The sequence below is a fragment of the Platichthys flesus genome, chromosome 4 (assembly GCF_949316205.1).
Source record: "Platichthys flesus chromosome 4, fPlaFle2.1, whole genome shotgun sequence".
Classification (NCBI taxonomy): Eukaryota; Metazoa; Chordata; class Actinopteri; order Pleuronectiformes; family Pleuronectidae; genus Platichthys; species Platichthys flesus.
Genome location: NC_084948.1, coordinates 15,111,365 through 15,183,453, shown reverse-complemented (window position 1 = coordinate 15,183,453; position 72,089 = coordinate 15,111,365). Strand labels below are relative to the sequence as shown.

At 45.9% G+C, this 72,089-nt stretch overlaps 1 protein-coding gene across 1 annotated transcript; it reads right to left on the bottom strand.

The window, feature by feature from the left end:
- Positions 1–23,832: 23,832 nt before the first annotated feature.
- On the bottom strand, positions 23,833–70,759 carry LOC133952009 (histone-lysine N-methyltransferase MECOM-like). Its single transcript, XM_062386281.1, has 4 exons — positions 70,639–70,759; positions 28,057–28,400; positions 27,240–27,287; positions 23,833–23,940 (listed from the first exon to the last, which is right to left on the bottom strand). The coding sequence occupies exons 1-4, from the start codon at positions 70,673–70,675 to the stop codon at positions 23,833–23,835; spliced, it is 537 nt and encodes a 178-aa protein (XP_062242265.1). The 5' UTR covers positions 70,676–70,759.
- Positions 70,760–72,089: the final 1,330 nt, after the last annotated feature.

Below are 72,089 nucleotides of genomic sequence, written 5' to 3'. Positions count from 1 at the left end.
TACGCATTATTTCCTAATCTTATTTGCACAGTGAAAGTGAGCAGCAGAGTGTAAATCATTAATTGTATCTGGGCAGGCCTCCACTTCCCACATACGAGTGTTGTTGCTAACACGCTCAGTTCGCTCCCAATAAAGCGGAGCTGGCGATTTGCATTTCCTTTTTATCACTGAATGAAGCCTGACGTATCGGACACGTGCTGTAGGGTTCTGCGTCCTGACCACACAAATCACACGCTACGTGACGTTTGATTTTCTTCAAAAAAAATGGATTCACTTTTTTGATTGATTACAGCTTTATCGTTATTTCTCACAGTGTGCCATTGAGAGAGATTGGGTGTTACACAGGAAGAGAAGGGGGTCTTCCCCAGAGGACCTCCCCCCAACTCATACATTTACACCTTCACGTACACACACATTCATACACACTTAGCCTCGGGCCAGTCTCGGTAATGGGATCCTCACTGTTATTTCTGCTGAATAAAATAAATCCTACTAATTAACATGTTAACATGATTGATGGGCCTTGATTCTGCAGGGAGCAGCGAACGTCTGTCTGCACTCAAGCTGCCCCGCTGCTGCCTGCACACACACACTGACACACAAAGAGAGGTTCAGGGAATGAGACACACACAGAGGAGGAAATGGAAATATGAAACATGTCAGACTGGAAACCTAAAAAAAAGAGTAGACCTGGCTCCATATGTGTTAGAGATTGAACATAATTTCTGGCTACAGACCTGTTTGCTTCTTCTCTACAGTTCAGACACAGGTTGAAAACGCCGTCTATTACACATTTATTACACAACCACGTAGCACCCAAACAACAGTGGACCGACTGCTATCGGAGAAGCATGAGAAAAGGCATCGAATAACAGCGAGAGTGAACTGATACGGGCAGAAAACATGAGCAGCGGTTCACATGTTTGAGAACCAAACAAGGAAGTAAGTTCTGACATTGTTCGGAGCGGGGAAGTGACACAGGGAACGCAGAGGGAGCGACCAGAATCTAATCTGGCTCCAGGAGGAATAAGAGAACTGGGATACACACACATGACCTGATAACATCACCCAGATGTTCAGCAGTCAAAGTCACCTTAAGTGGAGGGCGGCAATAGAAACGTTTTCACTTTAAAAGAACGGGTCACACCACATATTTGATTTAGACACCGGGCAGCATGTGAAAAATGTGGACACGAAAATCATATATATGTGTTTCAAATGTTACTATCTTTAGTTGTTATGCTTCTGGTCCAGCAATAGCCAGTGGCCAGAGGCAATGTCTTTTTTGGTTTACCGTAAAATTTCTTCAAATTTGGGGGGAAATATTAAGTTCCGGGATGAACTGATTTGATTTAATGGTCAAAGGTCAAAGGTGACAGTTGCAGTGACCACATAGACCACATTTTTTGCCTTGTAAACGCGATGTCTCCAAAAAAATCTTCAGGGAATTTTTTCAAATTTGGTGAAAACATTAACTCTGACTGGTGCGTGACATTATTCGTCTGTTGAAGGTCAAAGGTCAAGATCACAGTGACCTTACTAATCATGGTTTTGGTCTTGTGAACACATGAACAGGGTCACAACTGCCTCATGTTCTTGTGACCAAGAACTATCAATTACAATACCTTGTCGGTTAAACCTTTAAATGATGAAAATAGTACTTTTACATTATATTGGTGAGAATATGTTAACATTTCTTTACAGTGTGCTAGTTCTTCGTTAAAATTTGACTTAAGACCCATGTCTGGAGTCCAGCCAGATCTTTGACCTGTTTATTCGCCACAATCTGCCCACAGTTCATTGTGAGTTTGGTGGCCACAGTGATTAGGTGAGTATTTACAGTTGAGCACCGTACAATGTACCTGTCTGTCTGCCTCAGTTTCCCGCCTATCTCCCTTTTCTTCTAGCCTGTTCTGGGAACGCTGTGAAGTGGCGGGGATACGCCCGCTGTGCCCGCCCCATTCTTTATGAATGAATTAATCAACAGTGACATGGCACTACATTCTTTTTCCTTCCTCATTATTTTAATTAGCCGTTTATATGGATGCCCCCCCCCCCTCCCCCCTCCTCCTCTTTTGCATTTCATTAAAACATTAACATGTACTTGACAAAAAAGAGCAAGGACACAGACACAGTGGCGGCCGCTTGGCTGGTCACTTTGTAGTCTCCTGCCTGTCGCGCCCGCTTTGCCTGCTCCACTGCTCCACGTCTTCCTCCTCCTGTCCTACCCCCAGCTCCGCAGAGCAAGTTCTAGGAAAGTCATCCGTAATTACTTTTACATTATGCAAATGAGCACGGCATGAGACACTTGCTGTGCCTGGAATTGGACAATTCAGTAAGTATACGCTCCCGAAGCAGTATACAGTCACTGGCGCAGGGTAGTGTCACTGCAAGCGCACACACAGGTGATGACAACTGTGACATGTGGCGGTAATGGTCACCTGCCAAAACACAAGTTGTTTTGCTCACTTGCCGAAAAAGGGACATTAAATTTTTCCTGTGTGTGTGCCCTCTGTGTCATGTGTCAGGGAATCAAACCCACGGTCATTGCAAACAACTTGTTCTCCTTCCTTTCACAAATTTCGAAAAATACTCAACATAACCACAATGGTGACCGTTGAGCGAGAGCAGTTTCTATTGTTTTACATTCAAATGTTTGACCTGGTTTCTTCGTCCGCTATTCAGGTGTAGCACACTGCATGTTATCCTACTGTCACTATCCAGGTTGAGTATGGAAGTATGTGAGTTTAAACAGCAACTGTTCTTTGAGTGTTTCAAACTTAATGTGCGAATTTTGTAGGTGCCAGAGTAAATTAATAATGTCTCCTATCACCTGCTCTTTCCTACCACATTGAATTAATTGCAAAATCTCATAGAGGAAATTCACACAGCGTCATTCAGACTCCTTCACACATTTCAATGCATTTTTTAAAAGTAAACAAATCCCCACCATTTCCAGGCACTGCGGGTGTTAGTGGGCATAGGTGAATGTGGGTGTTGTGAGCGTACAGCAGCTGCGTGCATGAATGACCAGGCAGACCTCTGCTTGTGTGCAGTGTGAGGGTGTGAGGGTGTGTGTCTGAGAGTGGGTACGTGTTGGTGTGTGTCGAGGCGAGTGCGGGAGTGCAGCCGCTGTACGGCAATGAGGTGAGAATGATGGAGTCCATTCCTCAAATAAGGCACCATGTGCAGCTCATATGTTGGGTCTTTGTTACAGAATTGCTCATCAGAACCTCTACACACACTCGCTCCAAATTGACCCCCCCTCTACACACACACACACACACACACACACACTCACCTCAGTCTGCTAACGCCTGCAGGCACAGAGTGATTGACAGTATCCAGATTGCCAGATTGTTCTCAGGAGCATGGAGAAATGACATCACACTCATTACAACTTCTAAATATAAACAGTCGCACCGCTTGACTGACAAGTCTGTATACATGCATTTATGTGTGTGTGTCTGTGTGTACATGTGTGTGTGTGTGAGTGTGTGTGAACTTCTCCTGTATGAGTGTGAGAGCAAACATGAAAGCATGAGTGTGTATGTGTGCATGTGTGTGAGTTTGTGCTTCTCTTGTGTATGAAACCACGTGTGTGTCTCTTGTTTGTGTGCTTCTCCTGTGTGTGTGTGTGTTTGAAAGCATGTCTGTGTGTGTGTGTGTGTGTGTGTGTGTGTGGTTGTGTATGTCAATGACCACATACAGTACATGTGACATTGGATACACTGCAAAAACACTGTAACTTGCGGACTGGCAAAAATAATCCTCGATCTGTGTGTTAGTGATTAAATTGTACCTCGATCATTTTTTTTGTTTATTTCTTTAATCCTATAATGACTCAATTTATAACTATATTTCTAATATATACTCGCAGCTGCTTATAGGGCACTTAACAATATAAAGACATCACCTGTTGATGTCTGTAACCTTGTAAGTAACGTCCACTTTAAACATGAAATACAAGCGCGCCCCGGTAATTAAAAAGTTGCAGCGCCGTGCTATCTATTAAATCGTGTGACGAGCGTTAACAAAAGTCCGGGAAAGGGGAGGAGCCGAACATGAAAACGGGTGCAGTGATTGGATGACCTCGCTGAGGGAAGTTTGACTAGAAAGAGCGAACTGGTCGTCAAGGAAAGAGCGCAGGAACTAACATGATGGAAATAAATAAAAAATGTAAGTGACTTTTTACAATAAGGAAAAGAGAGGCAGAGGTAATAATGAAGCCAATAGGAGCCCTGACAAAAGTAAGACCCGCCAACTGTACACACGGACCAGGGCAAAGACGCACACACACACACAAAAACAGGCGTCCCATATGTTTGTGGGGCTGCTGCTGAGATGAAGGCCTCTCTGGCTTGTCTGGCTTGCACATTGTAATTTACAAGCGCTCAATGTCACGTTGAGATCTCAATTAAGCAGTTCGGCTGCACACTCGGGGCCTCAGGGCTGGATTGAGCCGGGCCCACATTTCTGCTTCTCTGTTTGGCCAAGGCACACTGCGGCGTACAGCGCACCCGCCCGCTCCCTCGCTCCGCCGCCAGCAGACAACGCCAACAGTAAATATTTGAGGTTGGAGACAAAGAGGGGAGAAGGGATTCATTTAGTTCATTTGAAAACATGACATTGTGATTAAGAGTCGAGCGGTCTGGAACGCGCGGGGATTTCATTCTTCACTCGAGATGCCGCCCGGAGAAGCTGCAGATGTGCTGCCGAACATTAAACACGAGTCTGCAAAACAACTAATCGAGGCCGCGTGACACAAATGGAACTGACAACGTGACATTTTGATGCAGACATTAAATAACGTGTAAAAGCAAAGTAGCTAAAAATAAAGATTGAAATTATAAGATGAGAACATGGAGAGAGGGAGGAGAGAAAACTAAGTACAACACACACACACATGCAGTGAGACATAACACAAAAGGTCGACAAAACAGCACATCCAGACTTGCAGAGAAGCAGAGCTGCAGACTGAAGGAACCACAGAGACACCGTGTGCTGGAATTAAGCAAGAAAACCCCATAAGCTGCCACTACTGTTCAGTGATCAGATCCATATGGACCTTGGCCTTGGCCCTCCACCACCTGCCTCAAACATTCCCAGCACCTAACAAGCCAGCCAGCCTCCCAACTGGTCCCAGACACAGTTTTACAAGCGGCCATATTGATGGCTATTGAGCTAGAGTGCTACTTAGCTCACCAGAAATCTTAAATTATACACTAGCCATGTGCGGCAGTGTGCGCACCCCCGCGCAGGGGACAGAGCCCACATCAGAGCTCCCACTTCCAGGCCTGACTGATCCTGGCTCTGACTCAAGCTCTAAAAACATGACACACTGGGTAAAAAACAATGGGAGACCAAATGCAAATTTTATATGTCAATAAACGGGAAAGCAATCTTGAATAGAAAAAAATTGTCAAAGGATGCCACATTGTGTCTGAGCGTGAAATAAATATGTGTATTTTATTTAGCCGTATAAGTAAATCAAACAAATATATATAAAATCCTCTCTTTGACGGTTTAATACTTAATAGAAATTGAGGTATTTTGCTAAGGGGCTATATAAAGGAGAATTCAGAGAAACCGCGCTCAAGTGTGAAATAAAAACAGCAAGTGAAAATAATACTAAATATGACTAAAACCTAAAAAAATGGTTCTTGTGAAGTTCACATGACAGAAATCAAATCCTGCTGGATAAATCGTGTCGATGGTTCTTTTTGGTTTTAATAGATGCTGCTGCTGAACTACAGAGGGCCTCCACCGGGCCCTCAGGAACCGCGGGCCAAAGCTCCTGATTGGCATTATTCTAACGAGCTGCAATTACAGTCCTGAACTTCATTCTTACTGCAGCGGCTTTAACGAGCCATCGCTCAGCCCACAATTATCATCACCAGAACTATTAAACACAACGGCTACAGCCTTGTTAAACGTTCTCACATGTGGAGGCCGCACATTTCTCTCGGGACACCGGCTAAGAGACGGACACAAACACGGGCTAACAAATAAAAAGTTGGTCACAGACGCTGAGCCCCGGCGAACGGAGAGACGAAGAGACGGATCAGAGAAACAGCCAGAGAAGCAGCAGGTCGCTGGAAAACACCACGAGCGGTTCAGTGTAGGGTGAGCTGCATTATGCAAAGGTTCACACCGCTCATGCACAACAGCTATTGTACAGAGCAACATCCCCTTTCACAACTCTGCTCTCATTTCTCTCTGATGTTCTGCTTCACCTCTTTTCTTCCTCCTCTCTTTCTGAATGGCTTCCTCTGCAGTATATTCTGGCCTGCTTCTCTGTGAGCAGGGACCGGGATCCCCCCCTGTGAGTGACCACAGTAACTTCGCGGTCTCCTGAAGTTAAAACAGCTCAGCTGCTCCAGCAGCAGGCTGCTCCCTGGTGGGCACATCCCAGCTGGGGCTTATACCCGCTCTGTGCTTCTTCTGTTACTTCTGTGATCTCACAGCACAATCGGAAGATGGTGCTTCTAACACAACTGACTGACAAGATGGTTGGATTTGTTAAAGCCTACCTGACTAAGACTTCTGTTCAACCCAAATGTCAGGGAATTCGTGACTTTTACATGTGGTTTGTATGGGTTTGGTTCGACTTTCTATGATTGTGCCATTTCTTCTTTCCACCTTCCCCAGAGTTCTGAATATGATATGGAACATGCAACTTTTAACACAAAACATAAACATCTAATCTTAAGCACTCCTGGAGAGGCCTCCAGACCTAGATCAACAACCTGTGAAGCATATTTTGGGTCAGGCATAATATATGTCATTCACAAAGGTTTCAAAAGAAGTTTAAGTGAGAGACTGATTCAAATTTCCAGATTCGTTAGGGTTAGGTTTAGGGTTAGAGTTAATAGACTGAATTCTCTGTACAGCAGACGTGTACAGTGAAATGAAGACAAAGGGACTTTGCATGTTCTCCCCGTGTCTAGGTGGGTTTTCTCAAGGTTCTCTGGCTTCCTCCCACATTCAAAAGAAATGAAGATTGGGGTTTGGTTGATTTGAGACACTGATTTGATACGTATGAGTGTGAATGGTTGTCACTGTATGTTGACCCTGTAATGGACTGGCAGCATGTCCAGGGTCTCCCCCCTCTCACCCAGGCGGGATTGGCTCTAGCTCCCTCCACGGCCCTCAAAGGAAAAGTGGTATAGATGATGGATGGAAAGAAACAAACTTTTAAAACTGAGACACAAGGAACATTTTTTTTTATCATTTAGATATTATTTTGTTTCTGGAGAGAAGAGAAAAAGGAGGAGAATTAAATATGGGAAAGGTGGGACCTTTGCCTGAGCTGAGAATAAGCAAATGAAAGGGTTCTCTTCATTTACCAGGACAGCAAGAAAAAAAATACTCTGAGAGAGTTGTAAATGAGGAGTGTAAGAGAGTTCACTATGACAACATGCAACACAACATAAAGTCATTTGTTCAGTTATTGGCATCGTTGCATATGAGAGGGCTTCCAGTGTCAAACGACTTTGGACTGAAAGTGTGTGTGTGTGTGTTTGTGTGTGTGTGTGTAAAAGTGCAACACCTTCAGACAGAAACAGCAGCAGATGCAGAGGAATACATGAATATGAGTGAGGGGCTCAAACAGACGATCACTGGAGGAGGAAGGTTGTGTTTGTGTCAGCGAGGTGCCCCAGCTCACAGTCAGGGCAGTGTGCCTGTCAGGTCATCCCTGCATTCGGCAGGGCAGCTGGGGTGTGTGCTTGGAAAAGCAGAGTGGTGCAGATTAGAGATGCAGTGATGCTCCTGGGAGGGGATGAGGGGGGGTGCGGTTGTGGTTTGGCAGGGCCGGGGACAAGCAGGCCCAGACCAAGGCCAGACTGAGGCCAGGGGGAAGGACCAGGGCCAGGAGCCAGCTCAGAGAGTGGAGCCTCTGTGTAGGATAGCAGCGCTGTAGGCCAACAGCTCTCAGCTCTCAGCTGCCAAGTGCTATCATATAGCAAGCTACTTAGACCTCCCTTACAGCAATTTGGTTTTTATGAAGCTGGTTACTCTGTAAAGGTGAGATGTTTCATGGCGGCTACGTAAAAATAAATCTGGGACATTTGATAAAAAACAAGCGCAAAATAAATATGAAGAAGTGCATTTCCCCCAAAGCTGGGCCTTCTCCAGCAGCTCTTTGTATTTCCTCCGTCTCATGGTTACACAAGTTGTTATCTGGGAGTCGCTGCTGTGGTCCACAGGAGATGTGAAGTCTGTCTCTAAGCAGGAGAGGTGATTAGAGAGCAATACAAGCATGCACACTAACACACACACAAACACATTTCGTGGGAATTCAGACTGAGTGCTTATATGTCCTTGTATATAATGTGCCCGTGTGCATATTTGTGTGTGTGTGTCTGTTCGCGCGTATTCGCTTGGCTGCCAAGTGTGTGATTCTTGGTCACTGTGTATTTTGTCAGGATTGTGATTAATGACTTACCATCATAACATTGGAGGGTGAGACGCATTCATTCACACAAAGGGCCTCCTCGGGCCCTCTCTGTCTCTCTCTCTCTTTCTGCCACCTCATCTAGGGCCAACAACCGGCCCTCGCTCCGGCGCTGTGTGCCCGTTAACCTCCACATTTATTCATCCTCCCACTTGTGCCTCTTTCACTTTTTATTTCAACCCCTCTTTGTGGTGCTTGATTTTTTCCATTTACCCTCTCGTTTCCTGGATTTCGATCTGTTCTCCTGTATTACACACCTTGAACGTGCAATACAAAACTATTTGAGGTACATAAAAACATTGAACAATAAAAGCCTCTTGCACTGGTTTAAAAGCTCACTCTTTTTGAAATGTCACTTATCTGATGCAGAACATTTCACTTTTGTGTATATATGGAATTACTCTGAAAATAAATCTAGAATTTTGATACATTTTTGAAGGATTTGCCTGTGTTTAAAACACCTGGGTAGGCCTGCAACCTTTGGTTTAAATAGAAAAAAATGAATGTCCTCCAGCAAGATCTTTAAGGTGTGTGTGTCTTCATGTCTCTGGATATTTGCATTTCTTCCTTGCACAAATACCAAGCAGGGACCATGCTCCGTGCCTCCATTTTTACCAGTCATGCACACACTCACACACCCACACCCACACACGCACACAGGGCCGACTTTCTGGCTGCTGATTAATGACAGTCATTTGTCAGGCAGAGGTGGATAAAACAGTGAATATTATCTTTGCGCTAAGGGCCAGAGCACATCGCGCTCTCCCCCCCCTCGTGTCTTTCATAAGTGGTTGAACACAGCAGCGGCCGGGACACGCAGACAGCCCGGCAGCCAGCAGATCTATTCTCATTACTTCTCTATTAGGACATCAGCTTCCACTGATCGGGCCCTACATCTTTATACCGACATCACAGAGAGGAGGAGAGGTGGATGAAGGGTAAAGGGAGGAGAGGAGGAATGACAGAGTGGGAGAAGGGAAACGAGAGAGGAACTCTATAAAGGGAAAGGGAAACTTGACATTTCTGAATGTGATTAATGCAAGTCTAAATCATCCTATTTGGGGAGTCATACTGTGGTAAATGGCATTTATCTGCCCTTATGCTGTCCTTCAGTGAGGAGATTAACAGATTTCGCAGATTGTCTGCGGGAACTTGACCTTCTGAATCAGCGCCGAGAAGGACTGGAGTGTGCACAGGGAAAAGTTTGTAGTGGAGTTCACAAGGAAGTACATTTATCGGGGAAGTTTTTTTTCGAAATCTCCAACGGCTGAGAGTTGAACCAGAATGAAAGCAACGTCACTACTGTAAACTTCGACTGGCAAATGTTCACACGCCAGTAAAACCATCACTCATTTCTTTATCAAAAAACTTTTGTGACTGAGATTATGATGACACACACTGAACTATTTATTGGGCCGTGAATGTTTGAACAGGGCAAATCCAACCGTAAGTGAAGGTCCTATCGCTGACTGAAAGCACGAAGAATCTGAAAACAAATATTTAATGTTCCCCCATCTTAAGTGGCTCGGCTTCAAGGTGAGAGAGAGAGTGACTGGGGAATATTAAAGGTTCAGTAATTACAGCAAGGTCAGAGTCAAGTCAGTGAAGGAGCCGAAGCTTTGTGAAAGGAACATAAAATGTAGGATATTATTGTTATGGTGATATCATAGGGACCTAATGTTTTCAGGAGACATTTATGTGTCTTGTTCATATATTATGCAACAGAGACTTTATAAAGGTTATATATTTTATTGCCAGAAATGATTAATACTAAAAGTTATTAAAATAAATGGTTTTAGATCAGATCAGGAAAAGTAGCCAGACTCCTATTTCCACATCTCAGGATGAAAACAATAATGTTGTAATTTAACAAGAATAAAGTTGAAATTGAGAAAATGTATTAACATATTTTATACTTTTTCTCTGAATATTTGTGTGCGTGGGGGTTACGTGGGGGTTCCCAGCTTAACTCTCATGAACTGACCCCTGACCCCTCCTCTACCCTCCGGGCCCTCCACCACCTCCTCATGAGGTCAAACACATCCACCTGGAACCACACTCCAAATGGTGGCAGATGGATGTGAGAGACACAGGTATCGTTCTTCGCTCCTATTCAGAGCAGGATTAACAGAAACAAGAGTTGGAAAAACACCATCCGTCCCCTTTCCACCCCTTCCTCTCTGGCGCTCCCAGCATCCCTGTCCCCCGCTCCCCCGCTCCCCGTGTGTCTCGCAACTGTGCAGCCGATAAATAGCGCAGCATGCTTAGTTATTTCCTCATTGGGACAGACAGGGAATGAGAGGTGGGGCTGGGTGCCATCCGACGATATATGCACCTGACTGCCGTAAATCACGGCCGCAGCGGTCCCATCTTCATGCTGGAGATTTAATGAACTACCGCAGGCTTTTTATGCCTCTTAAGGCTCGCTGAGTGACCACTTTGTAGTTGTTCAGAAGAGAGGCGACGCTGCCTCTGCCCACTAAATCTTCCCTGTGCCACTGAGGATAAAATCTCCCTTTATTCATGTGCTATTTACCAGATCCAGATTTATTGCGAGGGGTACTCTAACAAAAGCGGGGGGGAGCGAGGGACAAAACCCTGACTCCCTCCTCCTCTTTGGCCCCCAAGGCAGGCTGAGATAGAGACCTGGGAGCCCATCGACTCATCCTCATCGGGCTTGGTTGGAGATAGATGGGGGGGGGGACCTTGATGTTTCCTCTCTTAGGTGCACACTTTGGTTAATGGAGTAAAAAGCCCTGTACCTAGAAACACTCTCGGATGCATGCATGCAGGTGCATACGCACATTCACACAACAGTTAGGTGTATAAATATCCCATGTGTCCCCTCACTGACCCAGTGGTATTGTATCCATGGTAACGCCTCTCTGAGCCCCTCGTTGTCTTGGCTGGCTGAGGGGTCAAGGGTGAAAGGTCAAAGAGATACTTATAGATACATGACCTTTGGGACGGCTTTGTCGAGAAAGCCTTTAACAAAACCTTTGAAAAAAAAGTACTCCATTAAAGTGCACACGTGTACGCGAGCACATATGCAAACACGTATGTGGAGAGTGTTTTTTGTTGTGCGCAGTTATAATCATGCATGTTTCCCTCCCTTGAACAGCCACCTTCCTGCACCGCATTCTTCTGGCATTAAAAGAAGGGGGAAAAGCGAATGGCTAATGCTAACAGCTCACCTGTCTGTCCTCCGCTGTCTCGCGCCTGCCTGCCATCACTTGTACCCGGCAGTTCACAGACTTTGCTGACCCAGCATTGACCCTGTTGTGCATTGTGTCTCCTTGTGCGCCTTCAATAGACCCTGCATGCGCCCTCCTCCTTCCCTGGAACTGGGAGGTGCTCTCCCCACGCTTTTCTCTCTTTGTGCAATTTCACCTCTGTGCCAGGCGGCTATCCGTCTGCCCAGTGGCATCCCCGCTTTGAACTCACTGCCTCCCTAGGCGCTATCCCCTTATGTGCAGTTTATGACCATAATCATGAGTTAAACAAGAATTACAGAGCATACAAACTGGAAAAATATGATATATTATATTTATAAAAGCAGCAAAGATCCTTTTCCCTCCTTGTCAGCTCTTCCCGCCTCGTGAAACTAAAAAAAGAATGGGCAACGGTCTGATCTGAGCCTCAAGCCCAAGAGTCAAGAAGGCAATTCTGAAGAGCGTTGAGCCCAATGAAGACAAGCACCTACAAGTAACCATACTTTCACCATTCGTCCAAGAATAACTGCACAACTTTCTCAAGCCTTCCTCATGGAGTTCAGAAGACTTTTTTGTTTCCAGGCCTCTCTGCCACTTTCTCATTAGCAGCGTGAAAGACGCACTGCCGGAGACTCCGCTGGTGCACGGACGCAGCGGTGAGCTTTTTGGGTTTGAGCGAAAGTTTTTCACTCCACAATGAAAAAGCTGGAAGATTAATTACTGAATTTGATCTCGCCGGAGAAACTCTGAGGACTTAAAGTTGCGCGGAGATAAGGGGGCACATCAAACGGCCACATGTGTTTGCTTATTTTTTTAAAAGCTGGGACTTGTTATCAGGGCTGGGCAGGACTTAAGGCTCCACACATCTTGTTGTTGTGGAGCCTTTTTAGTTCTTGCGTGTGCAGAGGAGATGTGGGGGGGGGGGTTAATGGCAGTAGTGATGTGTGTGTGTGTACTATGGGGCTCGAACCCTGCTGCTAAACCCCCCCCCTGCACAGGCAGAGGCCGGTGTCTGGATGGGTGCCAGAAGTTCTGAACTAATATTCACAATAATGTTCCTGCTCCGAGGGGCCAGCGACAAAAAACACTGTGGAGTCGTGCCAACTTTTACTCCCCCTCCCGTTCTCCTCTTTCCACTGCACCACCGCACCTCCCTCACCTCTGGGAGTCTTGCTTTCTAGTACCTCTGCCGTTCTCGCTCTACCACTCTTTGACCATCTTTTAAAGCTCATGGAAGAAGTAAAGTGTTTGTTGACGTGTTTCTGTGCGGCTGTTTGCTGAAGCACGACGTTGTTTTTATGGCACCAGACAAAGCATAAGTGTGTAGACGATGGCTGGTCCAGTTGGGTTTGTATGTGGTCGGCGTGAACGGTTGGCTCTTGTGAATTATATCTGAAATGACAGCGGTTATTTAGAAATGCTATCTTTCATAGAAGGATAAATAATATTCCACAATATACAACATTTTGTTAATATTGGTGCTTTCTATTGTTGTATGGAAATATAATTTAGGCTCGCACAACGTATGTTTACTTACATTGACACAATAACAGAGAAAATTTCCATTACAACCACACTGCTCCGTGACCCACATACGTATCTACATGTTAAATGTACTTTAGATTTGACCACTGTTCCTTGTCACTATTACAATGAGTGTTGGAATACTTCAAAATGTATGACATTTGTTGTCAGTGGTCATGCACTGTGATCTGAATAATCTCCTGAAGTTAACAGGAGTAGCTCGATGTAAGAACGCAAATGTTTCTACTTCTAAACTGTAAGAATTGCTAAAGAACTGGTAGAAGGTCAGCGTGAGCCCATGCGAGACAACAGCAGGATATTCTCTGTAGGAGCGAGTGGGCACATTGATTGTGTCTCAAACACGCAACAGAACAAAACTTAAAAAAAAAAAATATCCTGATGAAAATAGGTGTTATACGTTACGTCCTGCATGCTGTGCGGAGAGTTTTTTTCTTTTGTTGTGACCGCGTCGGACCGGAGAATCTCCTGCTGCGTTCTTCATACGTGAGAGCCAAAGTCTGATCCCCATTGTGCGGAGATTTGCTGAAGTGCATGTCTGAAAACAGCTCTCATTGTCTCATGTTACTTCAGACATTCCCATGTCACAATACTAACCGTGATACGTTGGCGACGGGTGACCAATAGCTGGATTTGTAATTTAGGGACCTCCGAGTTCTTTTCCGAGACGTCCTCCCATTATTTCTCCTCTCTCTGCAGGATATATGACAAATCCCAGGGTGCACCTTATCCAGTCTCCATATCTCACAGTTCCTAAACTCATCTAACACAACTGAGGTTCATGTACTTATATGACCCGAGCAGTGATCCCTGAATGGTAATTCTGTCTCAGACTCGTATTGAATATGGCCTTTGGCTCAATTCGGAGAGAACACCAGAGGAGAACCAGTGTTTTATTGCTCTCTCGCTCTCTCTCTTTATATATATGTTACGCTGCTGCATGTGGAGCCGGGAGACAGAGATGTACTGTCTCTCCTCTCAGCCATCTCCTCTCACCGCTCTTTATAGACCCTGATCACACCAGTGGCATTTGTCTTTGCATCGCGTGGGTGTTTGCATGCATGTTAAATGTTTGTGTGTGTGCGTAGAGTCGTCTGTGTCCATGAATGTCTGTAGGTCCACGCTTGAATGTGTGTACGTCAGAAGCATGCGCCCACTGCCTCCCACAACCGCCCCCCTGATCTCTCCATTGATGACCGAATGCATCAACCCCCTTTCCCCCTGGACCCCCCCCCCCAAAAAAAACTGATGATGCTGTCATCCCGAATCCCTTTTGTAGCCTTACTATCGGGAATCACCATAAATAACCATGACATCATCCCATTCTTATCTATGGGACGTCCCATGCTGATCGATAGCACGGCTCCTGCAGTGTAAATAGCTTCTAATGCCCCATCTTCCCCTTCAAATAGGTCTACATTATTTATGATGGCTGTTAGGTTACCAGTCCAGGACACAATTTATTTCACCCCACCCCTGCTCCTATTATACCACTGCTTTTGAGTCTTGATGGGAGATTGGGGCATAGGGTGGGAGATTGGGGGAAGCATTCATTGCACACAGAAAATACACATCACTGTGCTCCCACACCCACAAACACACACACACACACCTTGAACTCCTTGAAAGGTCCAAAAGGCTCATCACCAGGACGTGGTAGGGAGAGGAAGAGGAGGGAGGAGGATGGAGAAAAAATGAGGAGGAGTGAAAGTGGACCTGAGTGCTGCCTGCTCGCCCCCTGTGGTAACGATGGGACATCCGTTACTCAGATGACAGTGAGAGTGGCAGGCCTATTTGTGCGGCCGCTGGCGCGCTGTGACGGATTGGACAGACAGAGCGGTTGGAGGCTGCGTGGAAGTGACAGGCTTCATTTCCATTTGGGTGAAAAATCTGGCTAGCGTGGCTAACATGGCCGCCTGGGTGAGGGGGGAAAGGGGAGCCACATGGCCTAGGCCCAGGCTGTCTGCTGTTTGCTTGTTGTTTGGTCAGTATACTTTTCAGTCTAACCCTTCACCTCAATTTCCCCTTTCCATTATATGTCCGTAATTATGTCTGTGGGCTCTGCAAATTGAAAGAAGAGTGGAAACATTTAACAAAAATAATAAAAATAACGGAGATAATTAAAACAATTTTCACCAGAAACTGGTGTAAAGTAGTCATTTGAAATATGTTGATATAGCAGAGGCCCCAGTAAGTTTGTAAAACTTTAAATTGATACAACAAGAGTTAAAAGGTCTAGAATGCATAAAAACCCCCACACATAGCTCCATGTATGGGAGTTACATGACACCTAGATGTGTGTAAGAAGGTGTGTGTATGCACGAGTGTGCATACGAGTTCGTCTGCTTATGTTCGCGGAGCTCTGCCAACTCCATGCTGTGGGACTGCAGACAGACATGGCAGAGGATTATGGGAATTAAGTATATCAACATAACCAGTTTATAACTGCCTCTCGTGGACTCTAGAATAACACCGCATTTCATATTCATCATTTAACAAAAACACAAAGCCATGTAAGCAAGCAGCCCTACTGCAAAAACCTCTATGCCTAACAGTTCAGGGTTGCTGGGACTTCACCAGGGGGTGCAGAGACAGAGGTCTTTTTGCTGAGGTGGACAGCAAAGAGGGGCAGCGAAGTATTATCGTGTGTGAGAACGGCCAGAGGAATGTTCATCCTCACGCCTCATTGGCGTTCTCATTGCTGCGCACGGATCTAGCGGTGGAGATGGGACACCCTAGATTTACGGGACGTGTCAGGAGCTTCACATCCTCGGGCCCCCCGGGGCCAATCTCCTGTCTTGATCTGGCCTGCAAGGAAAACAGCCGTCCCTCACAGCCTGACAGTGAGGTGGAGCCATCCAAACACACAGGGAGGACGGAGACTGGTGGAAATGAGGAATGTAAAGGAGGGAGGGGGCGATGGAGGGAGGCCACCTCTGGCGAGGGCCGCCGCCGCAGCTCTGGCAGTCTGATTCCTCACATTAACAGTGATGAAATCGCCAAGTTGGGCTCCTGCAGAAACTGAGCGCCGATGACTTTATCTCAGTGAAGTAACGCCAATGGGAAGTTTCCATAGTGACAGATGAAAACAAACAGTGGCTGATTTGATCTGGGGCCTGCTATTCAACAGGTGTCCACATTCAGTAGCTATTAGGCCTAGCTTAGTCATAGCCTTATTAAACATACTAAATAAAAGAGAACGAGAGTGTGTGTGTATGCTCTCTCCCTCTCTCTCTTTCCCCACAATCTCTCTCAGCATCGCTCGTAAAACCTCAGAATCCTGAAAGAGTGGAGAGGTTCTTGCTGCCTAAAGCCCACAAAGCCCTTTTTGTCCCCTGCAGGAACTGGTAGTCGTTCAGGAAGTGGAGCCCGGTGCCAGCAGGATGATTTATGGCTCTGTGTCCTGGGTGGCGGTTGGACCTGGTCCCAATGTCACTCAGAGCCAGAGAGGAGCACCGCGTGGCCCAATCAGAGGCTGCTCCAAACTCTAAAGACATTACAATGCCTGTCATAAAGTGGCTTGGAGGGAAGCGGTCATAAAACAGCCTGGGGAAAGAGAACAATTGGAGGAGAGAATCGGGACGACACTAACTCTGCTCTAAGAGACTCTGGCATGGTCCATCTTGGCATCCTCTCCTCTCCTCTCTTCTCCTCTCCTCTCCTCTCCTCTCCTCTCCTCTCCTCTCCTCTCCTCTCCTCTCCTCTCCTCCTCTGCCAGTTTTGGCTCTGATGATAAAGCGTAATTCGGCTGAGAAATGGATTTTGCAAGACTTTTTCTCATCTGCGCAGAAGACGCTAACTCGTTAGGACTTCAGAGGGCTTGGCAGCACTGGAGACAACAATTAGTTTGTTAGAGATGTCAGAAATGGCCACTGAGTTTTGCAGGAAGAAATCCTCTGTGACGGATTGGTGCTGACAACGCAGGCCGACGAGGAGGGAGCGACAGACTCCCAGAGCGCCCTGTTTAGCGGAGGAACCTTTGGGCTGCATTAACCCTTATCTGTGAGCGCCTGCGAACAAAGTTCCCTCACAGACTACCTGCTGTAGCCTGGAAATCCTATTAGGGGCTGCAGGGGGACACTTGGGAACCCTCCGCCGGGAAATCTGTCTCCCTCGGCACGTAGCAGAGACAGGACATCGAGTTCTCTCTCCTCCTCCTCGGCTCATTCGGCCTCTCTTTCATTCACTCTGACTGATTTTCTCACTCTCTTGCACTCTTCTCTCCCCCTTTATGTGTCTCTCTTTTGCTTCTGCCTCATCTATCACTCTTGTTTTCACCCAGTCTAGTTGTCTGTGTTTTCTGCCTATCCTATCTGTGCACGGACTTACTCCCCCCCCCCCCCCCTCTCGCCGTGCTTAAGCATGTTTTAACGGCTTTTTTCATCCCCCTGCACCCCTCCACTCTCTCCCAGGAGGACAAACGCTATCTATTCCACCAGTGTTCGGATGAGTGAACTGCATTTATCTGTTGGATTTAAGGGGGACTGCCATGTGTAGAGCTCGATCCCCTGCCCCACGCTCAAGTTTAGAGAAGTGTAATGTAAAACACATGAGCGTACATTATGCTGGATGTCTAATCCAATATATCCAATAAGCATTGGCTTTTTATTGCCCAATTTACGTCTTCAAACAATGGACAATGCTGGGTATGAAAAAAGATACCCTGCAAAAGCTGCTGTAATGCAGTTAGAATAACATTCCTGGAGTCACTCTGAGTGTAAACAAGAAATTCAACTCTGCAGAACACAAATTAAGTCTGATTTGCAGCATATGCAGCCTGTAGTGCAGAATCAACTCAAAACTGCAAGAACCCCTGCAGAAGAGTAGTAGTTGTTATGTTTTGTAGCTGTTATATACAGTTGTAAGTTACAAATTACTTTTATAGAGTTGTATGAGTAGGTACAGTAAACAGTTCCCTTCTCCAAAGAGATATCATCTACCACTTGCTTCTCATTATTTAAAAGCACTGCATGTTTATTCTGAATATGATTAAACAGCCCCCTGTTGTAATTATGAAATGACAGGAATTGATGGACTGTATTTTTATTGTGCAACCTGAAACCAATTACAAAACAATTATTGACCAGGATGTGGTCCTGGGTTATTACCATGGTAATTAACCCCATTATATACAAGAGACGCACTCGTTTAAAATGTGACCTTCAAACACTGTACAAACTATTAACAAATACACTGTTAGTTAATTGATGCTCGGTGCAACTACAGGAAAAAGAAAAAAACTGTGTTTGGTGGTGAAGTGATGTCGTGATGAGCAGCTGCTCGATGGTGTGTGGGACATAGAGCTAATGCATGTAACAGGGATATTAATTCAGACTTAAATCAATTGAAGTTATTCTATGCTGTAAAATCTTGTATTATAAGTAAAAGTAAAAATATTTCACCATGCCAACAGTGAATAGACATTACCAGCAAGATTATGATTGATTATGATTATTGATACATAAAGGGAAAATCAGGAGTTGAAGTGGAGATAAATGGGCCTGTACTTCTGTGGGGTACTTTAGCATTATTTAGAAGATTGCATGACATTTTATAGACAATATGTTTCAATGGGGAATACTAATCTTAAAAATTACTTATATTAATATAAGTAATGTGAAGTGTCAGAAGACCCCTTGTGGAGATGAAATTAAAATAAAATAAACACGTAAAAACATTTAATAGATTCTGTGAAGTGTGACTTGAGTTAAATACGTGCTATTTTATATGCCTTTTAGAAATTACTTAAAAACTGTTGCTAGTAGTAACTAGCGTGCATTCAGTAGAGTGCATACCTTTGCCAAGGCTCAACAGACAATTTGCAGAGAATTTCACAGAGTCATACAAATCAGTCCCCTACATATACCAGATTTTTTTATTCAAGATCCATGAATTATTTCCTGGAAAACTGGTGAAAATGTCCCACAATGAAATGTTTAAGAAAGTGACTTCAAAAATTCCTGGATCAGGCCCTTTGTTCTGATCCGAGCCAAAATGTAGTGGGTTCTCTGCCGGCTCATATCCCAACCTTCCAGTGAGTTTTAAAAAAATGTTCACTTCAGCGTTTTTTAGGTAATCCTTCTGAAACAGACACACAAACAGCAATGGAAACCTAACCTATTCTGTTGAGGTATAATGAAGCCAATGGTTTATCACCATCCCGCATAGAGCTTAGTTGATCACCCGAGGCAGACACCACATATTTATTTCTCTTTGCATTAGATATGTGGTGTGAGCAAGCTACAACATATCCCCTCCCTGAACAACCTGGTGTGGCCTTCTCCTCTGTCAATAATTTGCTCCTCAGAAATCTTTGGCTTTTTGCACTCACTCCCAGGGCACAACTGAGGTGAGCAGACAGGGCCAGCTCACAAATATTGACTTTCCAATAACATAGGAGTGCACGGCAGCCTATCATATGGCTCGAATTAAAGCATTATGACATAATAGAGCAAAGTCGGGGTTAAGACCTCATTACTGCCACCCGGGGCCTCTGCTTTCTCTCTCTCTAAACCTGGCAGCTCTCGGCTCTGGTTTTGGACCTGCTCCACTCTAATTGGAGCGGCAATATGGAGTAATTGGAAGAAGGGTACGGTGTTACCGTGCTGACTGTGGCCCGGGCCTGCGTTTTTTAGCGCTTAACCCAGTAATAAGCTCTCAGACTAGACCGCACTGTCCCATTACCCTTTGAACTGCAGTGACAGGAGAGGGATTTAAACATGCGAGTGAACACAAACACACTACAAACACACACAGAGAGGTACACACTCCACGAGGGATACATGGAAACATAAGTCCGTGGAGATTGTGACTGTGTGTAGGTTATAATAGCCATGAGAGACTGGGGGAGAGTCTGGCAGAGGCTAAGAGGACAGAGGGCCTTGGCTTGTGCCTGTTTGCACAGCTCCAACCACAGACACAGAGAAAGTGGTTTCGTAGTGCAGTATTAGCTCTTGATTATTTGCGTTAACCGGTACTTAGATTTACTGCCTGGGTAATGTGATCTGACTGGTAGTTAAGCGCTAGCAGCAACTTGGGGCAGGAAAGCCAGGACGGAGTTGCCGTTCCCTCTCGGTTTCCCCCGGACTGGACCAATAAAAGTCTTGCGAGCTCTGCCCCCGAGTCGCTGTCTCTCCCTCTCCCCGACCCTCCCCATTGGGAAGACATTTGGAAACAATCAGCAGTGTGTTTTAAGGGAAGGCTTTCCCCTATCAATCCCCCTAGATAAGGTATCTATGAGCCGGGCTCTGTGGCCCCGCACACGGAATTCATCACCTCTGTTTCCTGTACGCTGTTTAGGGGTCCCCTCATTTTCACCTATATCTGTGCAGAGTGCAGGGGCCACCTTGTGTGTGTCTGCACATGTGTGTGTACGTTTATGTGTGTGTGTGTGTGTGTGTGTGTGCAGACTTAGGGGGTTTCATGTTGGTGTATAACACATTTGTGGGTAGCTCGATGTGTGCAGCTATAAGTAAGAGTAGTGTGTGTGTAATAGCACTACCCTGGGGAGCCGTGCAGAAAGTTGATGAGGTGCGTTTGATTTTAATGCCTTACATGGGTGGAGTCAATATAGTCAAACCATATACAAACTCAACTGTTTGTAATTACACAAACTTTCAGGGGGTTCGCGCGGGTCATCAGTCTTTATAATTTCGTTTGGGTTAGCATTCTTAATCAGTTTTACATAAATGTCCTTTAAAAATACATCTTTTGGGATATTTAGAGGCAACATCAATGTCTAACTCATGTGGTGACCCATTTTCAAGTAGAAAACCTTTGCTACATACAATGCTCTATTCTCATTTCTCCTTTTACTTTCTTCCATCAACGCAGAAATGTCTTATGGCTTTGGCAGCGACTTTGAAGTGTTCTTCCTCCAACAGTCTTAGCAGTGGGCCTCCACCACAGATCATTCAGAGTGCCATAACAGCCGAGGATGGATGATGTAAATGTGTGTTACAAGGCAGTAGCATTTATATTGCGCCTGTTGAGTCGATGCACCTACATATAAAGTCTATTATATCTGTGGATGTCTAGACGTTTGTCATTGTGTTATTGAGTTTGCCCTGTGTGTTTCCGATCAAATCAGCCTCCCCCCTTTCCCTTTGCAGCTCAGGGCTGTGTTATGTGTGTGTTGTGACTCCCACCGTGAGCTATCAGCTGGGCTGATTTTTGTCTGCTTCCCGACAGGTTGGATATAATGAGGGGGAGAGCCAGCCGCCCTCTGAGCTTTTCAAACAGGTGAACTCCTTCCTCATCCCTCATTTTTACTGACCTCCCTCTTCCCTTTAAATAAGTCTCTTCCATTCACTTCAGATCTAATAAGGCCTGTGACCTTTGCCCTGCTCGGGTGGACCCCTGACGACAGCCTCCTTCACCTGGTATTGTGCTGCCGGCTACACCTTCCGATTGGCATAGCCCCCACTCGCGCCCGCCTTTGTCCTCCTGCAATTCACTCTGACTTTGTTCAGTTAGTTAACCTAGCTTCCCCTCCCTGCTGGGAACTCTGACAGAGAAAGCGGGAGGAGGAGGAGAAGGTGGAGGAGGGGTGAGAGTTAAGGAATGAGAGGGAAATCTGCAATTTTGAGGGGTTTTTCATTCTCTCTAACTGATGAAGAAGAGCTTCCACATGGAATGAAGGGATTTGACCACCCCACACTCTTGTAGGAGAGCATTCTCACACTTTCTCTGTTTATTACACAGTCCACATTAGTGTGTTTCGTCTACTCTAGCTCCTCTCACATTAGATTAGAACTTCAATAACACCCCCCTTCATTCCAAACACACACAAACAGGCACACACCGGCTTCAACCAGCACCAACAAACAACAGATTAACCCAAAGAAAGGGATTACCAATCAACTGCAGGGGCAAGGAGATGGACCCCCAGCTTGTTTTGTCTTGATTTTTTGAATGGACATCACTGCCGTCCGAGACAATCAAGCTTCAGTTACTCTGGCTTGAGAGCTCATCTCACTCGCAGACACCAGGAGAGACAAAGACAGACACAGATGAACACGGCTGAGGGAATTACTGGGGTTGTTTTAACGGAGGGGAGGCTGCACACACTCTGCACCATGTGGAGGAGGTAAGAGGCCACGAAGGGGTGGTGAAGTAGCTCCTTAAGTCACATGGTCTTCACTCGAGTGGTGCCAATTAAATTCAATCAATGCATGAATTGATTGCTTGGAAAACTATATAAAATGTCAAACTGTTAGGTATGACTGCAAAACTTAAAAAATTAATGACACTCGCATAGAGCGCATATCGCCAAGGCCCAACAGTCCCCTAAAATACAATCAAGCTGCACCAAATTGCTCACACTTATAGAAATCAGTCCCCTAAATCTGATGCCTGTTTTTATTCATTGAGATCAATGAATTATTCCCTGAGAAAACAGTGAAAATGTCAGTAAACGCCATATATCGCAATGTTAAAGAAAGTGATAGAAAAATCCTGGAACTGCACCAAGATTCAATGTTTTTTTTTCCCAGACCTGCATCACCAAGTTTTAGGGTAAAGCAAAATCTTGCAAACAAACTACCAAACCAGCACTCCTTGGCAGAGTTGATTAAGACCAGCCGTGATAGGCTTGGATCTTTACAAAAAACCTACTGTGATGGGTTGCTGTGTTATACTTGAGCAAAATATTAAATTATTTTGATTAATGTGGCAAATAAACTCGGTATCGTTATTGTTAAGCAGCTCAAATATTAAGGATTTCCTGAAAAGATCGTGGAGATTAAAAAGGAATAAGTTCATCGGAATTTGATGTGATGCAAAATGGGTCGTCTGCATGAATATTGAACTCGTTACATGCGGCCTATGAATGAAATTCCTCTATAAATATAAACTCCATAGGAATGAGATCAATAACTGCAAGCTTCTTAATCTCTGTAGGAATAGACCCTCACCTGACACATGGTTTGAAAGCTACACTTTTGAAGACAGGTGAAAAACTTGGTATTAGCTCAGCTCCAGCAAAACCATCCTCCCCACCTCCATATCTTCTTTCAGCCCCAACTCCCCCAGCAGTTATCGTCCCCTCAGGTCTCTCAAACTCTACTTGTCTAAACTACTGGTCTCACACAAAGAGCTCAGGAGCGTAGCTGTAATTACAATCAAAGGAGGTATAATTAAAGGATAAACGTTTCCTCGGCGGCACAGTTCTCGTAAGACACAGAAGCACAGTCACTTGTTCGGAACACTCTGTCTACGCGGCGACACATTTCCCTCCTCGCACTATCCGGTCCCACACAACAGACTTTAATGGTCCTTATTGTCTCCTTTACAATTCATTAAGTGCCAACGAGACCCGAGAGTATGCTGTGAACTGTTCCTTCATTATTACACACAGTGTCTCAGTGGCCGCTGCTCTTCTCAAGAGGAGAAAGCAGGTCCCACAATGATGTCAGCGCCAACCGTTGTGTTCGTGCAGCACAATGCTTCTGACATCCGCCATTCACCTCGCCTCCGCAGCCGCGGGACCTTTTTTTTCGACTTTGAGTTTCCCCCAAAAACGATACATGCGCATGTGTACGTGCCCGTGAGAACGTGAAGATGTGTGTCCATTGAGAGGTGTGTGAGTGACAGAGAGGTTCATCCCTAGCGCCTGCCTTTCTAAGCGCTGCTGTGGGCAGGGCCATCTCCGCTGACAGTGGATGGGATGTGGTAGGGGGCTCGGGGATTAAGGGGCTTTTCCCCAGGACTGAGAGTGGCTCTTTCTCCCTGTGACAGAGAGAGGTGACAGGCCGTCAGCGCACAGGGGACAGGCGGACAGCCAGCCAGAGACATCTGCATTCATTCAGGACAGCGGCTTATCCGTCCACAAAAAAATAACGCCCTCTCGAAACGCCCTCCGTCCACACTCTCACACTCTGCCTCGCACGCACAAGAGCGTATGTGCGCACACATGCGACACACAAAACCTTCATTCCAGATTTGAGCTTTCCTAGTGTTCATGTGCAAACTGCGAAAGCAGAAACCACAAACAGAAAGGTCGAAAACATTCCTGTACGATGTTCTCTGTTGTTCCGGCTGTTTATGACCCATCATGGATCTACATCATAAACAGAGGCTCCATATTAGCAACAGGTTTATCGTAAAAGTTTTTGATCGATATGTTGGTGTAATATAAACACACCAACATATAAATTTGTATCACTATATCTTATGAAATGAATAGTTTTCAGCTAACAGTTTAAAGGATGAACTCCTCCAGGTCAGGCATCTGCCTCTCGTCCCTCCATCCTCCCATCCTCTCATGAACAGGAGGCTTCAGGAGACAGGCAGATCCAGGACAGGCCCGGCCCAGCCACCTAATCCTCTACTCCTATTCACCATCACTGCTAATCTCCTGCACCACCTCCCCACCATCACCACTACCGCCAACACTATTGCCTCCACCTCCACCTCGGCCTCTCACTCGAGAGGTGCACAAAGGCCCTAAGCGCCCCTGTCCCGCCCCACTCGCCATCCCACCCCTTCCCGCACCCCTAACCTGCTCCGCCCATCGCCGCTACAGCAGGAGGCACCCTGCTTTCTAAGCCCAGGACCCATAATCCCATGGGGCTGCGAGTTTGGGCGAGTCCAAAGGCTCATTGAGTGTTGGATAACTCTCTCCCGGACTCTAACTCTCCGTCTTATTGTTGCTGCCGCTGAGAAGAGGACAGACACAAATGGAGTTTGAATTTCAATGCGCCTGACGACTCAGAGAGAGAGAGAGAGAGACAGCAGAATGTGGACTGGAGGGCATCCAGGCATTAAGAGTATTTTCAAGCAAAGCCTTGAGAAATGAATATACTGTAGGATACCTCAGGACACATCCTCCTAATTCTGTCACACCAAACTAAGAATAATTATTTATTACAATTCAGGAAATGATCAAATACATTTTGACTAAAATATTTCATACTTCCCCTCTTGTTGTTTAGCATTTCCTGAGCTGTTACATGCTTTTTATATCAGACCATCGTCAGCTTTGTTCTGGTCCTCTGCATCTTCACTGTCCATTTAGTTATTTTAGATGATTTGGATTACCTAAAAAAAAATCTTTATCTCTTTATATTACATATCGATTAATCTTCTACTTCAAACATTTAAATATGAATGAAAAAGTTTCTCAAAGCTACAGTTGGTAATCCCGATAGCAAGAGCAGGCTTCACTTTGAAAATATTCACCCGATACATCCCATCAGCCCTCTCGTCAATGCTATGCCCCCAGAACACATCAACTGGTAGAAGACGACTTTTCTGTAACTCGCTCACAAACTTCTGACTAGTGTCCCTGCTTTAGATTTGAATGTCTTTCCAGCTCAACACTCATGCGCAGTGAGAGCAGGGTGCGAGCAGGCAGGCAGGTCGGTGAGTGACGGACAGGTATGCCAGCCAATCATTTCAATCGGTCCGACGGTTTTATTCATTTGATGACTAAAGAAACAGGATTTCAAAAAAGAAGATAAAAATTGTTCCAAAAACAACTTATCAAAACTAGTTTTGAGTTTTATTTGATACATGAAACATCTAATTTTAATAATTGCATTCATGAACAAATCCTTCACACAAACACACTCTGTCCACATATCCAAACTACACACACACACAGACACACACACAGAGGGAATATGATTGCTGGCACAGTCAGCACTTCACTTCTGCATACGACAGTGTTAGCGGGCGTCTCAGCCTGACAGGCCGCTCACTGCTGCCTCCCTACCTCTTATTTACCAAAGCTATCTTTCCCATAAGTCACCATTCCTCTATTCATAAAACATCGCGAATGCCATAAGTCTCTCTTCCCCTTTATGAATAAAGCCGCCCGAATTTATGGTGATGGTGCAGAGGAGCGGTGGCCTCCCTGGTGACAAACTTCCCCCAGTCTGTCACCACTGGCCTGAGCCGCTCAGGGCCCTCCATCAAACGCTCCAGATGGGAGCGCCACTTTATCGTTCCCCCGGTCGGTGACATCACCTCGCTGCGCCGCACAGAATTGATGATGAAAGCAAACATATCTATCTTAACTCACATTTACCAAATCAATTTTATTTTTACAGACCCTCCGCGGGCTTATTGGCATATTGACGGTTTGCAGTCGGGGGCGGGGGGTGTGAGCGATGGGCGAGGGATGGTAAACGGGTGGGCATGGGAGAGGGGGGGGGCGGGTCAGGAGGGCTTAATGGCATTTACCATATTTAATGCAGAGGGATGTCATCACTGAATATCCATTCTGAATAATGTGGCATTTCATCATAAATTCTTTACAACTTATTTACTTAATGGAAAGAGTTATGGCTCGCTGTCAGGGGGGTAATTAAACATTTTGATACAGTGCTGCCTCGCCAGGATCCCATCTTGGATCCCCCCCCCCCCCCCCCCGCCACTACCCGCACCTCCCAACGCGCCTGCCCCAACATACACCCACGCTCACTTACATCCCAGCTCCTCAGCTTTTTAAATCCATATGATTATTCAAGCTCTCCATTAATTATCCCCAGATTAAAATTCATGAAAACTCTTTTTCCCCCTTTAGCCTTTATTTCTTACCCTGGGAAAAGAAAAAAAAATAACCAAGAAAGCTTGTTGGACTAGCAGTAAATCTCTTTGCAAGAGACAGAGACATTTTATTACGGCTCTCTGTTATGAAAACTGGCAAAATGAAGAGTTTTTCTCTCACTTCCATTTAACAGACCTTCATATATTGCATCTCGCGAGCAGCAGTTGTTAATGAGGGAGACGTTTCCTGGAGAAATGTAGTCCAGGGTGAAAAAGAAAGACATTTATTTTCACTCGGCCTGAGCCAAACCCACTGAGTCAGAGCCGATGGGCTGGAGTAATGCCCTGTGATGCAAAACCAAATGAGCTCCAGTCCAAATCCAAAACTATTTATATGACCAAAATGTTGATACTTTACCAACACGTTCCCAGTCGTCTTTAAAAGTGCAGCATTAAAGTGGACTTAAGGCTTAGGGCGACTCAGGAAAAGAGAGGGAACACTGTTTTGAATGGTCTTTTTCATTTAAACCTGTTACTTTTCGCTTGGTGAACTGCATGGTCAGCGACTCTTCAAGAGCTTGGTTCTGCCACACAAAGGGACAAAGGTCTGGATATGAAGTACTAAATCTTTGCATCCAAATTAGAGAGGATCTATTTGGGGAGACTAAATGAGGCTGATTCTATGCCAGGCCCTTCCTCCTGCTCTATAAAACCCAACCAGCCTGACACTGACGGAGACCGCATCTAACCTTTGACCTTGTCCTGTGACCCTGCCTTCGATTTTTTTTTGTGCCGCCTGACCAATATGTGATTTGCCAATGGCCGCACTGGGTCCCTAACCAGGATGAAGAGGGGATTTATGGCTTTTCATTTTAATTGAGTTAAGAGCACAACCTCGACTGCCTTTCCTTCAGTGGCACTGAGCTAACATTACATCACTGGGCAACCGACGACAACAACAGCTTTGTGGTCACTGGGCTAAATGTGAACATGACGACATGGGAGGAAATAAAAAGAGGACTTGATGTGAATGCTACAGTGTATGTTGGCCAAGGAAAACCCCCCCTGTCAGAACGTGTGCTGCTACTACTGGGGCAGAAAAAAAACATTGTGACTGCAATTTTCATGTTTGTACTTGAACCAAAGCGTAAACTGCTCTGTCACAAGTAGAGCAAATTTCTTTCCCCGAGCTGCCATAAAAAACAAATCCTCAAACCATTGAAGAATATGGTAGCCACTGTACAAATTACATCTTTGATTGATATTCAATTGCAGTACACTTAAAGAAACATTAACTTCTGTGAAGGCAATCATACAAACAGGACACAAACTCTTCATCTATCGTGTTCCTACCTCCCAGCCTTGAGTGGGGTCGCGGAGACAAGGCCTGCGCTCTCCTTCGTATGGTCCAAAGCGCTCCCCGGCGTTTACCTGCCTGCGGCTCCAGATGCCGAGGCCTCCGCCTGGAACCACCGACTCCCTCAGCTCAAAGTCCAGCGGAATGGTCAATTCTTCTGGGCAGAAAAAGCTCGGGTGTTGGAATGACAAGGGGTCCTGAGGCGAAGACTCATCGTCGGAGAGCAGAGGGGACACTGGGTCCTCCACCAGGGCCGAGGAAGGGAGGGGATCGCCATCGGAGCCACACACATCATCTAGGAGGTCGGACGAGTAGAGGGCAAACTCATCATCGCCGTCACCTGTGAGGGACACAGAAAGAGTCTCGATGTGAGGGTGATGCTCAGCAACATCTTTGACATTGTTGGATTATCACAAATTAACGCAGAACAGGTTATGTATCCAACAGAAAAATTTAAGAATGCAGTGATGCAGTGGTTAGCACTGCTGCCTCTCAGAAAGAAGGCTCCAAGTTGGAATCCCAAGTTGGCAAAGGACTTAGAATGATCTGTCTATTTATGTTTTCTCAACTACTCCTGCTTCCTCCCACAGTCCAAAAACATGCAGATTGGGTTTAAATTAAGTAAGACTCTAAATGTATGTAGGTGTTAATGTGAGATGGAATGGTAATGTTGTCTCTGTGATACGAGGACAACCAGTTCCTACTAGACCCTCAAAGGATATGAGTTATAGATAATAAATGGATGGAAACCCCAAAGAAAACAAGAGGTTTATTGTAACTAGGGAGGACTAATGAGTAAAACATACACGTGCATGTATTAACTTGATCCGTTCAAATAAACAGCAGAAGACAGAAGGTTCCTACAGGTTTGAAGAAAGCCGGGTCAGATGTAACAAAGTCTCGATTCTGTTTAGACTGAGCTCGGTAAAGAGCCAGAGATCATGACGGAACTTGTTTCTCACGTCAAATCACTGGATTTGTTCCTGGCATGAGAAACACCCAACAGACGCAATTAAATTCAAGTCAGATTTCAAATAAATGCCAAAAAACAGTCTTTTGGAGTTTTTCTAAAAAACAAACAAACCTACAGCAGCAACACGGCATGTTTTGTTTGAGCTGCTGCTGATTGAGGTGGGTGAGCACGGCCTACTCGGCATTGTGCTGCTCTGACTGTTTTATATTTCCTTTTCCTGAACTCTTTCTCCACTACCGTAGTGAAAACAGAGGGAAGCACTCTGGGGTTAATTGTGAATAGAGTGAAACAGGACATAGAAGTATGACCCTTGAACCCACACTGGCGCTTCTTCAGAGTGGCACACGTGGCTGGTGGGGCTTTATGGTGGAAGAGGGATGGAATAATTCCTCCTGTTGGCATGGTGCACATTAAGAGCAAAGGTGAATTGGTTGAAGAATGTTTGTTTCTGAAATGCAGCTAAAAAGGTGCCAGGAGAGAGCGTTTACATCCGGCAACGTTGATACTCTATTTCGCAATGTTGGGTGACTGAACCAAAACAAAGCAGATGATGTCTTTAAGCAGTGTGGGATCATGGGAGTTTTCCCCTGCTCCCGCATTTCAAATCTTGCTGAGGCGACAAATCATGTTCATGGATGAGTTCATGTATTCGATTTTGGGATCAAATACAATTGATCAATACAAACAGTTGAAGGAAACAACAACTGACTGGCTAACTGGCTAACAGTGTTTTATCCTTTCATTATAGATCAATATTATATTAGAGACGGACGAAGCCACAGGTAAAGTGGATATGATGCAATTCAGGCGACCAAAATGAAATATTCTGTTATCTTAAATAAAGTGGGGATTGCTCTGTTTTGAACATTGTTAGAACGATTTTGGTTCATGTGAGTTCACAAGTCAACAAAATGAAAGGTTGAGTTGTTTTTACAAATATTAATGAAGAAATATCTTTTTTTTTAATTTGCCTTATTGGTTCCTGCTTGGGTCACGACCCGATGACAACATTTCATGGAAATCTAACAGAAGGACAAACAGACGGAAATGAAAATGAATGCCTTGGTTAGTTCCTATACAGACAATCGAAAGGTCATCGCACAAGCAAACTTTCGGGACAAATAAAGACAAGAAGCCAACGGAGAAGCCGGCTAACACGATAGACTGCCAAACAGGTGTCACACGGCGAGACAGATGGACGCTAAAAGCCGGAAATGATCCACAGGAAACCGCCGCTCCCCCAGCGTGCATCTGTGGTGGGCTGTGCCTAACGCAGCCTGACAGGCCAAGGGGAGACGGGTCTCCGCTAATGAGGCTCCACAACCCATCCCTGCACTGACTAACATTCCTGAAGGGCTGCCTGTGTGACACTGTACCGCTGCGCTGTCAGCCGTGGAACCTTTGATCCGCCAAGATACACACACACACGTCTTGCTCACTGGCCATGAAGTAACTGTGCTTCGGATTGACTGAACCGGTCACCGTGATTGGCCACAGGTGGTCATAAACCAACCCGAAAGATTAACTCAAGACCTGGACCCAGTCGCTGAACTATTCAATGTGCACTCTCCCTCGAGCCGTCGCAAACTTTTGAGACGTTACTTGAAGCGCAAGATAAGCCAAGGGCATTGTATGTAAATATCCTCGAGATGTGCGGCTTCCCCTTTGGCAAGGTCACAGCACAATGTCCGGTGAAAAGGAATGCAAAACTGTCAACTACACTATAAGTCCTACATGAGCTGTTTTCCTCTACCACTTAAGAATCATAATTCCCGTCAAATTGTGTGTTTTGCTGCCGGGGAAGAATTCCATGCTTGAACACACTGAGCTGTCTATTACAGATAACTATGTTTTCCGTGTTTTGCACTACACAGTGTGTTTATTGAACCAGATCTAACCTAAGTATTTCTGATAGTCTCTCCCTGCAGCAATACCTGATTACAGTGTCTGTGCAACTATTGTGTTTGACACACACACTGTGTGGGCCCCGTGCGTTCGAGGGGGGGGGGACTCTGCTGAGTCGGGCCGGGGCATGAAACCCAATGTGGCTCTAGGAGTCAACGTAATGATTTTCAGCACAGAGACTGTGTAACCCAGTTATAGTCCTGGATGTGAAGCTTGCCATATGTTGGAGGGACAAGAGCTTTTAAAGGTAACCGTATCCCTCCGTTGCCGTTTCTCCTCTGACATTTCCCCCCTCACGCTGGTCTCCAAGTTTATATTTGATTTAGACCAGAAATTCCCCCGGTCCACTGGACTCAACAAGGGCAGCGCAGCTCATAAACATATACGTTTCTTTAAGGTAAACGTTAGCTGAAAGCAAATATGCTACGTTCAGCGTTTTGAAAATTGTGGTTTTCATGTGCAGATGATTGATAAGTCAAAGAGTGTAGCTCAGCTTAGACGTGTGGAGCAGTGGGGACGCTGCACACAGATGATCGGATCGTGGTGTGTGTGTGTGCGTGTGTGCGTGTGTGTGTGTGTGTGTGTGTGTGGGGGGGTATTTCGGTGCGCCTCAGCCTATCTAAGCAAACAGTCCTGTTTGTTTGTTCAGCAATAGACATTACTTCATCAAAGCTCTAAAAGATTTCTGGGCCGAGGAGGGGAACTCCAGCTGGGAGCAGCAGCATCAAGATTTAAACTGCATTAATAACACAGATGGCATTTCACGATAATACGAGGAAGCAAGTGTAAAAATAAACAAGAAGCACACCATTTTGATGAAGATAGAACTAGAAGAAGAGACAACGCAATTGATTAAGTGCAAAATAATAAGGAAAACAATATTATCTCCTCGTCAAAATCTGTTATTATAATGTGAAAATACATCATGGCCGAGCCGTGCTCACACACTTATCAAATCCCATGTACTTGAATGCCCACGCTTAACGCCAAATTCATTAATTTTTATTAAGAGGGAAAACATTTGTTCCCAGGCCTGCTATCTGCATGGGTGGAATGATTTTCACCTCTGCCACAAGGTGTTGGGCGGACTCATACATCACACGATTACCCCGAGCAGCAAGCAGGGCCGCCATCATCAGGGAGTGAATTAAAGATGATAGAAGGAGCTATTAATCACTGTGACAAAGCCCCTAATGGAGGTGTGACCCAGCCACTGCCAACCGAATGCCATGGGGACGCACCCACGGGACAAATGGATACATATGTTTACAGAGAGGAATAACCTACCTGTGGACACAGTCAAACCGACCCCCCCCCTCTCATTTCGGTGCAATGTCTCCATCCTTATCTCATAGTCCCCATTTTACACTTTGTCCTTATAATTTTTTATGTTACAATTAAGGTCGCCTAAATTGTTCTACATATTTATTTTTATCATTCCAGCCACTTTTATGCGAAAATACATTTTAGATCAAATTTAAATCCTTTAAATCAAGATTGGCCATATTTTAGTTCAAGTATTTGATTTTTTATGTCGTAGTGGATCATGGATTTGTATGATGTTCCAAAAAATGTTAAACCTCAAAGAACCATTTGTAATATTTAAAATACTAAGTTTCAAAGACTGAACTGACGTGTTATTTATGTTCATGCTTCACTACTGCATAATGGTGTATGATGCTGGACAGGTTTTAACACGGTAAGGTGTAAAGTAAGAACATCATTCATCTACTTAGCCCGGGCGCAATTCACAGATCGAGGGGTCTGAAAACCTGACGGATGGGGTCCCACATGGTGAAATATGGAAATGACCTCCTCACCTCACAAGGAGCGGCCCGGGTGCTTATCTCTAGACATCATTTGTTGCCTGTGATAACGGACGAATGGAACGGGGAGGCGTGGTAATACCCTTGTATTACGGGTCAAACATAATCACACTTGATCCCCTCCATTAGTCATCATCCCAATTCTGAAGGTGCACTGTTCATCATACCTTTCTATTTATATCTCCACTGCAGGAAATCGTGAGTGTGTGTTTGTGCCGTTCTGACCATATAAAGAAATGACTCTGCGACAAACGTAATATCCAACAGTTGATATCCCTTTAAGATACCAGAACCACAGGAAGGATTTTGTCATTGGTTTTTGTCTGTTAGAGGGTTTGAACACTACTACTAAACTATCTTCTAAAACTTGAAGGAAGGAGGGGGAATGGGACAAGGAAGGACCCATTCACTTTTGGAGTGGATTAGATGAATTAAAACTGATAAACCCTAAACTTTATTTGGTATTATAGTGAGGAAATAATACAGAGACTTCCATGAAAAAACTGGCATATGTAGAGTGTTATTATCTATGAACCGGTGAAATGTTGTGAAGGATCCAAATTTTGTGAGACAAAAGTATTTTTAGGTAAGGAACCATGGAAATATATGTAATATATGTAATTGGAAATGTCCTTGTTCAAGTGGTTTAGGTTATTTGTTTGACATTCTGAGATTTATACCTTACCACATCGTTCTTTCTTTTGTGTATACATGTGTATATCCAATATGGTGGTTGAGTAGCCTTGGCAGAGGTAAGCACTCTCCGAACAGCTTTTTAAAAAAAAATCTATTGTGTCCAATACACTCTTCCAACTTAGGCATTGTTTGGATAATTCAAAATATGTGTGTACGTGTGTGTGTGTGTGTTTGTGTGTGTTTGTTTTGTTGTAGTCTAGTCGTTTGACTGAAAAATGACAACACCCTCTGGGAGACGTATAGGCGTAGACATCTGGGAGAGACAACTCATTGTGACTCCATTCAGGAGGAAATACAAAATAATCATCTTTCATGTTGGTTAAATTTTCACACTCTCACATGCGGCTGCCAATCAGAACATGGCTGCTGTTGATTTGCTTAGCGATGTTAATTACAGTGCATCAGTTTGTGCCTTAGACTCCCTCAGCAGGGGTGTATAGGCGAGTGTTTGGAGGCCCGAGCCCTCAGGAGAGGCAATAAGCTTCATAATTAACTCTGTCTTTGTGCTTAATGGAGGCCTTAGCGCCACTTCTGGGGAGTCTTTTGGTGCACGGGTCCATTGGGTTGGCTGTGGAAGGGACTGATACAAACTACAAACATCCATACCCTTAGGTGGCTCTATACATGCGAATTTGGCCAATTATGCATAATTTATCCCAAAATGTGGGTTTCTTCCACCAAAAATAATTAAATTGTGAGCAGTGAAATTCCCACATGAAATTGCATGTTTGTCAATGTTGCTGTCTTTGTCATTTTGTCTCTCTCAAACTGTACAACCTCCATTAGAGCAGACACAGTAACAATTACCTTCAGGTCATGGATGAATGACCCAGGCTAACAAAGCCATAGCATCATTTTAAAAGCATAAATGTAGATATATTTCTGTTCTGACATTTAGTATTTGCCTGTTGCTAATTGTCCTTAGATTTAAATTTGCAGTGCTGAAAAATTGCATCAACTTCCATTAGAATTAAAGATACAAACAGGCAACAGTGCAGGTATGTGTAAAATGCCATACATGCAGTTGTATTCACATGCATATGCTCACAAACAGGCGGCCTCATTGCACAAAGTGTTAAAGCACACAGAGACCACAGGGTAACACGAGTCGAGCTCTTAACACAGCCTTAATTAATGAGAGCATTGTCTATCCCCCCCCCCCCCCCCCTTAGTCAACTACTCCCTATTTTAAATGGAAAACACTCCATTAAGGGCTCTGGACCGAGGTACCAATTAACACTGCACAACAAACTGAAACTTAGAGTCGGTCCCTTTCTCTCTCTCTCACACACACACGCACACACACCCTCACACCTAATTAATTAGCATTAGTTGTGATTAATAATGAGGGTCCTTTAATGGTAAATCTGCAGCTCCGATGGCAGGCTGACACAACAAAGGCATCTGTGTGCGCGGCAGGATTTATCTGGGGAGCTGCTCTGGGATTTTAACATGTTTCTCACAGGCCTGACAAATGGCCTATTAATTATCTAATGTTGTCTGACAACAGCCGCTTGATAAAGATGTATGTTTGGACAGGGTGAGGAGGGGAAGATACCGCGGAGGGAGAGAGAGAGGTGTGTTCGAGGGAGAAAGGGAATGGGAGTGTTTGCATAAAAGAAGAAAAATAAGTACGTTGTAGAGTGAGTGGGGACTTGCACTGATTCAGATTGTGAGAGGGACACACGCACACACTTCAGTACATTATTGAAAAATTGTATTCACTCGATGCATTTGCATTAAAAGACAAATTGCATTGTTTCTATTATGCTCCCACTTCTTTTCATCGTGATAATCAATATGAAGGATTAGCGAGCTGCATTTATTTTTAATGAAATGCAAATGAATGACGTCACAGATGAACACAGATGGATGTGCAACACACAAACATGAACACACAATTTATATCCTAAAACCACAATCAATATCATCAACGAGGACGCCTCCACATCAGGCCGACCACTTCATATCATTAAGTCTCTAACAACATAAAGCATATGGGCCAGTCTCTCTCTCTCTCTCTCTCTCTCTCTCTCTCTCTCTCTCTCTCTCTCTCTCTCTCTCTCTCTCTCTCTCTCTCTCTCCCGCCCGCCCATCCGCTCCCTCCATCTCTGCCCCACTCTCTGATTCAATCTCGCTCCCCGACTCTAATTTGTGGAGTTTATTTCCCGCCTGTATGTTGTTGTAGCGAGATGCCAGTTGCCAAAACGATTTTTATGATTGTTTTAGCCCCTGCATTTGGCTTAATGAGATAGGATCCCAGTCCGACGTTAACTCAGGCCTGTCAATTGCAAAGCAAACAGAATAACAACCCGGCGCTCACATTGTTTCTACAAGCTATACATCAACCTTGGGGGGCTTGGAAGGGAGGGCCTCTCCGAATCACACAGTGACCCCGGGATAGAGAAGATGAGAGGAACGAGTGGGGAGGGATTGGGAAAGAATGGGGTGATAGGAGATGAGAGGGGCAAGAAGAAGGGGGATTAAGAGATGGAAGCGGATGTGATTTGATAATAATAGTTTAAATGTGTGAAATCAGAGGGGTACCACAAGAATGATTCGATCAGTGGTAAAATAAGAGATAAGTAGTAATCCTGAACACCAACCGTGTGTGTGTCTGTGAGAGCCTCTCAGTGTTCTGTCCGTCCTTTGAGAAGGAAAATCTTAGTCGTAGCATATGTTCAACATGTCTGATTCAGTGAAATAAGAGTGTGTATCATCTGCATATAGGCTACTCAGACCTTTGAAAGTATTGAATTGTCAGCTTTCAGATATGACGTGACACGTGGAGAGAATGTGCAGAGAAAGGTCATCAATCCCATCATCTCTTCTGTCTTTGCCTCTGATTAAATCCCGACCCAACAACCCCTCCGACATGTCACACATCATAAGGGTTTTGATTTGTTTGTTCTGGTTTACCTGTACCATTCCTTCCGTCCACCTTCCTTTTCCTCTATCTTTTCAGGCAGCAACAACAAACAGCAGCACCGCTCAGAGGTGACACATCAATCGGTAAAATAGATTTGACTATCGTCCCAAAAAAAGAAGAAGAAATAAAACTACAAAAGTAAAGCCGAATGTATACTGCAAAGTGAAACTTGTAACGATACATGTCAATACAAACACGCATAGATGAGCACTCTCTCTCCCTCCCCTGTTCTCTCCCCCTCTTTCATGTCATGGCTAACTGCCATTGGGCCCTAATATAATTATGGCTCACAGTTGTGCACATTTGAGAAATTGATTCCTTTGATGAAATGTGAGCGAGGCAGGTCTGGGCAGAGCAAAGAGAGACATATATCCAGAGTGGTTGCTGCCCCCCCATCAGCCCTGTGGAGGGCCCCCTGGGTACCAAACTGCCGGCTCAGACCGGCCCAGCCCGGCCCGGTCGTTAAAAGAAATGATAGCATATGTGCTTTGTTTAAGTTTGATGTCTTCGTAACGCATTACACAATTAGATTGATTTGACAATTTCCATTATACTTGATAAAATATTTATGTAGGCCTGAGGATGGTGGTTCTTATCAAAGGAGGCGGATCTGCAGCACAGATGGGGACCCTGGTCTGCAGCGAGAAGGCCATCAGTCAGTTAAAAGCTGGGCCATACTGCAGGCAAGCACCAACCTGACTACTTGAGATGCGTGTTTGCAACATTACATTTTTTTTTTTTTTAAAGTCATGTAGCCCAGAAAACGTTCATGTGTTTGACATGATTAATCAGGCGCACCTGATTGAAATCAAATGCACGAAGCCGTACTGTATATCAGCGAATCAATAACCTTGTCCCCGCATGTTTGCATTGTGCACTAAATAAACATCGAGCACGACAGAAAAGAAAAGCCCGGTGGGCATCGAGCGCGTGGTGCCGTTGGCCGCGTTTCCAACTGAAAAGTTTCCATCAAAGATAATTTTTGGCGGTACAAATTTTCGGCTACGGTGAATTGGTTTCAGCTCTGCCTCAGTTGAAAGCTGGGAAGTCAGTGTCGACACCCTGTTTACTGCCATCAGGCCAAATGAGTCCTGTAGCTTAATTTGTCCAATCGCAGGCTTAGATCACACATGATATGACCAACATGTATGTCTAGTGCTCTCACAAGTTATCACACAGCACTTAAGTCCAGATCCAAACTTTTCAACTAAATCCAGATTTTGTCCAAACTTTCTGCATCTATTTTGTACATTAACACGTAAAGCAGCAACGCCAATAATAAATAAACCTGTTTAAATCATAATTTCAGTCCGCTCATGCTCGGGGGTGAGTCTCTGTCACTCTCATTCGCTCTCTCTCTCTCTTCCATACACGGGATATCTCCCTCTCGCTCCCTTTTCTCACCTGTCTCCCCTCTCTCTCTCTCTCTCTCCCCCGCTCCCTCATGCACCCTCTCCACGAACCTCTCAGTGTGCACAGCCAGCCCACATCCATCACAGCCCAGAAATTTAAGGAGCCAAATTGGCCTCATCTGTCTCAATGTTGGATGCAGATGGAGTTTCTTCTGGTGAGGGAGGTGCAGTTAGTCACCCCTGCTGCCCCCACCTCTTCAATCTACTGCCGTAAAGTCAAGCCGGCCCAGCGCCAGTCTCCGCACTATATAAGAGCCACGTTATGAGCCCGGCTGCCGGGACAAAGGGGGCACGGCGGTGAAGTGACCACTACACTGACCACACACACTCCCTGCTTCATTCAGTTTTCTCTCAATCACATTTTTCTTCCTTTTTTATTTTCCATCTAGCTTTCATTCTCACTCACTACTCTCGCTAATGCGTACTCATATTGCCAATACACACACACACACACACAGACACACACACACACACACAGACACACACACACACACACACACATACACACATACACACAAGCGGAGGTGGCCGTAGTGCAGCCTGCAGTAAAGCAGCCTGGTCAGACCTGCCTCGTTAATAAAGGCCCTAAATGAGGCGGCATGCATAAAACATGAAGCGCGGCGTGCTGCCGTAATGAACTGCTGCTCCATAATTGCATCTCAGAGCCGTAAAATGAAGACAAAATATTTGAAGAGGGATTCTGTCACCTCTCTGCAGATGCAACACTAATCACAGGCGTTCGGCGGGGCCCTTGGGGTCTCCCCCTGACAGAGAGCAGGGGCTAAACGCCCAGGGCGGCGACATTGGCAACACCCTCCAACTAATGGGACATAATTGAATAATTGCTGATTACAATATAGGGGGAGAGTTAATAGTAAAACAGTGTCCAGTGTGTTGATTGAAATGATCCCACTGGGAGGAGGAATATGATAATATTCCCCTGGAAAGGATAACAAATACATTTATATTTCTACTATACCTAACACCTACTGGGGAATGATTTCATTAATCTAAGGGTCAGTTTATTGCCTGACATTATTTTTAAGGGATAACAGATGAGATGGTGCAAAAGCTGGAATACAAAAGTGGTCGTACCTGTTAAGGGAACCAGGTGGATGAATATATTAGAATAATTCAGCCAGACAATCTGTTATTCACGGGAAACTAAACTGAACCGGGAAAGTTATGCAAGTGTTTGAGATTATATGTTGATTTACTGTGAAATGCATTGTAAATGTATGAAATAGAATAAATTAAATAAAGAACAGAATACGAAACAGAAACCAAAGAGAAATGCCTGAAAGACTCACACACACACACACACACACACACATACACACACACACACACACAAACAAGGAGTGACAAGCCCAGAGACAAGCGGGCCTCAGGATGAGAGATTGAAGTCCCACCCAGGGGTGTCACCCAGACAGTTAGAGAGTTGCTGTAGTGACAGGGTGGCCGCGGTGACATAATGAAGGTGCTGTGGTTGTCACAGGGGGTCAGTGGTGATCACACCGCCCGGCCGAGGGGGGCGAGCGACACGTGTAATGAATCCCACCAATGACAAATGGCCCTCAAGTCTGGGTTGAGGCATCTGACAAACTCGAGACTCATCACTTGGGCCCCTTAGACACACACACACACACACACACACACACACACACACACACACACACACACACATATACATCCTCACATACAAACAAACACAAACACACACAGAAGGCGAGGGAGATACATATGCAATCTCTGAATTTGACAGTGTTCAATCAAGGAACATTTCGTTTGTCCACCTCTTTTAAAAAGCTTCTTCTTGTAAATTAACTTCTAGACCTTTAAAAAGCTTTGGATCCCATTTTCTCCAGTTCATTTAATAAATCTTTTCTCTCACCTCTCAGCAGCCTCTTGAACAGATGCCGCAAAGGTGCGCTTGATTTTTTGCTATTTTGACTTTGTCCCATGCACAATAGGCCACATTGATTCACAAACCGCCCCTATAGTGTTTGAATTCATTGAGCAAATACTCTGTAAAAACTGCCTGATAAAGATTCAGGAGAGCAGCTGCTGATACTCTTTTAAAAAGCTGATTTTAATCAGAAGCAATGTCTGTGTTTGCTTAAGAAAGAAAAACAACTAACTATTGGCAAGCAGGAGAATTTGGGACAAGCGGGCCACCTACTATCAACCCTGACATCTTCCATTTAATACTCTCGGATATGAATGGACTTTGTCTGAGGGGTTGCTTTTCCGCTCTCGGGGTCTGCTCGCCTTGAACGCTACCACAGCAGCAGGCCAATCCCACCTTAACTTTGTTACAGAACTTGTTACGTACAATGATGTCCGTGGCTGCGGAGACTTTCCAAAACCACAGTGTGACATGTGGAATGGACCCGGGCACGGAGAGGTCCCGGAGAGGATGTTTGTTTAATGATTGTTGGACGGCTAACATTCAAGCCCCGCGCCCCAAGCAACAAAATCCCCCTCGGAGCACTGAAGCTGTTTATGTTATTTGTTATGGATGTCAATTTCCCTCTATTTTAGGGGGTGGGTTAACTGGACAATATAGTGGGGTGGCTCTCGTGTATGTGGGATTGTTGCCTCCCCTCTGCAGAACTGCACCACCCTGCATGAACGTCTGGACATAAACCGTGTGTGGTCACTGTCAAGAGCTGCTTGTATTTAACATTTAATGATTAAACCTGGTGATTCAAGACGGTATTACATTATAGTTCATGATATGAAAATGCATATCATGAAATGGTAAGAAAGAGCAAAAGCATGCAGACTAATGAATTAATGCATTTACAATCTCAAACGCACTTTATCTAAAATCGTTCTTTTATTTCGCATTATTCACACTGATCTCTCGTATAGGATAGAGTGTGTGTGTGTGTGTGTGTGTGTGTGTAGGGACTGGACACAAATTGAGACTGACAACTGCAAAATGACAGTGAGATTGAGGTGGGAATGCCGAAGGACAAGGAGGGACAGAAAGGAACATGACAGTAACAGCAACTCAGATTAGATTAGAGATCGCACACACTTGCACACGTGCACACGCACACCATACGAAGCATATCACAGATCCTACTCTGCGCTCAGTGGGGTAGATGGGAAATGCGGTCCTGTAAGGAGTGCTCAGTGTCACTCAGACGGATGAGGGGATCACAGAAATCCCCCCCCCCCCCCCCTTGTTTCTCCTTCTTAATTCAAACAAACAGGGTCTTTAAGCAGAGCCACATGGCTTCCCCTAATGACTGACATCTTGTTTAAGAACCGTCCATAGTGACCTGGATTGAATTTAAATAGTTGGTGTTTATTTCACAATTTGCTGCCAATATTCACCGATGCAAAATTCCAAAGTGCTTGAGTGACTCGAGACTGTTGACTTCATGCGTTTTCTCTCCCTTCGGTTTTCCTGCTTTGGACATATTTGGAGTGGCATGGCTGCGGAATTAATGACAGATTTCCTGAACATGAACACGTTGTGCTTAAAGTAAAACAGATCATCAGGAGACCTCTGGTGCTGGCGCATTTGATCTGACATTATTTCTACAAGTGGATTATAATCATTGGTCGGTCTATACATGGTTTGTATATTTCTAAAACTGCATCTCTTTATATTTGACAACTTCATTGATTGAAAGCTAACGTTTGATTATCTCGGACATCTCATCAGATCTGGGCGACTTCCTTTCAGAATGATGATGTTTGACAATGTATAAAGTTTCAACACATTTTTTGAAAAGCGTTACATCAAATCCTAAAGAGGCAACAATAGGCACGTGGCTGCGTGTGATGCAAGTGCACCCTCCATCGTAGAAGAAGAAAAAACTTTTTTTTTTTTCCATAAGAACTGTATTGACTGGGGAAATAAAGCAATTACAAATCACAACTGCACAAAGATTAAACTTCTTTGGAGCCACTTGATACATCGACAATCCAGTATAAGGAGCCAGAATGGAGAGCATCCCCCAAAGACATTAAAGCATTGCAGCCAATTAATAACTGGCTCATTTTAACCTGCTGCATGCACTCCTGCAGCCAAAAAAATCAATCAGGGTCCACTTTTTTTTCTTCATATTGACGGACTGCAAAGAGTGGAGGGACGCTAACTCTAAACTAACAATGCCGGAGCCATGTACATAGATGGAAATCAATTGTAATTAAAACTGAACAAGTGTTCCGCTTTATACACTCAAAGAGCGTGTTGGTCATTAAATACATTTTCATCAGTTATCAGTTAAAAGTCCACAGCTCCTGCCTCCTCTGGGACGGCGCTCAATGCCTCCACGCCCGCGTTTGCAAATTCAGCCGCGCTCGCTTTGCAATCAAACGGCGGCGAAATCGCGCATCAAACGCTTTACTGTTATGCGTCACTCTCCGAAATGATCCGTATTAGAAGCACTTAATTAAACTTTCAAATTCAAATGTACTAATCAGTTTGCGGCAGAGCGGGCGCTTGTTTTTCCCCACATGAAACGCCTCGGCTGGCCAGCCCCGGCCCGCCGCCTGCTCATTAACATGAAGGTGTGATTTGCATTTCCTGATGGACTGTTCCAGTTTTTAATATCCCTCTTTCCGCTCCGACATCAATCACGGAGGAGGGAGGCCACCATAGGCCACCGTCAACCCTCCAAATCTGCCACAAAACAAATATTACAAGAGTTCACTAATTTGGAGATCAAACGGCCACTTGTCCATTATATAATTGAAATGAAGGCGGAGTGTTGCACTTCTGAAGAGCGCCGTAATTACCAGCTGTTAATTGCACACTTGTGGTGTCTCACTTTTAATTAAAAAGAGCGGCTGGCTCGTCGCTGGACGATAAGCAGCGGTGGCGAGGCCGCGGTCTAATCAACAAAGCGGGAGGAATTTGTTTCTGCTGCGGCCAGCAGTGGGCCGCAGAAATCTTCAAATAACCCGGGGAGATTAAAATGTGTCCATTAGGAGCAGTCAGGTTTTATTCGGGGTGGCAGGAGCGAGGTGCATTTGAAGTCGCCCCGCTGCAGAGTCCTCAGCGCGGCGCGGCTGGGGGTGCGGCTCTAATCAGCCCGCTGCTGGCCCTGGGCGCTCAAGTGGAGGAATTGGACCCCCGCTGGTGGTGAGCGGAGGAGAGGAGGGAAGGAGAGAGAGAAGGATGGAGGGAGGGAGGGTGCAAATGAGGGAGTGGGGGAGGAAAAGCAACCCCCCCCCCCCCCATCACTCTGCCTTTCCTCCTGTTCTCTCACTTTCTCTTTTCCTGAGCCTGCTACTCGACTTTTTTTTTTTTTCGTGACCGGCGCGACAACGAGCCAAAGAAACGTCCTTAAACCATACGTCTCTGGCCTCTCCAAATCGGCCATTTTCTCTGCAGAATTAGTCACCGTGAAAAACCGCCTCGCAATCTGCACAAGCGTGAGACATCTCACTCCAGGATGTGTCAGCGCCCTCAGACAATACACAAACAACCTCAGGTCCTTCTTGGACAGACCGGAGAGAGCCCTTCCACCTATTTCACGACCTTTTTGAACCGTGGCAGCACAGTGTAAACCAAAGTAGAAAAGGACACATCTTATGTACTTGATAGTCCCAGCGTGTGGCTATAACTCAACACGGTGTTTATATGAAAGAGACAGTCACCTTGGTCAGCAGCTCTGGGCCGCTGCCAGGCCTCCAAACGCCCGGCGCGCTCACATACAGTCCACGACTAGAGCAGAGTGCGATAACCTCATCCACCCTTACTCTGACCCCTCCGCTCCCTCGCTGATAAAACTGTCTGCCAGGAAGTGTCCTTCACTACACTTCCTCCCTCTCATGCTCAATCAACACCTGTCAGCGCGGCGATGTGAACGCAGCGCGTGAAGAGCCTCCTGCACATCCCAGAGAAACCCCGGAGATCCCTCGTGATGGCTGCTGCTTCTTGGACAAACAAAAAAAAACAAAAAACGACATAGGACAATGCAATTTTGTCCGGTTCCAAATGTGGAGAAATAAGGATCCGATAAGTAATAACAGAATCGCCAGGGGGGCTTCCCAGATTCCCCCCAGAGTGTCGCAACTGTTTCAGATAAAGGGCTCCGGGTTTATCTGAGGAAACAGTCGCTGGGGCGAGGATGGTCTGGCCTCACTGACAGATTAGTCCAGCCTAGGCCCACTTCCTGCCCGCTGAGGACACTAATTAGAAGGAAGGACTGACACCACAATGAGAGCTGACAGTTGAGTGCACTTAGCTCGGCTTCGCACAATCTCACCACTGTATGAGTACACCACGTTCGCCCGGCTCGCTTATCTGATGTGACTAAAGTTAACCTGGATGTTGTTTGCACAGAAAGAGTGCGAGGGCAGTCCTGAGAAAACTGCGAGGGCGCTGATTTATCAGTGGAAGCATGTGAAGTGTTTTATTTGAAATATTATCAACCTCTCCCCCTCCCCCCCCCCTCTCCTCGACCTCTTTCTCTCTTCGCCCCGCTCTAGAAACACACACACACACACGCACACACACACACACACACACACACGCACACACACACACACACACACACACACACACACACACACACACCGATGGAGACAAAAGTCATTGTGAGCCCGGCCATTTCCCAGTGTTAATGACATCCTGTTTACAAACACGTCGAGCGGTGTCGCAGGGGTCACGGCCGCTCACACCCTCACGTTCTGTCTGTCTGAGTCTTATATCTTATCCTTCTATTCAAATGACCTTTGGCCTAATGGAGCATTCGACAGGACTACCCCTTGGGAAAAAGGAATATGAACACTCCGAAAGGATGTAGCTCACTTGGCAACGCTGAGCTACAACAAACTGCAAACAGAGGCACGTACGTGCATGAAGCACAATGCAAGAATAAGTGGGAAAACACTTTGCACACTCACATACACACACACCTGGGCTACTCTTAAACACACACACACACACAAACACTCACATGCACACACAAATATAAGCACACACACACTCACAAGCATGGCGATTGCTCCAAACCCTAAAATCACCAAATGAAGGAAAAAATGTGCTTTTACCCAAAGGGGCAAATTTACAGTGCAGTTAGACATGCTTGCATGTAATAGGCTGAGCTTTTTTACAACACCAGCCTGAGCTGAGCCATTGTTTTATTTTGAGAGGTGCTGGCTGTTATTGGATTGTTTTACACTAGCCTGGAGAGTTTTATTCCAGAGGCGCCCTGTGTGGCGAGGAGTGCGTTCGACTGAGTCACACGGAGCGAGGGACCGAGAGGCAGAGAGAGAGAGAGACACATGTGTGGTACTGTAGTCTCGTAAAACAACATCAGGAGACTGTGTTTGTGTGTGTTGTGGCTACTGAGCTTCTGTTGGTGTTTACTCATCAGGAAGCTAATGTCTCCGCCCGCTGAGGGCCAGCAGGGGTCCTCAGGTACCTCACGCTGCCAAGCTCCACCAATGAAACCAGTGCTGCTAGATATTTTAACATTGTCTTGGGCAATATCTCAAGAAGTTCTACTTTTCAAACTAGTCTTATTTGAAGTTAATCAAATGCAGCACAATTGCCAGCATTACTAGCTAATTAAAGCTGTTTATAGATGTGAACTCAACACAGGACTGAGTGGTGATTTTCTCCAGAGTTTGCCTCTCGCACACAAACGTGCGATGAGATGATGACACAACAACACACAGATCTCCGGAGCGCTCGGGTGGCGCAGCAGGCGGAGGCAGGACGTAACACATTTACATTGTTACACACCGGCGTCTCTCCACATCTCCGTCGGCGTCTCCTACGTGTATATGGCAACACAGAGATCCTCCGGAGGATCTCCTGCTGTTTCTTCACATGGTCTCAGACAGACAGTGAGCGGAGCTTTTACTAGGGGGCTCCTGGGAGAAACTCCTGATAATGTCTGGAGATTCACAATCAGTGCTTGTCCGAAAAGCAGCTCTAGTGAAGCAATGTTATGCATAATATTGGATAATGTGGATTCTCCTGCAGCACACTTTACATGCTCACTGTTGAGCACAGAGCAATTAAATCCTTCCCAGTCAAACTGCTCCGTGTCCGAATCTGCCTGTGAGGCGAGCGATGCACGCCGATGTGAAAGTGGAAAAGTGGGCATTTTCGAGAGGGGGGGGGGGGGGGGGGGGGGGCTCTCTGCGGCCGTGCCAGTGGGCGGAGCAATACGTCAGCACGGGTCATATGCCACAATGTGCCTGTCAGTCCACGGGACATCCCAGAGGAGAAGGGTAAGAGGCAACCCCACCCCCCCCACCCCCACCAACCTTGCCCATCCATCATCGTGACACCGCAAGCTGTGGTCCTGGGAAACCCACCGCTGGCCAGTCGCTCCGGACCAGAGCTGGAAGGGGAAAGGGGAGACGGGACTCGCCATCCATTAAAAACACATTGTTTTGTTTATTATAACTAGTTAATGAGGTTGAAGTAAAGACTGGCTTTGTTTTTCAAACACTTCCAGCGGGGATTTGGAGGCAGTCGGCCCCGTTGCTGGGCTCGAGCAAAGCATCTCATAAGGGCCTGGGTGTTTTATAATGGATGTCTATAGATTTTATGAGAGTGGGGTTGGCCATGTTCGGAGTCAGATCCTTGGTTCTTGTAAAATGAATCATTTTTAGGGCTTTTTTTTTTCATTTGCTGAGCTCAGACTTTTTTCATTCTATTCTTCTGCTTGCCACCATGTCTTTCTTTTCTCCAAAACACATTTTCTACCAGCCCCCGGTTCACGGATCCAACAGAACTCCTGTTTTTGACTCCACAGCCAACATCAACAACAGACATGATTGTTCAACGATGGCCGGGTAGCAACTGGGGTACCCCTGTGTCAATCTTTTGAACCAATCAGAGGGCCGGGATAAATGTTTAAAGCTAAAAGAAAACAAAAGACATATTGCATCATTCGTCAGTGGGAACTTCTGATCCATGGATGATGTGTTTTTACAAAGGTAAAAAAAAAAAAAGGAGAAAAGTAAGCAAGAAGACTATTTCTCTGAAGGCCGGGAGTGAGAAGTAGCGTGCGTTAGCAGCATCGGTGGTTTGTGGAGCCAGAGGCCCTCCTGTCTCCCTGTCTGGTGGAGATATGAGAGAGGGCCCACTCCCTGTCCGGCCGCAGCAGGGGCCCAGGCTGCCCGCTGACATGCCTACTTTAATTGTTAGTATTAAATCACTTGCACTTTAAATCAAGATGCTATCTGCCGGGCGTTAAAATGTGCAAACGGTAGCAAGTGTGCGCTACTTCCAATGTGAAACACCCACAACCTTTTTCATCCGTAACTCTCACCCACAGCGAGATGCAGTCCGATTAGACAAACACTCACACATGGGCACACACACAAAAACAATGGAGTCCTGTATTGCACTGATTGTCGGCGGAGTGGACAGACGGGCGATCAACCCCACCCCGACTGCGGGCCACACGTCAGTTACTGAGCGCACCGCACCACCAGCCACACCACGGGCTGTTTGCTTTAGGAAGGCAGCTCGGAGCCAATTAAAATACACTTAGAGTCGTGTCCGACTTGTGTTTGGAAAGATAATATATGTCCAGTCCACACGGTGTGAGCGAGCGGGTGAGAGGGAGGCGCTCTCCGTCATTGTCTCAGAACGCGCCGCGTCGTTATCGCGCTGACAAGATACTTATCGGGACTTAAAGCTGAAGCAGAAACATGGGCCTGCACCTGATTGCATTCTTCCATCCCCTCCAGACAATAATATTATCTTTGATTTCGTGGTTTACCAGATGTATACGCTGCCTTAAAAAACGATCTGCCTTCAGTTCAGGATTGCAGGGCCGCTCCGTGGATGTTATATCCTCTGTAGTCTGCAGTAACCAGGCTGAGAGGGTGACTGAAAACATTTATCATCAGAAATTAGTAGCCTAATACACAAATGTGAAACATATGGGCCCGCCGTTAAACTTGGAAAAGCATAAAGAGGCGGCGGGAGAATATGCAGGCAGTGAGAGAGTAATGACACACAGACACACACACACACACACACACACACACACATGTGCAGGGAATCAGAGGGCAGAGGGTGCTGATATGAGTGGTGGTGAGTGGCGAGCAGAGACGGGAGCTCCATGTCTGTTCAGTGTGTTTTAAGAGTGTTTAAATGAGTGAAAAGTCAGTTATGGCTTCCAGATGGGGGCCGGCTTGATCCGGATCATTTTGACAGGCCCGGACTTTGATGTGCTCCTGCCTATTACTGACATTACAGGGAGACATGCGTATTTCTCCCTAATCACTTCCAACTCCTCCACACCAGTCCCCGCGCGTATGGCCTGCACCGGCACAGCCACACCAGCACTTTGCAGCATGGAGGCTGTTTCTGCTTGAGCATGAAGAAGCTGCAGTGGGTTGTTTCTTGTGCAATCCACCAACAATCTATCGCAAGCCATTCATCTAATCGGCTTCACGATTGGTGCGATTTGGACACGCAATACATTCAGTGTAAGTAAAAGTGGAATAAACAGGCAAACAGCGTTCTGCCGCCGTCGGGGGGGCGGGGGCTATCTCACTAGTGGCCAGTCTGAGGACCGAGTTGAACGTGTGGTCTTCTACGTCCTCAGATAAAGCAGTGGTCACCAAATGCTTGACACCGCAGTTCAAAAATCAAATTCAGTTACAAAGCAAATTCAGTTTTACTCTATGAAATCATTTGAGTATAAAATCTTCATTGCAGATGAACCAGGTAGGATGAACACAAACTTTCCTTCCGCACCATAGACTGTTTATAAAAAGCTCTGCAGACAAAGCAATATAAAAGTAACAGTATATTGTAGAACGGTTTGAGGAGGACTCACCAATGGCATGGAATCATTTACCCGAGTATTTCTGGAGCATTAACACAGGCCGAGTTTTGAAACCGGCAAGGTTTAGAACAGGCAGGGCTACTAGTGTGAAAAAACTTTGTGGCCTACCAGCATCTCCTATATCAGTCTGGGTGTGTGAGTGTGAGACATTCACTTGCCTCAGGTAAAATAAGCAGTCAAATTAGCAGCACTAATGTAAACAGTCCTACCAGAGCCCGCGGTGACCCAGCACGTCTGCGTTTGTGCTCAGGTTTTATTTCAGCCCGACTTTCAACGTTTTTTTAATGACAAACTTCTGAGAGGACAAGAGAGGAGAGTATAATGGCTTCATTTATACTGAGGGGAGCCGTCCCTTGGAAACATCCATCTTGTCAAGGCGGCAGGTTAAATATAGGCCAGACAGACAGACAGACAGACAGACAGACAGACAGACAGAAGGGAATAATTCCTCCACTTCCCTCTCCACCCACACTCCCCAGTAAGCCCAGTGGAAGTCATTTATCAGGCACCGCAGAGAAGAGGACCAAAGGGGAAAGGCAGCACTACACTAGTGCCCACTAATAACTCAGTGACCCCCCCCCCATCTCAAAGACCACCCCACTGCTAGTCCTCGCAAGTCTCCCGTTCTCCTCTTCTTCCTCATCCCCTAGTTTTGTGGAGAGGGATGAAGAGCAGAGGAGTGAATCAGGCCGATGTTCCCCCGCTTTATCTCCCAGAGGCAGGGGAATGCCAAGGGGCCTGCGCTTTGGAATCCGCTGTTTTGTCTGTCTCTCTGGGAGAGCTGGGCTGAGTCCACTTGGGGTAGCACAGGGAGGTATTCAGAGGGAAGTCTGGAGGGCCCTTGAGCTGACAATGGTGCAGCCGGGGGACAAAGTTGGCCCTCGATGGGGGCTCTGTGGAGAGGTGCAGGTGTCTGAGGTGAAGAACGGTCTCTCAGGCCTGACCCACTTATCTCCAGTAGTCTTCTCTTCTCTTCTACGTACATAGGTCTGTGTAACTTACATGTGGAATCGGGTACAGAGACGTTGGTCGTCTGATTCCAGGGAGGGAGACAGGAAAGGCCTTTGACCCCAGGGCTTCGTTCTCCGTTCCTGCTAATTGCACTCCATCGTACTTTGTGCCGGAAAAAGCAAACATCTAAATAAACCCTGTCAGACCATGTTGTCCATCTGCCGGCAGATAAGATGAGGAAAAATAAGCCATGTTCCATAAACACAAACATAGGGGCTCACAAATCAGCGGTCGCAGTTGCCACAGACCATAAATTAGCCCTCGGAACCATTTTTAGCATTTGAGTCCGACAGGGAGAAGAAGACAGTGAAGGACGAGGACAAACCCGCTCTTTAAAATCCCATCACTGCTGTCACTGTGGGCTCCGCACCATGAAACAACACTGGGATAACATCGACTGTACATGGGCTGGAGAGGGAGAACAACAAAGACGCGACCACTAAAATGCTGGCAGGGCCCGCGATGGCAGGGCTGGGCTACCCCGCAGGCAGGAACGACTTCAGTGGAGCGGGCAGAGAGAGAACAAACAAAGTCACAGCCCTCTAGTGGAAAAGTAGGGCTCTCATTCAAGGGAAATCGAATTTCACTATTTTAAGATCTGATCAAAGAGCTGTAGGCCAAATGTTTTAAATGCGTTTTCTTTCCAAATTGTGCAGCGCTGCACACTTTAGTCGGGGGTTTTACATAAAAAAATGCAGAATATATAAATACATTTGTTTGCAATGTTGTCTTTTTAAATTGCACTTAAACTGTCCTGACGTGTTGTGGAATATCTTATGCAGGACAGCAAGTGAATCAGACATTCATCCCACTATGTTTTCCTTTCTTATTACATGGGTAAGAGCCTGTGGGAGGACGTTACCTTTGTACAGGAGCTCCTGCAACATGAAATGACAAATAGCATCAGACTGGGCTCTCAGGAGCCATGTGTGTGCGTTATGTTCCTCTGACTCTCCTGGCTGGGACATACACGTCCTCTGAAATTTCACAACCAGATTTATCTTGTTTTCCTCGACTTATTTTCATATCTATTTCCTTTTCTTTTTGAATTAGGCAGCAAATAAAAGGCATGGGGCCCCGTGCGCGGCAAAAATCAGCTGGAATTGCAACATTAAAGAAGGCGGCCGAGGTGCAGCCGGAGCCATCCTCCTGGATTTGGGCAAATTCAGCTGATGCAAAACAAGGAATTAATTTGAGTGGGAGCGGCTTGCGTGCTGAGCTTGGCGCTCTGACAAAGATGAATGGCATCATTCCAAGCGAATGGTAATTTCACTTTTTGTGACAGTGCTTTAGAGCAAAAGCGACTTGGGACGCACAAAGCATTTGCAATCCCATTGAGGGCCCTCGGTACCTGCCTATCAGACACTGCACATTGTTTACCAATCATCTGATATTGATTGGTTTCAGACTAAAGTTTGAAGATGAATTAGAGTGGGAGAAGGTTAAGTCCTAACCTTGAAAGATTTAGTGTCTATTCAGCCCGCGTGTAGGACTCTCCTCAGCTCACCCGGAGAATAGAGAACTTTTAAATTCAATGGGGGGTAGGAGACACAAAACGTGTCACATTCACCAAGTGAATCCACTGGAAGAAACGCAGAAGAACACCCAAAAAGCATAATCTTCCTCCCCAGTTGATAGAAATGGTAATTGCATGGGTGGGATAATACTTTGAAGCCAAGGCCTCGGTCGGACAGACCGCCTATTTAGGTTAAAAAAGGGGCAACAAAACAGCTCCTTCTCAACGCCTTTGTTCACTTCTCCACTCTTTTAAATGTTTACTGAAAAAGAACCTTCAAATCCACTCTCCGTCTCCCGCACAATGTGGCACCTATCACTCTTGGGTGCGTGGGCACATTGTCATATGTGAATCATTGATATGTAGCGATCATTCCCATGAATCATTTTCCACTTAACATTCAGATTCTCAGGAATCCGATTTTCATCCTCTCGAGATGGACAAAGGCATTTTGTGAGATAAAAGGAGGTTATTTGAATACTGTTACTGTTACACGGCAGATTGCGTTTTATTTTCTAAGGGGACATCTGCAGCATTGTCAGACTGAAACAGCTCTTTAAATTCAAACCTTGGTTTTTTCTGCCTCTGCTTTAGCTCTTGAAGCCACAAATGGAAGACAGAGCTCCACAGGACGCCAGGAGCTTCCATCAGAACATGCTGCAGAAGTGATGTTCCTACAATTTGACATTCATATTTTGACATTTTGACAGAGTGAAGAGCAGGCTGGTACCACGGAGTCCCCCTCGGCTCGTCGGGATGTACCATCTCCCAGCATGGGGTTGACACTCTAAATGGACCGTTGGGCCACCCATCACAGCTGGGCCACACCACTTAACGTCCCCCTCCCGTTTCCTCGTCCGGGCCGACAGCCCCTCTGGTCAATGATGAGGCTTTCCAGCCCACTTGACCTCCCGACACGGCGCAGAATAGGCGCAGGCAGTGCTAACCCCGCAAGATGCCCAGGTCAGGGGTCACATTAGGAGAGTGCATGCGCGGCTCGTGGTTTGATGAGAGGGTGAGAGGGCGAGCATCATCCCTGAGCTCGTGAAGTGAATCATTGTGTCATCTTGTCTCTAACTCAGACAGCACTCAAGAAAAAGGAAAAAAACCTAGGAGAGTGAGAATTTTATGTGAGGCCTTTATCTTTTTAATGGATTTCACTTTTTAAATCATGTCATTCAAACATACATCGATTCAGTGGGTATGCAAGGAGCCTCGCTGTTATCCTGTATTGTACAGGTATATATTCAACTTGTATTGTATAGTTTTCTTGCTTATTGCTCTTAATCTTTCACTTTTGTTCCATCTCTCCTCATATTTCTCTACTTAATAAGTTTGTTATGTTTGTTGTTAAGCAAATTCCTTAAAGGTGAAAATCTGCTCGGCAATAATTCAGATTCTGATGACACAAGCAGAGAAGAACCATCATTCATCAGAATTTCCACATATGACTTAAATGATGCTGCAAAGGAAATGTAGAGTTTTTCTTAATACAGGTTATGATAATGTAAACACACACACACACACACACACACACACACACACACACACACACACACACACACACACACACACACACACACACACACACAGACAGAGGCCTCGGAGCTTAGCTAACCCTCCCTGTCTTGCCGGCCCTCAGCCTTGAATGCGAGCAGCACTTAAACTTTCCCCTTTTCAAACAGAGGAGCACAAAGAGGGGACCACATCAGCAGCCTGCTGATCATCCCCACAGACGGCTGAGCGCGGACAACGGGCAGGTCCCTCGGCACGTCCCCACATAATGTCCCCACGTCCCCCCTATCCTGCCTGCGCCGGGGCCCGGGCCCGTATGCCCCCGCGTATAAACAACGTTCCCTCTCATGTGAGACTAGATAAATGACAATTCTCTTGAGAGGGGCAGTTAGAAGGATTGGAAGAGGTTGGGGGGGGGGGGGGGTGTAGAGGGGCCTGGTGCTGCAGCTGTCCCACTGGCCACATCCACCCCCTGAATCCCCTAACACCCCCCCACCACCACCATCACCCCTACCCACACACCACCCAGCAGCAGGTTTCTCCCTACAGAGGGGAGAAAAAAAAACACGCTTCATTACGTCCTCTCTCCCCAGAGCAGCTAGGGGCCTTTCAGTGCAGATAAGCCTCTTAGACATGAAGTAGCGCTCAGAGCAGCGTTTGAGTGACAGCAGGAAGGTTTAGCCATTCAGTGGACAATGCTCACATTCTCTGGCTTTAATCTAGAAGGCGGACAATGATCTGTTTTTTAAGGCCTCATCTCCTCTGCTTTTCCCACAGCAGTAGGTGACTGGCACAGGGAGGAGAGAAAGAGACAGAGCGGCCCGAGGGCCGGCCAGGAGAGAGCGGCGCTATCTCCCGAGGCCTCGCGTTTCCCTGACAGTCCAGACTGAGGTGGGACAAGAGAGAAAGAGAGAGAGAGCAAGGCGGGAGCACGGTGGTGGTAGGGGGGTAAAGTTGACGGAAGGCAAAGCGCATCAATCACACACACACACACACACACACACATGCATGGGCACAAACAATCAGTCGGTGATGGTTGAGTGCCTCTGTGTGACAGACAGGCAGGTGAGAGGCCTGCTGGTGACGTGGCTTAGTGTAGAGCTTTGTCATTCTTATCTGCTCTGACCACTGACATCCATCCCTCCTTGGCCATTGTGTGTGTTTCTATGATGTATTTATACAAACGCTAATACGCAGGCTTCTGGAGGGAAGAAAAAAAAATAAAAGAAGCGAGACTGCGAAAAGACATCTACACAAAATCATTTGTTTTGATTTCATGATACACTGTTGCCTCTGTGACCTCCGGGGCCCTGATGTGCTGCGAGGACACAAAGCGCTGAAAGACCTTTTATGAAATTGAGAACAACTGATCGTCACTTAAATGCGAATAAAAGTATTAATTGTATTAGTATTATACTTTATTGTGGTGACAAACTACAATAGATATTATCATTGACCTCAACAGTGTGGTTGCGGAAGTATTTTCTGAATAGAGCTTTTGATTCTGAGCCATTATACTGTAACCAAGGTAGACTTTGATGAAAGTCCAAAGGAGTGAAAATAAGCACAAAGTGAAATTCAAGAAGAAGCACTGTTAGTCGTTGCAGAGGCATCATTTGCAATTTTCAAAGATTATCGGAAATTTACTTCCAAAACCAGTGCCCGTCTAAAAGTGGGAGGTCGTGTGAAAATTGTCAACGATATGTCAGTGCTCCACATGCATAAAAAAAAAAGATATAAACAATATATCTATTTAATGCAACTCTTTCATACTGGCTCTGAATTTACTTTGCATATTTAAACAGGGGGAGAAAAGGAGAAAAACTTGTGAATTTAGAGATCAAGGTCAAGACTCCTTCGAGATACTAACTTTATTATATTAGTCAGGTATCCAGATGTGTAAGCCATTTAGACTCTCTCTCTCTCTCTCTCTCTCTCTCTCTCTCTCTCTCTCTCTCTCTGCGGGAGTGAGTAAACTGACGGGGCCAAAATGAACAAATAACACAAGTAGGGACGACACGGTTTGGATGTGCCAGAGAACGAGGAGGATTATTTGAGAATCACCTCACACTTCAGACTGGCTTGCTTTGCTCCGCAGAGTGTATACACATCCACACCTCATCTTCAATAAACAGACACTGTGCTCGGACTATACGGACAGAGAGAGAGGGAAGCCACCGAAGTAGACATCTGTGTGAGTGTGTGAGTGTGTGTGTGTGTGTGTGCGTTCATGTGTGCAAACAGGAGGCCGGCATACGGAAGCATGTCCTTCAAGAGACATGGCCGTAAAAGGCCCTTCAGTGTTTGACTGAAGTGCCAATCACAGGGCTACTTATTATTCTAATTGGATTATTACTACAGTTCAGCCCTCTGTATGCGCCTCTGTTTCTAAACATGGCAGTGCCAGTAACTGGAGCTGGTGGCTGGGTGAAGAAAAGCAAACGGAAAGGAGGAGAAAGAAAAATGAGCTTGGGCAAAAGTGTCTGTGTGTGTGTGTGTGTGTGTGTCGCTGAAAAAGCACCTGGAAGCATTTGAAAGTGTACAGAACATAAACGGGGCTATATATATACTTTTCATGGGATGTGGTCACTTTTAAACCTGTTTAAAAAATTGCTTAAAAATGTTAATTATCAACGCCCTACATGCTTTAAATAAATACTTTAAATATAGACTTTTAAACGCATACTTTAATAAAGTGTGGTTAGCCGAATTTTCTATAAAAAAAAACGTATTTAACTGGGAGAAGACAGAAGGTGAAAGCTTGAGATGGAGAGTGGCAGCAGACACATAAAACAGCCCCGAGACATGGATGAACTTTGGCCTCCTCTAAACACCTCCATACTTGCGAACCCGTCGATTCAAGAACTTCTTATACTTTCTGTCTCTGCGTCCCTCTCCTTTGTTTGAGACACGTTTCGGCAGCTGATGGGAAACCTTACTGGGGAATGAATAAAACAGTCTGGCACGGAGTTGATCTTGCAGGACGTCGGGGTTAAGGGTCTGAAATCCAGGTGAGAACGCGACTGGAAAATTTGAGCACAGCCAGTACGAATGTGGGTCGGTTCCTACACACACACACACACACACACACACACACATGCAAATCCCTAACAACCGTTCGACATGTCCTCAGCACCTCAACCCTTATTCTTGCCCCCCCCTCTCTTACTCCCATTAATCTCACACACCTCATCACAGTCCCTGCACCTCGACCCCAAACATCTCATATCCTCCGCACACCTTTGCCTCCTCTCTGGGCTCTCAGCTGCGGCTCCGAAAATCCCACAGCTAATAACTCCCTGGCTCGCTCCGTACCACAGGACTTGCTAACAGTTCCACCTGTCGCTAACAAGGCACGTGATAAAAAAACAAAAAAGTTTTGTCCATTTTGAGGGAGCAGCTTGGTGTGTTTCGTTTTTTGTGCGTTTCCGAATTCTCTTTCAATTTAAGAAGTGCCGAAACACGCAGCGTGTCATTATGCGTTGAATTACTGACTGGACAAGGAGAAGCAGAAAAAACACAGGTTGGCTGCAGGACACAAAACACAAACAGTGACTCGAGAAGCAGGCAGATCATCCAGCGGACATGCCTCACATGTGTGTTAGGGGGGCACAAAAAGGCCCAGTCAAACAGTGAGATAGACATATCAGAAGACAGACAGACAGGCGGTGGGACAGAGAGACAGATTGGGCAATTAGACAAACATACAGAGAGCGATCGTTCCATTACACAGGGAGCCTGGCATGGCGGCGATTGAGACAATGGGCCCCTTCAGCGTACGACTGAGTGTTTATGTCCCCCGTCAGTCTGCATCACCAGTGTCCCCCTGACTGGTCCCAGCTGACACTCCCACCCCCCATACTCCCTCTAGCACACACACACACACACACACACACACTGAAGCACACACAGACACCTCTCTGACCTCTCTGAACTTGAACATGCACACATACTCCTGGTTTGCTTTCTGTCACATGTCAGCGTATCATATGCCACGCAGGCTCCAATTCTATGTACTGTGTGTGTGTGTGTGTGTGTGTGTGTGTGTGTGTGTCAATCAATCAATTCTACCCTCCACCTAAACAAAGAATGTGCCTTCTTGTGGCTGCACTGATCGGTACAACAGGTGATACCAAGCCCGAAAAAAGTTTTTTTCACGTAAACGTCTCCTTCTCTCTTCTCCTAAAATCCCATCAGTCCTCTTCATTATCTTGCTCTCTCTATTCCCCATGTCAGCCCCCCTCTTCCTCCCCTCATTTCCCTCCTCCTGTTTCTGATACCAGTGCATAAAACACACCAAGTTTTCACTGGAGCCGGGTAATGAGGCAGACCTCTGACCTTGCCTTGATGACTTCCATACCTGTGCATGTGCAAGAATGTGTGCGGTTGTGCAGTTTTGTCTGTGTGTGTGTGTGTGTACGTCTGCAGCTGGTGGTTGACAGGGACATGACTAATGAGGGCCCCGGACAGAAATAATAGGTGGGAATTATAACACAAAAAGGGTACAAGCCAAAGGAAAAGGAAGAACAAATGACAGAGCAATGGGCAGAAGGAGAGAAAGATGCAGGGAAGGAAACAAAGGGAGAAAGAAAGACCAAGATTTAGAGAAGGGCTTAAATAGGAGGGCAGAGTTTCGCCGTATGGCTGTATTTCACACAGAATCAACAAATACAGAGGGCTTCACTGTGTGAGCCCAAGTTAGCTTAAGACTTACTGGAGGGCTTCTGTAATAATCCTATAGTAACACAACTAGAGACATGTACAACCTCTCCTGCAGTGAAGCATTTCTCCATGATATAGATACTTAGAAAATAGTTCTCAAACCAAATCCTTTTACCCTTATAACCTTATAACAACCTTGTAACATGCTAAAAAATATATTCAGTTCTATATGACAGAATTTATACTCACTGGAGCAAAAAACTTTGCAGAGGCCCAACAGGCCCCTTATCCCTTCTTATCACGACTATCTTTGATCAGTGGCAAAACAAATTATGGATTAATTCTTGCCACATGTCCCACCCCCACAAAAAGGTTCAATAAAGTTGGGTTTTGGCGTTTTAAGTTGTATAGTCCACCAACCAGGTGTGAATGGTCAAATATGAATAGACCAAAACTTTGTCAAGTTATACAAATCTGGCAAAAGATCAGTCTAATGTACGTCTGGATAGAATGTCATTTTGATATGAAAGATTCATCTGAAATTCTGGTATAACTGAGCCATCACAGAGAAGCTTCTGGACGCCATGTTTGGGTGTCTGGCAACACCACTCAGGGTCAAGGGTCGTCACGTGTAGACAGAGCAGAACTTCCTAATTATATATGATAAATGTAATTACACGCAGGAAGCATTTCTCTCCACAATTTACTGGCTTAACCCTGTCACACGTGCCGAGCTGGCAGGGAAATTGGAGGGATAATGGTGTTGAAAAGTCATAGATGAAAAAGTGGGTTTTGTAGACTTGGAAAATATGGGTCAAAATTGATTATAATTCAAACTGAAGCGATTCATTTTTATGGAGGGACAGAGAATTAGCGGTCCAGAGAAACCAGAGACAACTTTTCAAATAGGCTGCGTGTTGTGAAAGTGATGCTATCTGATCAAAAAGAGATCCCCCTCAGTGAACTCTGTGCTCCTGCTGGATCAGATCAGTGCCCATAATGGCCGACTGCAGCCAGAGGGTCTCGACCCACTGACACAAAACATGGCGCCGGGGAGAGAAGCGAGACAGATGGACAAATAGACAGATAGACCTTCGGACCGACATCCTGTCTGCAAACTGCAAATAGATACAACAATTAAGTCAGGTCTGGTCATTTTCATTTCACTGACCTTTGGCCTTCGCCTCCTACACACGTAAGGAGACAAATTACTGCTGCAGTTGGGTTTGACCAACAGCTCCAGCGCAGGAGAACATGCAGTGTGAAGGCTGAGACAGCGGACATAAATCATACCTGTATTTGATCTGTGGGGCCCAGGGTGGCTGACGGTGTGACAGGTAGCATGGGGCCTATGTCTCTGAACCCTGAGGGGCTGAAATGGGTCACTCGTTTTGCGAGCCAGTCGTATTTTCATTGATATATAAATGTGGGGTCAGCTGTGGCGAGGTTTGCCTTTAATGTGCATTAGAACTATCAAATGGTAAAAACCAAGTTTACGCAATTGTCTAATGATAGGCATGAAATAAATAGATGTTATACTGAGTGCAGGGCCTATTAATCCATTGGCTGATGAAAGGACCGATATGAGACATTCACATATCAGGATTTGTCAACATAAAAGCTTTTATTTTAGACAATAAACAATGCAGAAAAGATGTGAATGTTGCTTCTTAATTTTTTATTCATGTACTTGTTAATAGTTATTTATATTTTTACCTCCACCAATGAGTTTATGTCTTCTTCATGGGTCAGGCAAGAACCCGTTCAATTTCCCTGCAGATCTGAATCAAGGACTTGAATTTTTATTTATTTTATTTATCCAACACCTTTTTGACATTTTCCCAGATTTCCAAGTGAAAATTTCCTGGATCTTGATAAAAAAATAAAGCATGTTTAGGGAGCTTTGTAATTTGATAGAATTTTATATTACAATATAGCCTTTTTTAAGTGTATTTAAGTTAATACACATTATGACCCAGATATAACTTTGGTTATAACCTCAGCTTTGCATTTTTGAAAAGCCTTGCTTTGATATTGTTGCTATTCTGTGTGCACTGATACTCTAGTGTATACTGTGGGATGAAGGGATGGTTTTGTACCTGGTGAATTTTCTCAGCATCCACTGTAAACGTTTCAAGTAGTCGTGATTTTAAAGACAAAGAGCTGTAAATGTAAAGTATTTTACCTCAGAACTACGTTTTCCCTTTTTTTCCATCAGCTGTCACCAGAGCTAAAGCCTGCCTGCAGTATATTCTATGTCAAAGGCATACCATATATCACTGGCTGTGTACAGTACCACTTTAGTTGCATGCTCCGTGCATACATATAACAAAGCTTATTCCACAAAAACATCACCAAAATTATACAGCATCATTCTCTGGTGTCCCAGAGGAGATTACTATGCTGCATCAGGAAGTGCCCTTCAAAGTTTCCACCATTGTAATTGCACAGTTCAGATCCAGACTTTGTTTTCTGCCTTTCAGAGCCAGTTTTAAAGCCCCAGAGGTGGCTTGTCTCCAGACTCGGCGAAATCAGAATTGCATTAACACCCAAAGAGCATTTCATCAGAGACAGCAGGGCCCCCTCGGTCCAGGACACCTGTAATAGAGTTTCCTCTCTCGCAGATGCACAAAAAAAAAGAACACAAAAAAAAGACATGGTAACGCCTTTTGTATGGAGGGTTTACTTGCTCCCCCCTGCACGGAAATATGTTGCTCTAGCTGATCAAATCAAGACAAGCAAATTGCATTTGTCGAGAGAAGGATCAAATGCTGGCGCCCACAACAAACATATTAGCGGCCTGATCCGCGCAGAACACCCTTTGGCATAGTGGTAGTATTGGATTAACAAAGTAACGTCGGATAAGAGAAGAGGACGTGCGGAAATCCAAACTGACTCCTTTCCTCCGCCTTCCCCTTTGCTGCGCTGCACGAATTACCACGATCACATGCGAGCGAGGAAAATAGATTTGAAGAAAACACTTACATGCAAAGACGTGGATTGGATTACCGTGAGTTCAGCTGAAGTGATGGCGCATGCCAATCTCAACACTGCAGTACATGGTAAGTTAGGGTGAGTACATGCAACTCCTCTGAGCTGCACCGCACCGTTGGATAAATAACAGACAACTTTGGAAGCCCGTTCTCAAGTTCATCTAAAAATGATCCCGGAACAAATCAACACTTGCGCCCATTATTCTCACCGCGGACTACAGGGAAACCATCACGTTCGAACATTTGGTAATGGGAAAAGGAGATATTTTTCCTGTTTGTTATTCAAATAAACAGAGACGGAGATGTCTGGGATGAACTGGTGTGTGAAACTCAGGGGAGAGAGAGTATGGGAGAAAGAGACGGAGAGAGACTTAGGGGCCTGACCGTCTGACAGACAGGCAGGCAGATGGACAGCAACTTGGCATTAGGGAATATGATTCTGCCAGAGAGTGATCCATAAAGACTGCAGGAGGTCGAAGGGCACCCGCTCTATAATGACTCATCATCACTCAGTGGTGTCTACACGGGATGGCCTGTGTGTGTGTGCGTGTGTCTGTGAGAATCTGTGTCCTGGAGAGAGGGCCAGTGGATCTGCTGAGAGATAGTGCAGGATAAACGACCAGTTGTGCTATTCTAGGCCTCTGAGGAGAAAACGAGAGATCTCCCTGTTGTTCTACCGGAGCTGTGGCCAAACACTGTCACCCACAACGCCAATTAATCCCATCGTCATCGTCTCTTTTTCTTTTCTTTGAGAGAGTCTGAGGAAAAACATGGGTGAGAAGGTGAAAATGACATTCGCTGGGTAATGAAATATGATAAATGTCGTAAAGCGTTTGGAATTCCCTCCGTCGGGGGGGGGGGCTGTGTTTGACTTGTTGGGTCTGGGTAAACACCGCCGCACGGTCCTCGCCATGGCAGCTGTTCCCGTGGTAACGCGGTGGGCAGTGGAGGCGGAGCCACAGGGGAGTTGTGGCGTTTTCATGAACTGAATTCTTTTTTTTATTCGGGCAGTCATTACTTTCACCACAGCGCAGCCCAAACCGACCACTGACTGGGCAGCGCCGACTGCCAGCGCCTTGTATATGGAATTCGTAAAACAATGGCTCACACCAAATTCCCCTGCTGCATTCTCAATCAAGCTGCTATGGCAATGACTGTGTCTGTGCACATTTTAAGTGTGTGCACGTGAGAGAGGCCCATATTTTAAGTTGTGCAGCATCGGATGAATATCTCCATTTCTTGGCGGCTGACAGCCTGTTTGTCATCCGCTCCACAACCAGGAAACTGACCTTCAGCAGCATAACTGCCTTCTTCCTGCCATACCTCTCCTCTCCTCTCCCTTCATTCTTACATCTCCATCGCCTCGCTCACCTTTCTCCACTTCTCCTTCACTTTTTTGCTCTCCTCTCCTCTGCTGCCTTTGTCATTGATCGCTGATGCGATTGGCTGCCTCCGCGCTCAGTAATGACCTGCCCTGGTAACCAGCCGGCTGCTCCGCTCCGTCCCTCGTAGATTGAACTGTCAGATGGCAGCGATTAATGGCCGGGCAGAGAGACACAGGCTCACACCTGCAATGTCCCACCATGCACTGCCCGGCCAATCATCGGGTCCCGTCTCCGCTCGCCCTCTGTACAGGTACATGTCCGCATTTGTATCCGAGTATCAGAATCGATAAAGATTCAAGCCTAGGTGTGTTGCGGTTACAGAATTTGTGCATGCAAACTGTCTTGCTGCAGTGGCTGATGGGAAGTGTATGGTGAAAGGGTTTGTAAGCACACAACTTACAATGCCTTTTTTAGGCCCAAACTATAGAAAAGTTGTGGATTTTGCCAAATCAGAAAAAAACTGAACCTAACCGCAGTTTGTTCCATTACTTAAATGGCAGCATGTGATCATTATTTGTCTGCGGCACTCACACATTGTTGCCCCCTGCTCCTCTTTACTACTATACTAGTTATGATTGCCCCCATAATCAGTCACTTATTCTACTGTTCGCACTTGAGTCGCTCCGACAAAGAGAATCAGAATAAAGGCCTAAAATGCTAACATGTGTTATTTCCTCGAGCAGAGATGAGTGGGGTGTTTGGTCTGGTCTTGCTCTGTCTGTCTGTCGAGCCCGAGCGCTGCGGGCCCACGCGGCTGTCCCGTGTTGTACTTGGCCGGCCGTCTGCTAACTGTCAGCGCAGTATCTCCTTACACTGATGAATGGGAAGTTTCCAGACCTTTCCCAAAGCTTTCATTCCCTTGTTCCAACGCTTCATCCAGAGGAATGGCCGAGAAAACAAGGGCTCCTCCGCCCGCCCACCAGCCTCCCTCGAGGGGGAGCGCCAACATGGAGTCGGGCACGGAGGCTATATTTAAAATGCTCCCTCCAAAAGTAAAAAGGAAAGGGGGGAGGTAGAGATAAAACACAAGAGAGGATGTAGACAAAACATAACGGATAAAAGACAAATTAGAAGCAGTAGAAACGGGGTGGGAGAAATAAGAAAAAACTGAAAGAGAAAAAAAAAGAAAAGAAAGATAGACAGAAGACGGAAGGAGCTTAATCCTCTGAACAGTGAACATGTGAATATCAGGCCAGTAGGGGTTTGTCGTGGTGTGTGAAACGGAGATAAAATCGATTAGCTTGTCCGCTGACCCATTGAGCAGCGGGGGCCCCCATTGCCCCACTCCTGCCAAAGCCCTGACAGAGACATCCAGGCCCAGCGGCCCCCAGGGGTCCCCTCTGGACACTGAGGTGAACAAAGTGGTGCCCTCCTGTCAAACTAAAGCCCTCAAGCAACAGCAGAACAACAAACCATGCTGCAATGCTTCACTGCTCTCTGATTCCACAGGAGACAGGAAAGATGTAGTGTGGGGCTGTGGAAAGAGGACACTGCTGCTCAAAATACACTGCTCCAGCACTTACTTTCAGACTAGCCCTCAGTTAATCTAGCAACTGCTATCGACCACATTTCTTTAGAATAAAGGTTATTTTAATGTCTAACGTAACTTGGGAATCAGAATGATCAAATATCTCACAGAGAACTAAACTAAGTTATTACTATCATCATTTACGTCAGTGTTTGACCAACTTCAATATTTTTGTCTCTTAAAAGTCACACTTCTCATTCGATAAGGAATATCTGCTCATTCTTGGATAGACAGGCATTTCTGGAAACCTTTTCCATCTCTACTAAAAACACCCTTGCACCCATGTAACCATTTTTTTTACATTTTATCACTTCAGAAATTGTCAGGTGGTTCTTGAAAAGTTTCTAAAAGCATCCGCCTAGTAACATCCACCTGTTGACAGGCATTGAAATCTCTCCCTATCATTGAATCACCGTGTTTTCCTCACACGATTTCCTCAGTCATATAACTGGGTGAGGAGCACCTCTTTGATTCCTGGCTCATTGTGGCGTATCTGACCCGGGGGGTCAGCGAGTGGAAAGAAGTGGATGTGTCACCACTGAGCGCTTCTCCGTGTTAGAATAATATTCCTATGGTGCTGTTAGGATGCTAACGCTAATCAAAACAGGACATCCTGAGGAGGGCCGTGCTCTCTCTTCCCTGGCCCCGCTCGCGCACCGCTTCATGTTTTTGTGTTTGTGGAGGAGCGACAATCCCAGGAAGCCGCGAGACGGGTTCATCAAAGCTCTGAGCGGGGGGCCCTGTCCGCAGGATCGCTGGAATGCGGCGTGGAAAGGAATCTCTACTGTCCTATTGTTCCCTCGTTTCCTCGGTCTCATCACACGCCGGCACGTCCAGTTCACTTACAGGTAAGCAGCGCTAATCAGCCCTGCATTCCTCTCCACGGCCACATTCTTTCCTCTGCCGCGACCCTGGCTGACCAACAACACACGTGCACACACAAAAGGTGCACAGCTTACACGGGCCCACACCACGCACGGGGGGGGAATTCATCGAGAACAGATCTCTGCAGGACAGGGAAGGGACGTTTCCTTTTCTCAGACAGGGGAATGGGACCGGGACAGTGAGGTGAACATTGATGATTCACGCCTCGCTAATGGTGGAAAACTAGTTCTAGATCTCTATCAGGCCATAATAAAGCTCAAGAACTGTGCGATGCTCATATCAGCGGAGCGTCAACGGCGGGGCAAATGTTTCACAATAAAATACCACCTGCAATATATGTAGACCTTGCTAGTTTGGCTTAACTTTCCCTATGACTCTCCTACCTTCAATAATGAATTCAGAGCTTTTCATGGCTTTTCAACTCTGTTTTGTTTCCCAGTGTAACTACAACCTGGGCAAGACAGCTGCTATCAGATCCAATCAGGCGGACGTGGTGGACTTCAGCTGGAAAGCCCCGCCTTGCATCTCCTCAAGAGGTCACCACTTGATGAGCTTCGGGGGGGGAGGTGGGATGTGGTTGTTTCAGCAGAGATAAAAAGGTGTCCAGGAAAACATTAATGCTCGCCGACCATAAACGCCCTGTTCTGTCCGGCCCCTCCCGCTTTGGGCATTACCTGGTGTTCTTGTTTTGCTCCCCCCCGTTTATGTCCATGCCTCCCTCCCTCACTCACTCACTCCTTCCATCCCTATGGGGCCAGCCCGCTCCGCCCAGGGAGATCCCCGAGCGGTGCTGGAACACACTGTTATCACCACATTCACAAAGCGATTGTTGGGTAATTCCTGTTTATAGCTGTGTGCTGCCTCCAGTGTGTAAGAGTAAAAGAAAAGAAAGAGAGAGAAAAAACAACAACACTGTTCTTGTTCTGAATCCTCCGGGAGAGAGATTAAAAAAGTAACGTGCACAAGCAAACACACGTGACTATAGCGAACCTGCCAGAACAAAGATATTCATCACTCATTCGAAGGAACGTTGGTGTTATCCAAAAGGGTCGTTGAGATATTGACAACTGGGATGGAAGTGATAAATCCACTTGAATTTGAAAAGTTAATGATCATTCTGCATGAAAAACGGACCCTATATCTGCAGTCCAGTGTGAAGTGTAGGACACACACACACACACTGGCAGTCAGCATGAAGTCATACCAAGCCTCTTATTTAGTCCTCGTTCCCATAAAAGCAGTAAACAATGTAGTGGAGTGACTTAGTGTAGTTAGCCGATGTGAGACATGAGGCCAGAGTGTCGGGCCTGCTTCTGCCGCCTGCTACCAGGTAATTGATTGGAGTATAAAATGATTGAGTTTCTTTAATTAGCTAACAGACGTCCCCTCTCGCGGCGCGCCGAGGAGCCGCCAACTTCCCAACCGCCCCGTTAATAGCCCCCCCGGCGAACCGCACCATCAGCAATCTGTTGACGTTATAACTTCTCAGACATCACAACGGACACAAATCAGTTTGACGCCGAGGGTAAACTTTTCAACTCAGCAAAACGTCATTTGTCTTCGGGCCAATTTGCGATGAGAAAATGGCAGCGCGTCACAAACCTGACAGCCATGTGGACGTGAGCGCTCCGCAGAGGGGCCTTTTGTTTTCGTGAAATACGCTCTTAAAAAAACCGCACGTCCACACTCGGCCCGGCCACATGAGCGCATGCACCACCCTCAACCTCCCTTTCCAGCAAACACTCACACACACACACACAAGCACAATCTATGAAAATATGCTTAGCTTGGGACCGCTCTGTTGATAATGACCTCAGCCTTGGCACCGCACCGGGCCAGACCAGACTGCCGACAGACAGGAGGCTTTTGTGTGGACTCCCTATCTCTAACTCCATGACCTTTGGGGGGGGGGGGAGAAGAAAGCAGAAATGCCTGTTTTTTTATTTAGAAGGGGTACGGCGCACTCATTGTTCTGTGTTGGTACGGTCTCCCTGTGGTAAACACACCGCGGTTCCCAGGCTTTGACATGTTGCTGCACAGCCACCTCCCACCCTCCCTGCCTCCATCCATCCCTCGGTGTTCCCACACTGCCCCGTCTGGATCGCTGCACCATACCCCCCTCCGCCCCACCCTGCACATGCAACACACAAACACACGCTATCGCCTCACCCATCAGCGCGACACCCAACGAAACCCACAATCACATGGACACTCACTTTTTCTGTACCTGCCAACCGGAGCGTGCAGCGTTCCAAAAAATAATGCTTGTGTGCTTCTTTTTTTTTCGAGGCATTGCGAAAGTCCTCGGATAAATGATGGGCTGAGATGGAGAAGTGCAGTTGGATAAGAGGGGAGCAGAGACGCGAGAGAAGCCCCCGGGGCAGGGCCGCTGCTGTGTCAGGGCCTGGGAGGGGGGGGCACCCTCGACGGGGCCTTGGAAGCTCCCCAGTTGCTCGGGACATGGGGCCATCCTTCAAGTGGGGTGACAACAGTGCATAAACAAACCACTAACCTCATCAGCTCTGTGTTTACAGCCCTGAGACCGAGTCCTGGACCACTCATTAACATCGGGGACCTTCCGAAAAATAAGGGGGCATTTTTTGACAGAGGTGGGGGGGGGGAGAGACAAACCCTTCTCCCCACCAAAGACAGGCGGAAAGTGGACGACATGTCAGACGGATGGGGGCGTTGATAGATGAGAGGGCCTGGGTCACAGTGAGCCTGCCCCCGCCACCCAAAACCCACCAACACACACACACACACTCACACAGACTCACACAGACATATGCTTGTACCTCGGAAACACAGTTAATACACCCCACAAAGGCTGCATGTGCTTCTGTGTGCATACGTGTCCGTGACATGCTTTACACCTGGTTTGACAAGCATTCAGCAGCCGTCCCATTACAACCGGCAGAAATGCTGCGCTGCATGTTTTGGAAGTGTGCTTGCTCACTTCCACAGCCTCTGCAGACAGATCCTATAATTGTTCCGCGGCCGTGACATTGAAGTGGAAAAATGTAACTCCTCTACAGAAAAGGTACTGACAGAAACCTTTTACACAACAAGCATTTGTGTCAGCGGTACAAGTGGCGTTCCTTCAGGTTTAAGTGAGCGTTTCATGCACAATCTGTCATCTAAAGCAAACACACAAACTAAAAAGGGGGGGGAATAAATGTTGGGATTAAGTTATTGAATGTTGCATTGAAACTTTACAAAGGAAATCTTTATTTACCCTGGTGGTGATGTGTGATAGGCCCTTTAGTTTCCATATCAAACCAATGTGGGTTCTTTTGGCTATTGAAGACTTAACTCTTATAGTGCAAGAAAAAATACATTAGGATTTTTTATTTTTTGTTTACATTTGCATAAAAAAACTAACTCAAAGCAGCATTAACATAAGCCAACCGATCAGAGGAGTCACCTCTGCCGCGGGCCCCACTGACTCTCGACCCGTGCGCCTGTGCATTGAGGGAGACTGGGGGCATTTGCGCACGGAGCTCTGGCACCGAGCGCAGCGGAGGAAAAGAGCTCCGCTACGGGACAACAAGGGCCTGTTTAATGGGGGGGTGGAGGGGGGGTCTCTATTTCACTTCCCTCGCGCCGGCCCGCTCCTTCTCACCTTTTAAATGGGCCGATCTATTAACCGTTTTTAATGAGCTCCGCCAGACAAACGCGGGATGCACGGGCCATTGCACAAAGTGAGGCGGACGACGCGCTCCTCGGCTGCGGAGAGGAGGAGGAGGAGGAGAGACCCTGACGGACTGCGAGATCCGGAGGCCTAACGCACACACAAGTACACACACAGACGCGCATGCACGCATACACATGCACAAACATCTCCCAATCAGGGGCGTCAATTTGAAAGATAATGCATCTATGACAGGCACATTTCTGGAGTCAGGCGGATCAGTGAGTGATGGATCAAAAGTATTGCGTTAATATTCCAAATGTGTATCAGATGAACGTGTGTATCCTGCAGGCCTGTGGACACACACTCACGTGATTTCAATGCTACTGCCACTTGTCACCTCTCCTTTAATTATCCCAAATTTCAGATTTACATGTCACATACAGATGCGTTAATCCCAGTTATTAGTCTCAGTGGCTCGTGTGAGATTAATCGCTATTGAGATGACTCCTGACAATTTATCAAAGCCCCCTGAACACACTACAATCAAAGCGCTTTTATTGGGACACAAATATGCTAAGTGGCTCTTTAATTGGGCCTGTTCACCGAGCTGGAGTTCGACTCGTGCATGTTCTCCTCTTCCTCCACCTCCTCTCCCTCCATCTCGTTCACCACGGGGTGCGGCCCGCATGTGCGCGCCTCAATGGCTAAACTTAGTTGGGGAAGCAAACGTGAGTTCTGCGGCGGCACCACATTACATCTTGACTAATCAGCTCAGCCTCCATCAATCGCTCAAGTTTACCACCTCTCCATCACCTCGTCTGCATGCACCCTCTCTCCTCTTTTTTTGGGGGGGTGGGGGGTACGAATCACAAAACTTTTTTCCAAGGAGACCCTCCCGCACATGCCCGTTTTTAACTCGACTTATCCGGACACACACTGAACACATTTACCAGCAGAGCCCGTATGAGGGGTCTGGGAATTTAAATATTCACTGTTGACACTTTGCAGACCTGGCTGGGGGCCAGGGTGAGCCCGCTCCGCCAAGGGGGGGGACGCCCCCCCCCCCTATTCTGACCCAAGAGGTAGAGACCCTCCGTCCCGAGAATAATAATCTTTAAATACACAGCGAATAATAGGCTGTAGCTGCCCTATTCACAGAAGGACTTTAATGGTTGTCAAATATGCAGAAAATGGTGCAGTTGTTGCTCGTTCTCCTCTGGGTGCGTTTCTGTGCACGGTAATAAAAAGTCCTACTCCGAGGCAAAGTGTTGTGTTTCACAGTCACAGACAGAAAGAAAAACAAGTGGTTTCTTTCCTCATGATGATGATGATGATGATGATGATGACGACGACGGTGCGTGCGTGTGTGTGCGCGCGTGCACGTTCATGTCCCTACCACATTCAATAGAATCACACTAAAGTACTCACTTTATGTGTTGATTAAACTGCATCAATACGTCTTTATTATTGCTCTGATAGCTCTGCGAGGCCAAACCAATTCAAACACATGTAACAACTTCTCCATAACCTGCTGCCTGCTGGCATCAACTGTACAAGGGAGTGCAGACATTACATTGCAGCTATTGTACACATTGTTTGTTTTTCTTAAATATTTTTTTATTTTGCTTGTTTTTTTAATAAAATGCAGGACCACATGCACAATGTAAATACTGAGCACTGAAAAAAATGAAAGTTTTTTGAAACTCATGACCTGCTTTGAATGACATGCTATGCAAACACTAAAATATTCCAGGCCTGGGTCATTACATTGTATTGTTGCTATTCTGTTTTAACATACCTGCCTAATTTCTTCCAAAAGTTAAATTGCAAAAAAATTCAGATTAATTTAGTGTGCATTTTAGTTTAAGAGAAAATTCAAATGAAAGGCAACAGAACACATCCATGTTCATATGCAAAACATCAGAGGAAAAAAAATACAACTACAACATGCAGACTGGAGCAGCTTTAGAAAACACAATATAATTATTGATAATTTATTGCAGAAAATCAATGCATGAACAGCTCTATCGATCAGCTCGCATAACGTATTCTAGTGGATCCAAATAATGAACTTGATTAAATGAGAGTGTTTCCATATTACACTTCACTTGATCAAACTAATTGGATAGTTGAAGTTATTGTTTTATCCTGAAGGATTTTCTTTTTTTTGCAAACAGATCGAGGAACTGCGTCCTGCAAAAAATCAAACCACGTGTAGCAAAAATATAACACTGCAGCATACAAATAAATTTAAACATTACAGTATATGCAGTTGTTGTTTGTTTTTTCCAGAATGGTATGAAATCTAACTACAAACACACATGGTGCATTCGTGGGAGCTCGGAGCGAACTGAATGCCTCAGAAACAAGATCCCCTCCACTGCAACATTTACCACGTCTGTATAAATCCTGCGTTTCTCCTCGTTTCTCTCCATCAATCGTTTTTTTTTTTTTAATTCTTTCTGTCTGTATTTAAAAAACAATCCAACTTGCTCCGCCGGCAACAAAGCTGAAGAGCCCAGCGGCACCACGCGCTGCAGCACCGGGCAGCTAATACGATGCAACTGCCGGCGCACAGGACAAGGGGATTTTAAACCCAGTACATTAAGCTACAGCGCCCACTACATGCAACCAGCAAATCCAATATACAGGAGCGGACAGCCCTGCACTCAAAAGTTCCTCCATCGCTCCGCTCAACTTTAAAGTTTACACTCCTCCACTCACTTCTCCTGTCGCGACAACATCACCATTCCGTCACTCTTTACGCGTGGACGTGTGCATTTGTTCTGGTAGGAGAATGAACCGGTTACAGAAAGTAGAAGCAGACGCGGTGATAGCAGCGATAGGTAAGATGTTAACACGGCATGTTTGAAAAGGAGAAGGATAAAAAAAGAAAGGGATGTTGCACCTACTCGTGGCCAGTTTCCGTGCCCTGCCTTTGGACCTCATGCTGCCCAGTCTCTCGGCGTGGGTTTGTTTGGATTTTTTCTCGGATCTTTTTTCCTCCTTTTTGTTTTTTTTTTCTCTCTGTGGTTCCCCCTTTTTTCTCTGGGTTTTCTCAATCCAAAGCAAACGCGCTATCTCTCCAGCATTGTCAGTCCCGGGCACCTTCGCACATGCGCACAGCCCCCCCCGAAAAAAAATGTGCCGTGCAGCAAGTGCCAGAAAAAGTTTGGGGACGATTTATCACCGGTTCTGTTTCAACCTGGAGACGTTGCGTGCGTGGACCGAGGAGACGCGTCTGCCTTTAGCTGCGACTTTTCAAACTAGCAGAGTGAGAAAGCGGAGCCTGCACTGTAAAAAAAAAACGAATCAACGATGGTGCTGCCTCAGATTCGGTCGTGCGCTCCTGTGGATTTGACGCATGAGGGAACTTTGTCATGGAGATGCGTTCCGTGCAGAGTTTTGTAAAAAAATAAATGAAACTGCAGAGAAATATCTTAGCATCTGAAATCAAGCGAACCAAAATGATGCACGCACATTATTTTTCTTGAAAAATAAAGCAAAGTGTTAAAGACCGATCCCTCCGTGCAATACTTTGTCATATGGGATATGTTCTACACACGTCGCCGATGACGTTCATTATAACAGCCCTCGGTCCTTGTCGCGCACCTCTTCTGTCTTAAATGGTCCAATTCATCACCGTTCACACAAATCACATCGATGCCAAAAATGTTAAATATTTTATTTGTATTTTCACCATTACGCAGAGCATTGCGTAGAAAATGAAGCAAAAATGTCCCCCCCCCCCTTCCTCCCTCCCTCCCTCTTTCACTCTTGGGCACCGGACTGACAGCTATAGTATGAGAGTGCCCCGGGTTTTTTTTCTTTTTCTCCCTCTCTCTTTCTCCCTCTCTCCATCTTTCTCTTTCTGTGCTGACAATTATTAATAAGTTAAGTGCTCATGGTATTAATGCCTGTTTGAGACTTCTCGGTTGCAGTGCGTAAATTTCATCACTCGGTAATTGCTGAGGACTCGATAAGAATGTTTTAATTGACTTCACGTGGAAGGAGGAAGGATCTCTCAAAAAAAGAAAGAAAGAAAGAAAGAAAGGACTTGTGAGGACCTTCATCTCGGTGGGTGAAATAGTGTCTGCATCAACATTTCTTTTCTCTTCACGCTGGATTTTTCTGAAAAAGGGGCCTCACTCATAAATGCCATCCAAGGCACAAAAAGTCAATAAAACCACTGCATGTCTGCTGTTATCACATCAACATTTTATAGAGGCATATCCAGAGACTGAGTCATATCAGCAAAGGGGAGCAGCAGTCTGATACAGTAACGGGAAATCTGGTTTGCTTTTTACATCACAAACATTTATGAAGAAGACGAAATCATAAAGGTGCAGTCTGTTGATACGTC

What these genes read in the sequence shown, in the direction of transcription:
- LOC133952009 (XM_062386281.1), bottom strand. Translation starts at nt 70,675, where the DNA reads ATGAGGTCCAAAGGCAGGGCACGGAAACTGGCCACGA. An exon ending in GGCACGGAAACTGGCCACGA is followed by an intron (nt 28,401 to 70,638) that starts GTAGGTGCAACA and finishes TGTCCCTCACAG; the next exon opens with GTGACGGCGATGATGAGTTT. An exon ending in ACCCCACTCAAGGCTGGGAG is followed by an intron (nt 27,288 to 28,056) that starts GTAGGAACACGA and finishes TTTGTGTGGCAG; the next exon opens with AACCAAGCTCTTGAAGAGTC.